The following is a 54,933-nucleotide window of genomic DNA, read 5'->3' as shown; positions in this document are numbered from 1 at the left end:
TCAGGGTTGGAAGGGACCACAAGGATCATCTAGTTCCAACCCCCCTGCCATAGGCAGGGACACCCCACACTAGATCAGGCTGGCCAGAGCCTCATCCAGCCTGCTCTTAAACACTTCCAGGGACAGGGCTTCGATCACCTCCCTGGACAACCCATTCCAGGGTTTCACCACTCTCATGGTGAAGAACCTCCTCCTCACATCCAGCCTGAATCTCCCCACCTCCAGCTTCATTCCATTCCCCCTAGTCCTATCACTACCTGAGATCCTGACAAGTCCCTCCCCAGCCTTCCTGTAGGCCCCCTTCAGATACTGGAAGGCCACAATTAGGTCACCTCGGAGCCTTCTCTTCTGCAGACTGAACAGCCCCAACTCCCTCAGTCTGTCCTCATAGGAGAGGTGCTCCAGCCCTCTGATCATCCTTGTGGCCCTTCTCTGGACACGTTCCAGCACCTCCACATATCATAATCATAACCATGACCACAATCATAACACTAAGACACTTGTGGAATGTATTTCACGAACGTGCACTAGAACATGTATGTAAATTGGTGATTCATCTGTTATTAATAGTTTGATAATAAAAAGAATATTTTCAAAATCCATATTTCATATTCATAAATTTAATAACCTCTTCACAACACCAGTACAAGCAACTTGTCCTTCCTGTAAAAGCAACATCTGTAAATCCTGAGTGACTGGACACAGCTTTTGCAAGTCTGTTAATGAACCACATATTCACAGGTGACACTTAACTGCCTTGTTTCTTTTTTCCTGTTGCAGCATGAGGCTGAGAGCAACTCAGCTGCCGCTGCTTGTGGCTTGTCAGGGTGTGTCCATGGACACAGCAATATTTAAACTGTCAGCCTTCTCCTTCTAGTTTCCCTAGGATGGTTGTGCCTTGGTAAGTCATCTCAGCACAGCAATATGGAAGGTCTGTGATTAGATGCTTAGAAGAAGAGCAGGATCTGCAAGGTGAGACTGGTGTGGAATATAAGGACACTGAATCTTTGTGGTAAGAGAAGCTCTAGTTGAAAGAGTGGAGGTGGGAAGGGAGGCCCTTGGGGACTCAAAGAGGGGAATGTTGGCAGCTGACTACAGCAAACTCCTTGTTGATTTCCAAGCGCTTGGACCAGGGTCAGAGAGCTGCTCTTTCTGGGGTTGCTGTGGGTTTGTTCCTTGCGGAGCCTCACTAAGGCTGTGGTGTCCCGGTGTTACAGGACGTTCTGGCTGTTCACACAGGCTAGTGCTGGTGGTGGGGGGCTGTTGGCTCTGCTCATCCCCCTCCCTTCAGGCTTGTGGCTGCACTCAGCTAGCTGCTGCTCTTCAGAAGGTGGTGCTTTTGGGCCTCCTTTCCTAGGAGCTCACGCTGGTGGAAGGCTGCCAGGTTGGCTCTTGTGCCTATAGCAGTACACACGTTATTTTGTGGCTTAACTGTCAGTGCTGCAAAGCTGGTATGAGTCAGAACAGGTATAAAACCTCATCTTTGTACCTGGTGGCTGTAGGAAACAATACAAGATGCAAATTACAGGAAGCCAGCCCTTTTCCTTAAAGTAGCTCACAGTCCTGGTAAATGTGTCCTGCTGTTGTTCACACACAGACCTCTAATTTATGCTCTCACCTGACACAAGATGCTCTTTAAACACCCGGATCACATTTATAAAACCAAAGACATTTCCAGGAAGCAGAAAGCAGTTTGGTTGCTAATGGGGATGATACTCAGTCACAGGTGTATTTGTGAAATCCTCTCAACCAACTGCTTTATAAGTGTGATTATACATACAAGACTTGATAGTTCTTACTACATACCCCACTTTTGTGTAATCTCTTCTGTATCATCTGTTAAAGGGGTGCTACAACTCATGATGCTTGAAAATACAAGTTTTATAGAAAGCAGTAGTGCTCTTACTGTCCATATGAGTATCCTGAGATGCAGTGTGCAGAGAAGGTCTTTGTTCTCGTTCATTCTAACAAACAAACAAAAGAGCACATTTTGCAATCGTTATTTTGTATCACTGAAATCCCACATTCTCAAAAGCCACATTGGAGTAAATGATTCTATTTATGCTGAAAAGGAGCAAAGCTAACAAACAACTGTTGTTCTAATTATAGTCCCTTCTGTACTAGCAAACAGAAATCCTGGAGGACTTGCAGTCTGTGTTGCATTATTGTGTAATCACAATAAAATCCTCATCTGGTATCCTCCTCTACCCCTGTGTTAAAAATTTTAGTTCCTGGCAGATAGTACAAGAGAGCATACAGGAATTTTTGAGGTGAAAGTATCATAAAAGAATAAAAGCAAGATAACAACCTTTTAAAATTGCATTTATGCTATGCACCATTTGCAAGTTAATTTGCTACCAACAGAAAATTACCTCTTCTAGTGCTTTGTCAACTCTCATCTTAAAGCCCTTCAGAACTAAATGGGAAAGGTCCATTAGAGTAGTAATGGAATTTTTCTTTCCAGTAGCTAATCTTTTTTTTCTAAGCTTAGTACTTTAATACTGCTTATAGTTCTTGCTTTAAAACTCTGCAGTCTGTTTAATTTGGTCAATAAGAACTTTATGTACTTCTTGACAACAGAATGAATTTGAGTAACTTCTGTGATCTTGGGCATTACAGATCCTACTGTACTCCATACATACAGCAACAGTGAATGCATAAAGGGTCCAAATTGCAATTGACTTTTGGCAGCAAAAATGTTTGGTCTTTATTTGCAGCCACACCAAAACAGTATCATTGACAGGCCATGCAATGTACTTCCTTCTTTCAAAAATGTTTAGATGTGTAACATATGTCCAGAGCAATGAGCAGATGGTGTGTTTGGTTTAAAAGAAAAAAAATCCTAAGAAAGAGAACAAATGCATCAGGCCCAAACAGTGCTCCTGCATAAACACTTGTGGTTGATTTCTATGCCAACTAAGTTACTGATGCAGAAACTATTTATTAAAACAAAAATGCTGGCTGGTCTAGTGGCAGATGTGCATTAAGCTTTCCATGACACAGAGACCATTTTGGACTTGATGATCTTTGAGGTCTCTTCCAACCTTGGTGATACTGTGACCAGGCAAAATTCAAGAGGAAGCAAAACCTATGCTGCTCCACACACCGTGGGAGAAGCTTATTCCCACAGGAGCAAGATCTGCCCCAAAAAGAGGGAGACCAAAGAGAGAATCGCACAGCAAGCTCTAAGTGTACAAACTCCTTTCTGCATTTACCTGAAGCTCTGCAGTTTTTGTTTAGAAGTGTCATAGTCCAGCAATCTGAGATGGATTTCCAGGATGTCTTCTCACCTCCATTGCTCTGGGACCTGTGAAAATTACTTCATTTATGTGCTTCTCTTTCTCTGCTCATCATCTTTAGGTTTTGGATTAATGTTTTTGAAGCAGATAACCTTGTTCACCATCCTGCACAATAGGGTCTTTATCCCAGCAAGCCATTACTGTAGCTAAAAGTAACACTGCCCTTTGACCAGCAGTCACAGAATTAGGAGGTCTAGAATTCAGAGTTCAGGTGACACTTAAAATGAACTCATCTCATGCTTTAATTGCAAATGTTACATGGCTGGAAGTAATTTAACCTTGCCCATGCTTTAGGAGCTGTGCTGGGAGCTCTTAGAACTTAATCTGGGCCATGAGGCACTAATGAACTACTACTTGATTAAAACAATGCACAATCTGTTTCCTTTCTCTGTAAGCCCTGATGCAGTTTGATAGAAGCGAGGTGTAACCATGTTCCATCAAAATGCTTTCAAATGGCATTCTTTTAAACACATCACAGATTTTTAGTGCCTCTCAAGTTTTCTCATCATGGTAATAGATAATTATCTGCTTTAATTGTGGTCACAGTTCCTGTGCTATGTGCCTTTGTTTTTTTACCCAGGGATTAATGAGCTGCAGGAGCCTTATCAGCCTTAGCTCTGATAGCTGTATCCACAGAAATAAAACCAGTGTAAGCGGTTTACTGTTTTACTTAACTTTATTCTTTCTGTAGCAATACTGCTAAATAATTTGTGTATATCAAATAAAATGGGTTATTCACCTGCACTAAGGCAGTTGTGCTTACTCAAATAAGAATTCCCAGTGATTAGACAACTTGGGTATGATGAGACAAACATAAGAAATGGGGCCTTACAAAATTATTTACATCGTTCATAAGAATAAATTATACAATTATTTTTTTAATAATAAACAGCATACAGTTCATGTCTGTTGGAGAATTAGGATTTTACTACTAATTTCCATTTTCCATTTCTGATTCACACCTAAAAATGCCTGAAGTATAAACATCTATAAAACTAGTGTATCTCAAAACATGAGAAAGGGCAAGTCATTGTTGCCGTTTACCACTGCTGTTAGAAAAGGGCAATAACCAACACTTTTAGTCCATGAAGTCAGAAGTCATTTGGCAAAGCACTTATGCATATAAACTAAACCAGAAGATGAAAGGAACCAGGCTTTGTTTCAAACACTTCTCATGTCAGGGTAAGCCTGAGAGAGGGATATTTCCATTACATAGTCAATATCATCTGAACTACTATTTCCACAAGTTTCCTCAAGAAGAAAGAAAATGTTCACAATTGTGCCCAAAGTACCAAATAAACAACAAAGTGCTTACTTATTTGATCAGCAAACTAACACAATGGTTCCTTCACTGTGTCCCTTCAGGCTGCTGTTTTAACAGGCTCTAAAGCTCTCAATACAAATGATAAACACTTGCTTATCAAAATAGTGCAAACAGGAACAGAAAAGTGCTGCCAACATACGTAAACTGCAGGGGGAAAAGGCAGTTGAACATCACGACCACACACCATGGCTTCAGAGAAATCAGTAGTACTTTTCTCAGCATGTCAGACCAAAGGTATTCCTATTTATTGTATCCTACCTCCATTACGCAGGCAAGGGATCCAGTCCTTTACACAGCTTCCTGCATAAATGTGCCTGCTTTTTGTATTGTGCATTAAAAAAGCCTCAAGACTTTTTTCAAAGCATTAATTGATCAAATCATTAGAGTGATTAAAACACACAGTTCTGTCTGTCTTTTCTCCCTTTATAGCTTTCTTTGGAGTGTGTGGAACAGGCCACAGTGACACAGCATGTATAAAAATCAAGTTTAAGTTGTATGTAAAATACTCAAGTATTTTTAGCATTTATGTACAGAAGTTTATTTACCATACATCCTTTCTCACTCTCTTAGATATATCTTTATCTTGTTGCTTGGAAAGATGACATACTTCACCTCTAAAGTTAGTTGGACATTATTTATCTTCTAATAAATAAGAACATTAAGGGAAGTAAATGTCAGGAGGATCTCATTACAGAATAAGGAACACTGCCACTTCAACATACTTGTCCTTGGAGTAGGTATTTTTGGTGTTTTGATCCAAAAGAAAAGCCTTCAAGTCTAATTTTAGAGTAGTCTGAAGATGTAAAAGAGAATGTGGTGTGTCTTTCTCTAAATACTACTCCCAGTGCAGTTTTTTTTTACTCTTATTTAATTAATGCTTAGGTTCAGATGCTGATTTTCACTGTAAATATTTCTGATACTTGTGTATTCCAAACTTTGTGAAGGGAGCTGTTAAAAGAAACTGAACCACTTAGTTTAAGAGCAGTTATGTCACAGGATAAAACATATCAATCGTGCCTTCGCTTTTAGAGGGTGAAGACTTTCGTTGTATCTTGGCTTCTGCTTGTGTTTGCAGTTAGCCCTTAATGGGTATTTTTGTTAGCCTCACTATCACCTTCAGGGCGATAAGAGTAGTGATCTATCAGCTTGCCACAGCCTCAGGCTTCAAATAATCTGTTTATTTAATTTACTCCCAGACTCTATGGCTTTAGTGGAAGGTATTTCCCATGACTCTTTATTAAAAGCAGACAATCTAAGAGATTCTACAACAGAGGGGGCAGGGTTTGTGTGTCTTTGGGAGGGAGGAAAAAATAAAATCACAGTATGTCCTTCTACATGGATGAGAATGAATCCTTAATTGTCTGGTAACTCCCTTCACCCCTGCTGTACCAAAATTTACAACTGCTTATTACAACAGTTGCTTCTACAGGGTAACCTAACTTTAGCAGCAAAACCCTTAACAGCATATCAAAATGGCAAATCATTTGGCTTGATGTTATCAATGGATAACTGTACAAAGTTGCAGAATTCATGTAGCAATTTTAAGTGCATTCATTAAGGTGACGTTGCATGAAGTAATGTTGGCATTCATTATTTCATCAAAAACCTCCTTCTGGTAAAGAGAGAAACTATTGTTAAGTTTAAAAATATAGAACTCTAGAAACCTTGCACCTTATAACTGGCTGAGGTCAAATGTAAGTAATTACTGTGGACTTGAGTAAAAATTGCACTTCTATAAAAGACCAAAATTTAGCCCCCCATTAATAGCCTTCTTATTACTTTTCCAAAAAGAAGTAATAAAACATCACATAGTCCAGTCCTTATGGCTTCACACAGTGAAGTTCATGCTAAATTGCCCAGAAGAAACAGTTCCTCAATAGCTGTCTTTAGTGAACATATCATCTGTTTCATCGTCGTTCATCCCTCTTTGGTAGCGTACTGAAGAAAAGGCACTCCAGTGAAGATGCTGCTTTTTGTAGAGATACCACACTAATCCAACAACAAAGACTAAGATAATCAGTAGGGCAAATGCTACAGCCACCCCAGTATGATTAGAACCTGTAACAAAACAAAACACAAACAGTTATTCTAGAGTTTGGGTGAGAATATTTTGTTTGATGCTTAGGTAGCTACACACTAATACTGTATGCATTTAGTTAAGGCAAACTGTTTCACCGTATCTCTAAGTCTTCATCACATGGGAATTCAGGTCCCCTTATGAAACAGTACTTATTGGTTTATTCTTGAGCATTCTATTGTTAATTTCTTAACCATGTTTAGGCTGGAAGGGACCTCTGGAGGTCAAAACAACATACTAGTAAATGCTGCACGCATTTCAAGGTCTGGGTAGTTCAGAAATTTAGTGAGATTCTGGACTTCTTTGGAATTATGCATCCCTTGGACTGCAAAGATACTCCTGAGGTCTTCCATAGCAGCAGAAATTTGTATCTACTCCTGCCTTTCCACTTAAGTGAAAACATACAGAAAAACAGAAAGAATTCACTGCTGCTCAGGAACTTACTTGCTTAATGCTCAGTTAACTGCTTGCTTTCCTGTACAGAGCAGAGTATGAGACAGTAACATGAGGCCTGAGTCTTTTCCTGGAGCTACAGAGCACCATTTTCAGAAACCTCCTCAAAACTGAAAACACAGGCTACAGTACCTGCTAACTGAGCATCTCTTGCAAGCAGAAGTCTTTCTGTTCTCACCTACAGACTCACCCATGAGAGAGACCCTGTGGTAAGTAAGAAGTGATACCAACTAATCTATGTTCTAAGCGGACGTTTCAGTTCTCTCCCTTACCCTTTAAGTAGATAGTGGGAGGCAGGAGAAGTAAATTCCTAGAGAATACACTGAATGCAATTTTATGGCAAAACAGCAACAGAAGGCTCCTGCTTAGGCAGAAGTACTTGATAGGTTGTTTTGTGAATTGCACTTTGATTATTTCAACAGACATTCCCCACCAAAAAAAGAAAATCCTGGATATAGTCACTACAAAATTAAGGCTCTGCTAAAATCAGTGCTTCCATACCTATAGGAGCTTTACAAACCACTCTGCTTTGACTATGACTGCAGTCAACTTTGGACCACGTGCCAGTTGTGGACAGGATAACGCTGCATTTCTCATTGACTTCTGCAGTTTTGTTTTCCCAGTTGACATAATTAACTGATGAGCCATCAAGCCAATTCAGGGACTGATCTGCTGGGGGGAAAAAAATGCTTAGTTTAGACCCCCAAAACATGCTGTAGTGCTACACATTCACAATCTAGTGACTTTTTACACTGCTAAAACAAAGAGGGGTGAACCTGTCCCATATATTAAAAGCAATAAATATGAACACATCACTTTTAGATAGATAGAATAAACCAGGTTGGAAGAGACCTTCAAGATCATCATGTCCAACCCATCAACCAATCCAACCCACCTAAACAACTAAACCATGGCACCAAGCACCCTATCAAGTCTCCTCCTGAACACCTCCAATGACGGTGACTCCACCACCTCCCCAGGCAGCCCATTCCAATGGGCAATCATTCTTTCTGTATAGAACTTCTTCCTAACATCTAGCCTAAACCTCCCCTGGTGCAGCTTGAGACTGTATCCTCTTGTTCTGGTGCTGGTTGCCTGGGAGAAGAGACCAACATCTGCCTGTCTACAACCTCCCTTCAGGTAGTTGTAGAGAGCAAGAAGGTCACCCCTGAGTCTCCTCTTCTCCAGGCTAAGCAACCCCAGCTCCCTCAGCCTCTCCTCATAGGGCTTGTGCTCCAAGCCCCTCACCAACTTTGTTGCCCTTCTCTGGACATGTTCCAGCAAGTCAACATCCTTCCTAAACTGAGGGGCCCAGAACTGGACACAGGACTTGAGGCGTGGCCTAACCAGTGCAGTGTACAGGGGCAGAATGACCTCCCTGCTTCTGCTGGCCACACTGTTCCTGATGCAGGCCAGGATGCCATTGGCCCTCTTGGCTGCCTGGGCACACTGCAGGCTCATGTTCAGCCTACCATCGATCAGTACCTCCAGGTCCCTCTCTGCCTGGCCGCTCTCCAGCCACTCTGACCCCAGCCTGTAGCACTGCCTGGGGTTGTTGTGGCCAATGTGCAGAACCCGGCACCTCTTGGCCATATCATTAGCATTTGATGCATTTGCAACTTAACCATCAGGCAGCAATGATAGTGCTGGGGAAAATTAACTTCAGTGATTCCTTAAGCTCCAGTGAAGTCCAGAGTGCTTTCTTAACACTGAAGAAGGGACCTGAACCTCAGCCAGAAGTTACTGCAGGCTATCAGCACTACAAACTGTTTTCTTTTTTGAGGATTTATGCATTTTATTTACCACACAGAAACACTCACACAGGGTCGGTACTTCTTACCCTTAGAGCTCTGAGCCAGGCCAAGCCATACATTCTTGGTGATGAGATCATTTTCCTTTATGTGTGTGCTCACAAATGCATTTTCTTCAGCATCCATTATAGTCAGCAGGACTGCTGAAGGATCTAAGGGGAAGAGAAAAACCAGTCAGAATTGCAGCTTCAGAGCTTGTACATGAGTTTTCTGTGGGAACAATTACTATGTAAAAAGATTTGCTGATCTGGACTTGTAAGATTAGCTGGAGGTAATCTGCTGAATATAAACCTCTTATTCCCTACAATACTGCATGTCATACAAGAGGCTGCAGGTGACTGGTTGTTCAAGCAGGCCATACAAAATAAAATGGGAGTAAACTTACTGCATCCCCAGCCTACACACATGGAAGATATCAAAAGATATGCCACACTTAGAATCATTAGATTTGTCCAAGAAATAAACCCTTTTCAAAAATACTAGCATAAGAAAAGCTCAGCATTTTGTGGAGTCAAGTTAATTTCTGATTCAGGTTTTTACATACTGTGTTACAGCAATTAAGGAGTAAGAGGGAGGAAAGGTTATTCTGCAGCCACAGAATGTACCCCTTCTTTACAGGTATATGCAAATATAAGCCAGAAGCTTAATTTAGAGAAAGACTGCTTTCTCTTTGAACTGCCAGGCCATGTAGAACTCAATATTGAACTGCATCCAGGACTAGGACTACCTGAACCTTTTTTTTTTATCCTACATCAATATTACTTTCATCAAAAGGTAATTCAGTAAAAGAAAGTTATGACAGTTAGTAGCTTCCAGGCTAAGAACGTGATTAAAAACTCTGCACATGAGACTGCTTAGTATCATCTTCTATAATCCAATTCCCCACAGTTTATCAAAGAAGAGTGAAAGTCTTTTAAGTTTTTTAGTGATATTATGTGCCTTAATATTTACAACATTCCTGTTTTGAATCATTTGGTAAGTTAGCAGGCTCTGTAATAGCAAGCAGCTATAGCAGGGATATAATAAGAAAACACTACTAACAGCACTAACTTTGTTTTAAATAGTTAATGGTATGAAAATGCAATGGTTTCCTCCAAACTGTAAGCCTTAAATTTCCAAATTCTCTATCAATGGCTATCTGCATTTTACTGCAAAGCTCTGTTCCAGTCTGTCAGCACACTGCAGGCTTTTTTATCAAGAACCTTTAACAGACATTCAAAGACAAAGCTTGCCATTACTTTTCCTAAAAGGAACCAGAAGAACTGAAAAGCTGAACTATTACCCAGTGTAGGTTTGGGTTTTTTTTTGCTTGTGGGGTTTTATTTCTTTTCGAGTAGTGAACTAATTAGTCTCTTTATCACATCACAAGTTGTGAACATACTCAGTTTCTGGCAGACTTTCTTAGCATCTTCCACGCTATACACTGAAAAATTATAGAACGCCATGTCAAATGCGTAGCAGTGATCCTTGTACTGTATCCATGGCAGGGTGTCACTGATCTGTGGGCATCCTGGGGCTCTGCTTGCTTCCTTTGGCTGGAATTGTCTTTCTGCAAAGACAAGAAAATGACATGATTTCTGCTACAAGAATTTGTGCACAGTCTCTGGAGTAACAGGAGAGTTAAGTAAGTAACAAGGACTACTTGTACCAACAACCATGATTTAATTATGTTATGTTCCTTCTTCACCTGTTATAGAAAAATTCATCTGAAAATGAGCACAAGACCAGTCCCAAAGGCTTGGGGACCATTTCTTCTAGCCTTTTAAGGGGGGGTTGAAATTTATTGTGTGTGACTGATAAGGATTTTGACTCAGAAAAGATACATGAAGTTTGATATGAATATCACAGGCAACTGAAAAGCGACCAGGTTTGGTTTAGCTGTTCCCCACTTAGGGGAGAATGAATGTCCACAAAGTATTTAGAGGTGTTTCATCATTCCTGACAGACAACTCCTCTTAAAGAGGGAATTGTGTGTATTTCAGCCTTCATTTCTAGTTCTAAATACAACATGTAAAGATAGAATGCCTGAGACAACTACACAAAATATCAAAAACAACACTTACTGTTTGGAGGGCTATAGCAAATGGCACCTTCAGCAACATTTGTACACTTTGTACGGTTCCAAGATCCTTTAGTATCCAGCAGAACACAATTCTCAGTAGTATTTGAATTTTCCAGTTCCCAAGGATAGTAGTCAAAATCACTTCCATCTGACCATTCAAAATTAGCTTTACTTCCCTAATTAAAGAAAAAACCCACAACTTTTAAACCACAAACGTATGCTGTGGTTTAAACCTTGTCAATCATTACTAAGTCATGTAGAAATATTCATCCCTTCTGGAGTGATAAAGTGCAGGTGGCCTCGTTTCCTAAATCCATACTAAATAAATGTACAACACAGTTTGCATTTTCCAATCAATTAACATTAATTCCTGATTATTTGTGGGAGCTGACGAAGTGCACTATATTCAGAAATTTAAGCCTGCAATCTGCCTTGTTTCATTCTATAGGGAACATTTGACTTAATTTCCTCCTGCTGTTGCCTTTGAGCAATGTGCCTACCTTTCTGTGAACATTGCTAGGTATGTTGCAAACTGCTAAACAGTTGAGATAGCCTCAGCAAGTAAAGCTGGGCAGATCAGGAATGGTTTGTGGTGCTAGCTCCTACTGCTGGAAACCCACAACAATGACAAGTCAGTTGTGGGAAGTGGAGGGACACATTCAGACCAATGAACAGGCAGAGGTAGCAAGGGTATACAGAGAAACCACACACCTCTGTAGAGGTGTCTTCCCGCCAACTCCTGTGACCAGGTCTGGCAATTTGTGCAGGGAGCAGGGTTGGGGCCACAAGCTTTTGGCTCCAAGGTTCAGCAGACAGAGGTGGAGGAAGATTGCCATCTGCCTCTTGCTTTGCCTCGTGGGAGAAGGGACACAATTTTTGCTGGAAAGCCAGTTCCTGAACTGCCCTGGAGAGCCAGTCCTGACCTGCACTAAACAGGTTCCATACAGCTTTGTCTAACTATTTGCTAATGGACTCTGATTCTAGAGGCCATAAATCTGAACCTCTAAGAGGTAGTGCTGCAAACTGTACTTCCCTGTGCTGCAAGGAATTATTTTAAAATGCCAAGGATTTGAAAAAATACCTTCATGTGGGTACATACACTACAATGTAATATACTGTAGCATACATTACACAGGGCTGAAAAAGTAGGTAATGTATTATGTGGAATAGATTCCAAGAAATTGGAAAAAAGCATCAGAAAATATTTTGTATGCTGTGCACAAAATTATTTACAAGATCTGTTCCAGACACCACCAAGAGTATATACTTACATCATGAATTGACAACCCAAGCCATAGAGGATAGCCGTCCTGCTTGACAAGATCTTCTAGAAATAACTGTTGTGACTCGCTGTGTACACTTGCTAAATCACTCTTATTTTGTTTGCATTCTCTCAATGCCTCATACCAGGTCAACTTTTTCTGAAGGATCCTGTATGTTCTGTTTCCATGTGGAATAGACTCAGGCAATGGAAGCTTGGGCTGTTGGGGTCCTATTTGAGAGAATACAAATACGAGAGGTTCTGTGAACTTAATTTGTGTTACTAGGAACATACAGAAAGCATTAAAATCCATCTGTATCAATGCATCTCAAGCCTTAAAGTGTTCAGTACAAGCCACTTGCATCAACTAAGTCACCTTTTGCTACTTTGAACACTGAGCAGTTGATGGAGGAGTACAGCAAACACCTGCCTCCTGATCAGAATATTACAGCAGTGATGCACAGCCTGATCATGTAACCCCAGAAGCCCATGACAGCTGTGCCACTTGTTTCATTGGGAGGAAAACTGAAGCCTTATAGAGCAGGTACTGCAGAATTAAGACTTTTTCATTAGCGTCCAGCAACAGGCACAAATTAGAACACAAGAAGTTTCATCTGAAGCTGAGGAAATTTATATTGTTTTTTTTTACTTTCAGGGTGATAGAGCACTAGAACAGACTGCCCCTCTGGGTTGTGGAGTCTCCTTCTCTATACTCACAATTTGCCTGAACATGGTCCTAAGCAACTTGTTCTAGGAAATCTGCTTTAGCGGGGTGATTGGAACAGAATCTTCACAAGTCCCTGCCAACTCCTACCATTCTGTGATTCTGCAACTGGAATTATGACCCTCATCCAATACTACACTTAAATCTTCTCTGTTACTTACCCCTTTCGATTTTACAGGCGAGAATACTGTACACATTATAGTGATGAGCATGCCAGCTTTGAGAATAGTTATAAATATCCCAAAACCCATCAAGATTTACACCAGCAAAAAAACTGTTCTTCTTTATGTTAGGTCGTCCCAGCCTCCAGTTATTGTAAGTCAGATGAGTTTCATCGTACCACTTCAGAACTTTATCTGTGGAAAGTATTTGATATTTGTTACACCACTGGCATTGTGTGTACAAATACCATTTAACTCTAAATATATTTGTGACATTTACAGATACTCACTTTGGGGAAAAAAGCAGTGACAGACTTGAGCTACTATAAATCGGTTTTGCTACCATTACTCATCCATTAAGCCTTGCTGCTTTTCAGGGAAATCAAATCTAGACTAAACAGAACATCCTGGATCTAATTATCGCTCCAACAGAAAGCCCGCCTGGTTATTCTCTTCTAGAAGAACTATAAAGTGAATGCAAATGTATAATGATATTCTATTTCTACAGTGAAACATGCAAGGAACGTGCACTTAATGCTGTAAACTTTGTCTCCAACCCACTTATTATGAAAATAAACTTTAAATCTTACCATTGTCATCATAAATCACACCCAGCCAGACCCACATAGCCAGGCCACTGAACGCATGAAGCTGCTCAGTAACAAAGTTGTTCTCTTCTTCATCTCGAACACTCAGAACAAATGCTTCTGGGTCTGTTGAAAATGTTCTTAAATTACTTTCTTAGAAATTCTCTTTTCAGTTATAAAAGAAATATTTCCCCACCCCCATTATTGTTACTAATTCTTACAGACAGGTCAAGAATGTGTAAAGGCTAGCCTTTTATGGCCCTCATATTTAAATGAACAGTGAAAAAACAATTTTCAAAGGTTTTATCAACAGTGCTTCCCCTGGTTTTGTGGATAAGGGAAAGATACCAGCTTCAGAAACATTTGTAGGTCCTACTGATGCTTCAAGTTGCACGTAATAAAAATTCCCTGCCTGGAACATAAAAATATCAGCAATCTTTCCTGATTTTCTTGAACTGCCTAGCAGAGAAACAGTATTAAGATCAAATTTACATCAATACATGAAAAATAAAAATGGTTTCTGGAAAGAGGCATGGTATGAAGTGACCTAAGCAATGGTTTAACAAAGAGGGAAGCTGTTCCTAAGCTTATACTTCGTTCAGGATGGACAGAAAAATCCCACATGCTTTTCTGAATTGGACTATTCTTGGTTTAATTTGTTCACCTAAGTGTTCCACACTGCAAGGGGGGGGAAATAGCCCATGAAGTAAATGTGACTGTAAAGGCAGAAAGTTGCTAAAGGGATAACAGTTGCCCAATCTATTTAAGATCTGCAAATTATAAAGAGAAAAATAAACCAACAACAACCTTCCAATTTTTCAGAGATATGTTTGCAATGGTTCCCAGCCATTTCTCTCTCTCAAACTCTCCTACCCATGCTCTGGCACTTTTTATCACAGTGCAAGGGCAAACAGTGTTGGGCAGTGCAATACTAATGCACATCTCCAAATGCTACAGCCTTTCTTAATACTCACTTTGCTGTCATTGTAAGACAGTGACTCAGATCAAAAACTCCTCTCCCTCAAGATGGTAAAAGTTCATAAATACCTGTAATATGACACAGTACTTACTCATTTTCTTGCATATATGATGAGCTTCTTGAGACTTCAGCTCTCTCCATCTATTTTTGGTTACCATGAAAGTGTAACAATTGTTTCTAAATGATATCCACGGTGTATTTTTAATCTTATGTGGGCATTTAACTTGTGTAACTTGTTCTTTTTCAATCTTCTCTAAGGAAAGGAAAGAAGACAACCACGACATGACTTACTAATAACAACATTTAACCGGACACACCCCAAATCACTTTCAGGTAACGTTTGAAAACATACAAGACAAACGAAGTACCATCCTCTAAACGTGTAATACATTGTTGCTTTCAGTTTTCTCATGATGGTGATTTCTTTTAAAAAGTAACAAATTCAGCAGTAAGCATTATTGAAGAATGCAGATGGCTGCAACTTTTCACAATCACTGTGTTATATAGGCATAACAATAAAATCTCTATGTAGAAGTGTTAAGTGTGTACCAATAACTACCGTATAACTATTCGCTTTACTGTGACTCAGTATGTATGACACTGGCTTAAGTGTGTCCCCTCACGGAGGGGAGGGAGAGAGAAGACAAAAATATAATGGTTTCATAGGTAAAAATCTGTAATGGTTTCTCAGAAAAACCTTCTTCATTTTTCAGCAAAGGGCCATGCCTACATGTGTGTCCCCCAAAAGAGACATCCTGCTATCTCCCTACCTGTCTTGCTATAACAGGCATAAATTTAGAAGAGTTTTGTGAACTGCAAGTGACTTTAATTTACACCTTTCAACTCATTGTCTACCTGCTATCTTTATTCTCCATGCAGTCATGTACCTCCTCCCTGTACAGACTTCCATGTCTAAAGATATTTCAGGAGGTCCCAAGATTAAGATGTAAACAACCTATGAGGCAGCTGAATCTTCTTCCACATGCAAGTGGGAGAGATTAGAATAGAATAGAATAAACCAGGTTGGAAGAGACCTTCAAGATCATCGCGTCCAACCTATCACCCAACACCACCTAATCAACTAACCCATGTAACCAAGCACCCTGTCAAGTCTCCTCCTGAACACCTCCAGTGACGGCGACTCCACCACCTCCCCGGGCAGTCCATTCCAATGGGCAATCACTCTCTCTGTGTAAAACTTCCTCCTGACCTCCAGCCTGAACTTCCCCTGGCGCAGCTTGAGACTGTGTCCTCTTGTTCTGGTGCTGGCTGCCTGGGAGAAGAGACCAACCTCTGCCTGTTTACAACCCCCCTTCAGGTAGTTGTAGAGTAGTATGCAGCAATCTTGCAGAAACAATGCAAAGGTAGAATCATTTGCCAGTGTGAAGGGTACAGTCTGGACCAATGCACTCATGCCAAATTTTGCAAGTTTTGTGTGGCTTAAGACCAACAGGTGCATGCCCCCCTTATTTGAAGTTTGTTTCTTTTTTCCTGGCATACAACTCAGCCTGCCCGAGGAGACGTGAGCTTTAAAACAGTTGTCATTTTGAAGTTACAATCTAGATTTATCAAATATGCTTCATAATAAACCCAAACTCAGGTTTTACAAATACAGTGGCTAGGATACATACTTTCTGATGCGTAGCAAATAGCACCTCGATCTTCAGAGGAACAGTCAGCAGCTTTCCAGAAGCCATCAGTATCCAAAACCACACATTCTTCACCTGTTTCTTCATCATCTTCAGACCAGCGACTAAAACTAACATGCTTCCCGTCCAGCCAGCCATAATGTTTTCCACCCTAGCATTGTACAAGTAAAAAATATTTGGTACAGAAAATGGCATGATAATATAGTCACACTGGCTGCATATTTGCAGTATTTCTGGTGAGAACTGTTAAGTCTGCCACTGCCCTCACTATCTGATCTGCTGCTTACAATATAACATGCGTTGTTATTTTAACTTCCAGAATTGGAAAAATATGTATTAGCTGAAGTGGATGGCAAATTATTGAGAAGGCCTGGCAATGAGAGGTCCAAACTGCATCGTTTGCACCTGCACATCAATCGTGGAGATAATTACCTGGTCATAGAAAAGTGGTAACAGCCAAGAATAAGGCTCATACTCAGTTACTACACACTCTGCTGAAAGTAATCTATGAAATACTTAACTGATTTATTAAATCTTATGTGTTTCTGCCCTGGAGGGTGAAAGAGGAATAAGAAAAAACCACAAACAAGCAGCACACCATCCTTTAGGAATCTTACATTTACAAGTTTTCATCAGGAAATCCCCTTGCTGCTTTGTAATTTAATTATCTTGTATCTTTCTTTTGTGTCTAGGATTCCATCACTGGAGTAACAAGTTCTGCTGACCAGTTTCGTTGTAATTTCCTTTCACCTGACTCTTTAATTCTGCCCCCCAAAAAAGTGTTGCAAGAGTGAGAAGCCAGTACATGCCCAAGTTTATGCTGCAAAATTAATCATTTGATCTTTGCTTAGAGATAAAGATTCAAAGGGAGTTCTAGTGTCCCCAGCTTCAGTAAGATTAAGTGCATGTTTCATTTAAAAAATATTCTCCCCAAAGTACATAATCAAACTTTTATTCCACCCCCTACTTTGCCTAGCATGCTCAGTAGCCTATTAATGACACATGAAGATCATAACACCACTGATGCAGAGTAAGCACCATTAACCTTTAGAGGTAAGGCACTTCTCAAATAAATCATAACTTTTTTCTTGCTATTATCTCAAGACTTATGTGCCTAACAGAAAAGATAAACCTTTCAAGCAAGCCCAAGCCATTGCATTAACGGTTGAGCAATCTTTCAATCCACAACAAAGATCTTCAAGAGGTCCTCTGGCTAATAAAGATGAAGCAGCACCTCTTGCATTGAGTTTTCCAAATACAAAACAAATGGACCAAAAAAGAAAACAAAAAACAAACCACTGAACTATCTGAGAGACATCCCCCTCTAACTCAAAGCACAGGTGCAAATAACTAAGTAACAAGGGAGTCTAAGTTAAGTTTTAGAAATGTATCTCCAGAAGTGTTCAATGATTCATTTTGGATTTTATTTGCCACTTCTAGTTTCTCCCTTTTTGGGTTGTCTTTATAGAGTAGTACTGTAAACAAAGTCATGATGACATTAAATGTCAACACTAATTAGTCATTCACTAACAAAAGAGACAAAGATGATTCAGTGATCGATGTTGCTGCCACCCTACAATTTATCTCTTCTTCCTACAGTCTTTTAAAACCCAATTGTCTCATCATCATCAATCCATCCACTGGAGTTAAAAAAACTACACAGCTTGGAGAGCTAAAGATTTAGAACATTAATCTAGAGACCCTCCAGATGGCTACCCCTAAGTGAAAACAGTTACCCAAGAAATTAATTTCATTGCACTGTTTATTCCAGGTTCTATTTCACACAACTCTAAAAATGACCTTCAGCCAGGGGCTGAGGGGAAAACAGAACTCACGTCTCTGCTGAAGAGTCCAATCCACAGTGGGTAATTTCGAAGGGCAGCCTGAACAGCAAGAAAAGCCTGCTGGAACTGATCTGTGATGCTAACCAGCTGCATCTTGTTATTTATGCATGCAGCCATTGCATCATTCCAGGACACATTCTTCGGAATTATCATGTATTGAACATTTTGGTAGGTCAATGTTTCATTAAGAAATTGCTCTGTCTGGTTATCAGCAGCTCCTATTTGTAAGAAAGAAATCCAGTTACTAGGTGATTAAACTTGGAATACATTTTAAACTCCCAATTTTTCTCCAACAAAGAGAAAAACCCTCTTTGAATTCCCTCTGGAAAAAAGAAATCTTACAAAAGTAGATTACATGAAGAGTTAGAAGAAAGTAGTTGTGACATTTAAGGTAGCAAATAGGTATATTTAAAAATACATATTTTCAGTTAATCTATTTCTATCTTTTTTTTGAATTAGGTTCACATCTTTTTGAGCCTGCTATTTTTAACTGCTAAAAGACTATAAAGAATTCTATTTATTGAGTTTAAAATACATACATGAATGGGAGAGAGCAAATGCTTTCTGTTGTAGTACAGCAGCAGCTAAACCTGACTCAGTTATCTTTCCAGAGCCTGTTTGTTTATGCTTAAGCAAATCTGATGGGGCATGAAACTTGCCTATGCAGATCTTAGCACAGCACAATCCCAGAATTCCTTTCTGCCATCCACAGGTATAATGGGAACTGATTATGCTGCCATATGTGCTTAACTAATTGCAGAAAATCCACCTTGCATAGGAAAAGGTTTCATTCACGATTTGTGCTCTAAGCACTAGCTCTTATTGCAGTCATCAGCATCGTACTTCAAGGCATACAGCTCAGTGATGCATAGCAAATGCATCTATAGAAGATGCCTCCTCCCTGCGGGTGTTCAAAGCCAGGCTGGATGGGCCCTTGAGCAGCTGAGTCTAGCTGAGAGGTGTCCCTGCCCATGGCAGGGAGGTTGGAGTAGATAGGTATCTCTAAGGTTCCTTCCAACCTAAGCCATTCTAGGATTCTGTGAAACGCAGTTAAAAAATGATGCAAACGTGCCTATGAATGGTAAACTAAAGTACGCAAGCCCGGTAACCTCAAACATTTTATATGCAATAAAAACTAAAGTTGCTTTCCAAAAAAGGAGAAAACCCTTGTCATTTAACATCTCTCAAGCTGAAAAAGGCTCACTGAGAGGGGGGTGTGTGTATTTTTGTTTTAATCCCATTCTATAAATAACAGGATATAAATGGCTGATTGACAGGCTGACAGGGCCATTTTCCAAAACACAGGAAGACAGAAACAAAATATTAATTTGATATTTACAGCTTTCAATAGATATGAAAAGTGACAAGGCTGAAACAGATTGATTCAAGTGGTTTGTGTCTGATGCCAAATGCTTTCGTTTAGTAAACAGCTACAAAGAACCATGGAACCAAGGGCAAGTGTCCATTTCTGAAAGAAGTAATTGATGATGATTTGAGTCTCAGGAAGTTCTGCAAATCACAGTCATGTCAAGATTTCCAAGGAACATGAATCATCTTTTTCCCCTAGGATAAAGCCCTAGGCAACCTGGATTCTCTCACAGATGTCCCTGACACCTGCTGAATTACCCTTAGAGCTCTAATACAATCATAATGTAAGATCAGACCATACCGGGGCACATTCTTTGCCTGTCTGGAAACCTTTCTCATTACACCCTCTACAGCTGTGTCAAGGAAGAAGTGCTTAGCATTTCAGTCAGCCCAGACCAACATTGTATTGATCAACACTGATGAAAATCCCCTTTTTGATTTTGTAAGACTACATCTCTTCCATCCAGGATTCTAATCTGGATATTTGCAATTTCTGAAGTATCTGGCACTGAAATACAGAAGAGTATTTGTGTTAAAATGAGGGCAGAGCAGGGAAATCTCTTTGGCTATTTGAGAAGGAAGGTGGGCATATTCTTGGGTGTTTTGCACACCTGGTTTTGGTTTGTTTTCTTTGTTTTTAGATGACAGCATGTTAATTACTTAAAAGGATTGTTTACATAAAGGAACATACTCAAAAGTGAGTATGCTGAACATTTGCTGATAGCAGTAATCAAATAGATATAATAGCTCCATGCGTTTGATCTGATTCCAGTAACTTGCATCAACCAACCCACGTGGCTGCATCAGAATATTATTTTTAGTTCAGATTAAGAAAACCCACTCACACTGACAGATCTGTACAAAGCCAGGGAAGGCTGCATCACTCCACATCATCACCCTCCATGTATGCCCTTAAGATTTGCTCTAGGGAGACTGATTTCAATGTTTATGATGTACCATACACTCTTTTCTGATAGTGCTAAAACCCACAGATATGTTTAAGGAGGATGGAAATACTGTGAGGTTCTCACTTCCACAATGAGGCCCACACTTCCAAAGAGGAACTTGTTCCACCCCTTTATGTACATGACCTCTTTACGCATGGAACATTACAGCCCCATCTGCTGTAGCACTGAAACCATGTAGAATCTCCCAGGAAAACAGAATCCCTTTGAACTGGGCTCTGAAAAATGAACTGAAATATTCTGAATGGCTGAGAAAATAGGTCCCAGATGATCCTCCACACTCTGCTTTTCCAAAATTTATCTGCTTGGTCTCTACAAGAATCTTGCTCTTGAAAGTGCAACAATTAAACGCCTTAAAAGGTCTCCTGGCATCTTAACTGTAAACTCTGTGTGCAATTATTTTGACTCTTCAGACTTACCTATAGCCCGCTGGCATATACCCAAGTAGTGCTTGTCAGCACAAGCAGTGAAATTCCATGTTCCAACATACTGTGATTTGGGGCCATTGAGGATTACACCACACTGATTGTTAAATTCTTCATCAAAAAGCTAAAAACCAGAAATATGCTTATCAGACTCAAAAGAGACATAAACATACTTGTGTAGAGAAGGTGAAATAACATGAGGGTAGGAGAACCTGAGCTGACTGAACTTGCTGAAGAAGCTTCAAAGGAGTGGTGCAATACAGCTTGCCTATTTTAAAAACACTACCAGGTGGCTGGACTCAAAAAGAAATCATAACTTAAAATAGAGGGGAGGATATTAAATTAAATTATTTAACACTTAAATCTTGTTTGTGGGTGTGATCTGATTATATTTATTATGCTTCACCTTGGGTAGGGCAACACACAAAATACCAACGTATAATGGTTTACAGATGGGTTCCAAGTGTAACTGAATCAAGAATTACTGATGACATTTTTTGATTACTGTTTTCATGTAGTCTTTATATTACATAAACAAGTTCCAGAAGAGTTATTAAATAGTTGTTTGAGCTTTTCTCCTTCACTCTTCATTGTTTCATACCTCCGTCTAGAAGTTGCCGTCAAAATAAAGGTAAACAGAACTCCTTTACTGTCAGCCACCTTGTGTGTCAATTAAAACCACTAAATTGGGGATTTCATCTGTTATTTTTTTCCCCCTTTTTTTCTTTTGATAGGGTCAATATTCCAAATTTCATTACTCAACAGACAAGAGAAGTCAAAAGTAAGAACTTACATCCAGTGGAATTTTCCTTAATCTTCCTGTCAGTAGAGGGTGAAAGTTACTGTACAACAGCCTGCTCTCATCTATCCATTTGTTTTCCCTTGTGCTGAACAGAAACTGCAAGCCAATCCAAATATCTTTTGGCATACCAGGCAGCAAGGATGTTATATAATCTGTTTGACAGAACAGTAAATGTACATATTGTGATTCAGACAACAACAGTAAACATCTGAAAAACTTCACATAAATAACACAACTCCCATTTGTGTTAACTTTCCCAGCCCTTTATGACTGCCAAATGCTTATCATCCCTTCCTCCCGTAAGATAGTACCTTTCACGTTGATTTTATCTGAAAGGAGCAGAATGTTGGTATTTGCCCTCCAAACTCTCATCTGAGGAGCAGATAGTGGATTTAACCTGTTTCTCTGCCCACTACTTTATATTCTTGCACTTACATCCAAACATTTGTAGATGCTTTTCCATAGGCCTGCAAAATCTTCTACTGTCTCCCTGCAGAGATAACAGAAGAGCTCCTTCCTGCCCTCTCTGAATTGATGGGGGAGGTCCTATATCCCATCTTCCTCTCCTACTGATGTATACCATAAATTAGAAGCATTTCTTGGATTTTGGAAGAGTTTGCCCACCCCACCATCAGAGAAAGCAGGGCAGGACAAAAGAAGTTAGGCTCAGTTGGAAAAAAATTCAGTATGGAAAACCTTAATTCGACCCCTTTTACTGAGCGTATCCCCAGGCACCAGGTATTCACTGAGCTTGTCTAGATTAGGAAGACAAATTAAAGCTATATAATTAGCTACTGCTGATATGTCTTAACTATTGGCCATATGCCAGACTAGCCAGAGCCTATTTTCTGAGCTAGACAAAGCTATTGAAGATACACATGTCAGAGCTAGCCAGCCACCTATTGCCACTGGGAGGAGTAGAAGCAGTCTACAGAAAGAGTCACGCCTCTTGAAGAGGACTGTGCCTTCTTTCCATGTAAGAGGCCTCCACTACAAAGGGGAAAGAAAAACAAACAAGAAAAAACATTTCCATATGCACCAAACCAGACAAAAGAGCCTGCTACATAACATTGCAGAATGGCTATGCTTTTGCAATCTTAAGGTCTCAGATGTGTATTTCAGTGTGATTACAACTCTTCCACCCCAGGAACAACAGTAAAAAAAAAAAATTGCCATTCAGCTGCTGCCTGCAGGAACACTAGTGGCCTCCCTAGTCCACTTCTCACATTCCATTTCTTATAAAAAAAAAGTGCTCTGTGCGCACTGCACAATTCAACTGAGCTACTTCAGATATAAATTATCCGCAAGAATATTGATGCAAGTACAGTTCCCTTGTTCAGCAGTTTATGGCTGAACATCACCTGCAGCCATTGTGAACACATTTCTTCTTCACTTGCATTTACCTCAATGACTCCAGTTTATCTGACAGATGAGAGGGAGGCCCCAAATGTTGAACCACTGTTTTGCAGTTTCCCTGCCTTCCATCCTCCTACCAGTGTTCTTGAAAGCTTGCAGGTGGTTAATTTAGACACAGTACTGTTAATAGACCTATGTGGTCCAGCAGGCGTTGTGCTTGTTGTCCCCCTTTCCACACAGAGGCAGCTCCTAAGGTGTTTTTCTGCAGTGCAAAATCTATAGTCTCAGCTATGTTTGAAGTTGCAAAGCAAAACATGGGAATTCTTCATTCAGTGGTGATCCTTCTACCCTCAGCAAGGTTTTACAACTTTTTCTTTTTATAGCAGGTTGCAATCATATAAAGAACCTGCTCCTCAAATGTTTGATGACTGCACTCCATGTTATGTTTCCAGTGATGCAAGCAACTATAACACATTTTTTACTGTCTTAGATTTTTAGAATGCTTCCAATATTCCTGCAGATAACTAAATGGTTTTATGCTCAAGCTCTGAAGCAGAACTATACTGAATTTGGAAGAGAAGCTGCATATTGAAAGTGCCCCCAGTTCACCATCGTACCTTGCTCAGCTTGATTTGAGATAGATGGAAGAGAGCCTCCAAAAGTTACACATTTTTCATTAGCTGCATTAAATGTTAAATATTCAGGTTTCATCTTTAGAAAACACTGCAAAATAAACATAATGAAACTGATTTTCATCACACCAGTGCTTCCTAAGAAATAACCCGTATAAAAAGGTTCTTAAGCCAACCTTAAAACCTCATTTCACATTTCCTGCAATACCATGCAGTTCTTTTTCTCAGAAAGCAAGGGAACAGATACTAGCTGCATGCATTTTTTATTAGATTCAGCAGAAAACATAACCAAAAAAGGCTCCCATTGACTAACTCCTCATTCACTGACGAACACAATTCAGCAATTTTTAATCAGGTACTGTTTCCAAGAATGAGAATTCACACAAGAACTCTGAAGTCAGATAGGGCAGGGTCAGGAACCTGCATTGTAATGCACTAACTTTAGCGAGAAACTGCATGGGAACTCAAAAGCTGTGCGCTGCACTGACGTGAAGTAGATCTGCAAACCTTGGCACAATGCACACGTCTTCTTAGGTACAAAATAATGTGTGCCAAATAACAGTCTCACTATGACTTTAGATGTCTGCCTTAAAACATACTACTGAAATACACTGCTCTATGGCTTCTGATCTGTTGGTTCATTCCTAAAAGCTACTCCTAGTTATTAAGTCCTTAAAGAACTTAGGAAGCAGCATCTGCCAGCTTGCTGCCTATGATTACTCAGTGAGAGAATTAAGATGCTTCTGCCATTAAGATTCTATGATTCTATGCTTCTGCTTCATTCAAAGCAGAGCACAAAATAAAATTATACAGCAAATATTCTTGGACCTAAACATGAAAATTACTTCTTTAAAATTAAGAAACCATCAATCCTGAATAAGGGACAGAAGTGGGGGAGATTTTAATTGCTACACGTAGCTTTCAAAAGCCACCTCCCAGGGCGTTTCTGAACACAGGGGCTACTTCCTCACCTCTTTCAGCAAGGCACTCCACTTTACTAGGCTATGAAAAACAGGTTAAGCGTGACTGATCTGCATTGTCTCTATACCTTATTCCGGAACTGATGCCAACCTTTAGGGCAACCTCCTCTGACCGGGCGGTAACTGGGATCATGCTTCTCTAGTAAGGAGGCATTATTTTTTTCACAGATGAAAGGCAGTTTCATGTTACAGTTAACTGGGTAGTCTGCAGAAAGAGAAGTTTAAAAAAAACAGTTATGGTAACGCCCATCATCTTCAACTGCCATCTCTACTTTATGACATGACAAAGCAATAAAAAGTCCTTTTCAGTGCAATTGTGGTGAAGCACCATGCAATCTAAAGCTTTAAAAGTTACAGCAAAGCAAAGACAACTGTAAGTGATTTATATCAGACAGTAAAATAATATCCCTAAACATCCAGAGCCTGATTTTTTACTTTCAGCGGTTAACACTTCATATAGACAGAGGTAACTTCAAAAAAGAAAAATCATGAAATAAGGAGATTTTGAATATGAGGACTAATCTCATACCCTGTCATAAAGGGTCTGTGACCTAAAGGTCATTGAAGACAAAAGGAATCCTTCAACATCCATATAAAGAGTATCTGGCCTGTACTGCTTTACACAATTGCTACAGTAAGTGGACTGGCTTTCTAGTCAAGAGCAATTTCTGGCTAACAGGGATGAAAACAGGTCAACAGCATAAAACAGAATAATGGGGGAAATGTGCTTTAAAGTGGAAATGGTAGCAGACAAGAGGAACTATTTGTTCTCCAGGGGTTACCCAAACCCCCAGTAGAAAACATTCAAAATAGGAAATAAGAATCTTCAAGTACCACCAGGTGGCATTTCCATTACTTTGCGTATCTCTTCCAGTATGCCTCCGCTACTCAATGAAATTTGTGGCTCCACATCCACATACGGTTGCAAATATTCAGTCAAGCTCCTCTGCCTAACACAACTCTACCACTTAATTTCCTGAGCTCACAGTATGCAGCATAAAACCAAAAAAGGTAACTACCTAGACCAGATGTCACCTAGTCAATTTCTGCTGCAAAACAGTGACAGTGAATTATAAACATTTGTCATCCAAATTCAAGTTTGCCTCTGGTCATCAAGAAGTATTACCATGGCTTCTACCAGAAGGAAGAAATAAATTATTAAAAATTCAATCGGATTATTATCAAGAAGCCATTCACTCCTAATTCAATACCAATTTTCATTCAATATAAGAGTTTGGGCAGAACAGTAATTACCTCTTTTTTTCTTAATGAAAAATAATGACAGAGAGGTGTGAACAAATAAAACCAGCCTTACCTCTATACCAGTTCTTTCTAGAAACATACCAGCAATCTCTCAGGAATCGATCATGGAAGCGTGAAAATAACTGTAAACTGGATAGAAACATTTCAGAGTCAATCACCAATCCATTCTAATCTTCAAGCGGAAACTCTGATAGCAATAGAGTCAGTGCAAACAAGAACTTGGGCTTGTAACTGTTTCTAGGATATGCCCCAAAACACTAGAAAGGAGGGGGGGAAAACTACACAAGGAACAAATATGTGGTAGGTTCAGTATTTGTATACCACAGCCAAATTTTTTTGGGTTTTTTTTTGAGATGTGGAGAATGAGGGTAGGAGGTTATTTATCATCATGCTGCAAACCACAGCACAGTCAGGATAAGTAATGAGAATGGGCAGTAGCTCTCATTGTATTTTCACAGTGGTATGCTGCTTTAATGTTTTGGGAAGTGAAAAACTGTCATTGTAAGGAGGCCACGATCCTTTGCTGCAGCCACGAATGGCATGGTGTAAGGTTTGCTGTGACTCATCTCAGCACTAGAGAGCTATACTATATATAAGCCCTCCAAGACTTTGGTGTTACCTAACTGGAAGATAAACATTTTAAAACAATTCCCTACTCCCTGTTCTCAGGTATTTCTCATATATCCTCAGAGCCAGAGAGGATCTATTCAGAACCTTTTTTTTTTTTCAGTTCCACAGTCAGAAGAGAGAAGCAGCCTTACAAAAAAAAAATCCCAAACAATAAAAGCATTTTAAAGATCAATGGAATACATTATCTACAAGGACCACAGATTTCAAGGATTCACGTGCCAGGATGAAGATGTCAAAAGCCCAATAGCTTTGAAATCTGGAGCTCTGATGGATGCACAAGAAATGGATTATGAATTTAGTTATTAGGAATTAAAAGTTTTGACATCAACAATGTTGGAGTTGAACTCAGAATTTGGCAGGTCATTAAAATATTTCAGTAATATTTTGAAAGATATCCACTTTTTAATTGTGCACCCACACTGTCTTAACCACCAATTGTTTTGTCTGAGCACTACACAACTCTGCTCTCTCTGGTTTAGGTACTCTGTGGTCTAAGTGAAGCACAGTAGGAATAGGTGCAGGTACAGATGAATGGAAGACGAGAACAGTAGTCACTAAATAATGCTGTACTTTTTTCTAGCTTAGTTCAAATTATTTGTCTTACTTCTCACAGATGATACAGAGGAAGTAACCTTTTACAAATCTGATAAAATATTTCCCTTTGGAAATCATTCTAGTTAACTATATTCCTAAAAAGCACATAAAAAAAAGTTTACAATAAATTATCCCATAATTATTCTACATACGGTGAGTGATAACTGTAGCCATAATCAATAAACTTCAGCCACCACTTCTGTTCACTGTTTGATAACTGCAGAAATAAAGAACAAATACCTCAGTATTTTACAAGAGAAAGAGCTCCACAAATAAATCAATGACAAAAAATGATTTTCATTTAAAATGTTTCTAAAATGTGCAGAAATTACTGTTCTTCAGCCATAGGCAAGAATACAGTTTGAGACTGATATGCCAAGGACACAAACACCTGTATCTACTAGAAAAATAAAGCTCTTTTTTCCCCACTGTGCAGGACAAAGCTACAGAATAACTTGCAGCACTGTCGTACGTGTGTGCTAGATACATGATTCCCACAAAACTCATAGCAGGAACACTACTATACAACCAGGAGATAGCTGCAAGCTGTCTAAAGCTGATGTGGTTTCACAGAACCTTCCTTCCTTAGAGTAATTCTGTTCTTTCAGCAGATATCTTATCAACAAATATTTCATGGGAAGGTTACAAGTGTAGCAGATCAAATCCTCTATTTCTCCTGCCTTGTAATTTCTCCTTACAGGTAACTTCTTGTCAGGAGAAATTCCACGAGTAGAGCTTTCAAGCTGCTAATTTCACAAAGTATTGTCTCAGTAGCAGTAGCAGTAAGAAAGGTAGTAACAGAGGTGCTGAAACTTGATTTTTGTAAGACTCCTCAAAAGAATATACTTTCATACTATGAACACCACAAGGCCCTTTCAGTAATGGCTATCAGGCCATCATGCATTTCTAATTAAATCCCCTCATCAGATGAGTAATTTTATGCTGTTCCATGCATAAAATTAAGAACTGGCACAGTTCTTAGTGGAGAACTTGCAGACAATGAGATGCCTACATGGTGGTCCTGTTATGACATTTTCTCTCCCTTTGGAAGTGTTTTCATTTAAGGTGGTTTTAGTTTTTTTTCCATGTTATTAAGGCTACTTTTAAATATAAAAATTCCACTATAGGACTAGCATTAAAATAATTATGCTTCAATGTTTCTTTTCAAGTACAATTATAAACTATTGAGGACAACAGCAAAAAAGAAATGAAGAATTAGCAATCTCTTATACTGGAAAAACTGACAAAATTTCCCCTATACTGAAAAGTGTCTGTTTGACAGACTACACCCCCTTACCTTTTCTATTTGAGACAGTATTGTCCTGAGTTTTGGGTAAGACTCCACGGAGGCTAGATCACTATCATTATTTTGGCAGTAGAAAATAGCTTCCTGGTAGCTCAAGTTTTTATCCGGTACAAACCACAGCTCAGCTCCATCAACAACAAGTGGGGCTCCATGAATTCCAATTTCATCTACACAAAAGAAGTATCACAGACATAAGAAATCAATTCTGACTCATCCTTTCTTTTCCTGAATGTAGTAAGAAATTTCAGATTGATGCTGGGAAGAACCAACACTCCTTACATTCTAAGCTCTATCAGTTTTCTATTGAATTCTATCAGAATTCTACCTCTGTTGGTATCACACAAGTAATACAGTAGTAATAAAACTATTAAGAGGCAGAGAGCGTCAACAACTATATTCACATAGAGGAAGAATACACAGAAAATTAATTTACCTGGTATATACCACTCAGGTGTCTTTGGAGTGCTACCTGTCCAGAGAAAGGGAGACAAAAAAAAAAAAGAACAGGAATAGTCACTTCAAGTTCACCTTCTGACAAGACTGTGATAACCAATAACGAAAGTGATAAATTGTATTCAAGTATCTTAGGATGAATGATGGAAAAAATAAAAGGAGAAGGAAATTATACATGTTCAACAGTTTCAAATAAGCTGATGAAAAAATAACAGAATCTTTGTACACCTCAGTCTTAAACATCTCTGAGTTTTTTCCTCACAAGTGAAATACAAGTGGCAGAGTAATATAATTACCTGTATCTTCCCACAACAATGAAGTTTCATCTCCTGAAATGCCTTTTAACAAACAGCCAAACTGGGTTGCAGCACTTTTCATACCACATTTTAAAACCTGGCCGTGCCATTCTTTTGTATTCTCACTCCTCTGTCTCAATACAGTGAGGGGATAATACAGCATTTTACCAGAAGGCTAATTCACCTAAAATTGAAACAAACTGTGCACCCAAGATATCTGCGCTCACATAGTTATAAACATCACTAAGAAAAATCATAGAATCAGAAAAGTCTTGTGTTGGTAAATTAAGAAAAATCCACAAATGCTGCAACTCAGCAACTTCTATCAACTTCCCTAATGAGAAGCCACTTCTTGCTTCATGGGTCAAGAAATAACATGGGAGCACTGATATTGCCTCTTCCTCACAGTTATTTTCCAATGTATCTTTGAATATTCCAAGCTCATGTCTTTTTGTATGTGACACATGTAAGACATCTCATGCACTGTCCTCTTAACAATTCAGAGAGGAAATGGTAAAATATTGTTTGCAAAGCTTCTGATACTGGGTAATAACAGCAACTCAGTGGTAATAAATCATAATCTCTTTCATGTGAGGGTAAATGCCATGGATGTAACTGCAGTTTACCTTTTGTTATCTGGCAGACCCATTCAAGTTTAGCTTCACAGTCAAAAGGCTTGAAGTAAAATTCCAGGTCTCTGCCTTCATGGAAATAAAACCTCCAAAATGATCTCCGTGAAAACTGAGAGGTCTGTAAAAAAGCAGGAGCAGAGAACTGAGTTGGTATAGCAGAGGCCTCTGAAATGTGAAATGAAACTGTATTAAAAGGTACTGTATCAAAGTCAGGATATTTCACTGTGGTGTTAGTCCCACAGTTTATTTCATATAAAAATGAGTAAACACAACTGTAACTCTTGCTAGGCAAGTTTGTGAAGCAGCTAGGTAAAGGGCTCAAGGTCAGTCCACACAGAGAAGTCTGTCACTGTTGCTTCTTTGTTTTTTTTGTTTGTTTGTTGGGCTTTTTTTTAAGTTTGGTTTTTTGGTTGCATTGGTTTGTTTTTTTTGTAGTGTACAGGATCTCATCAATGCTTATTACTGAATTATCTGTTGCAACTTCTTGCCCTTAAAGGATTCTCATTTCTGCTCAACAGAACCATCTGAAGAAATAGAGAAATAATCTTTCTTATTTCTAAGATTATTTCTTACAACCAATCTTAAAATATGACTCCACTCTTCCTGATCTCCCAAATAAGGAGAACTTTTAATCACTTAGTGAAAGAACATGTCTATACGTAGCAAGTAGAGGATGGAGATTATTATATTCAGTGACCCCTTCCAACTGCTCTCCTTGCCTGAGATTTTTAGTAGCTTAATGCTGACAGCTACTCAGCCTGGGGTCACGAATACGGGAGAAGATAACGAGAGGAAATAGCCATGAACCGAAGCAAAGGAATGTAACTATCCTTTTCTTCAATAAATCCTAAAAGCAGAAGGTGTTCTAATTAGATTACAGGAAGGGATGGTATTGGAATGATCTTATAAAAAGTCAGGTGATGCTTCAAAAAATTTTAAAGTAATTTGAAAACTCATGCCATCAAGACTAAATTAAGCAATGAAGAAGAGTCAGGAATTACGCAGAGGCATAACATTTTGAATTGGAAACCAACAAAGCACATACGAGTCTATTTCACAGGTAAACAAAGAAAACCACACAATAAGCACAAACACTGCCATTTTGGTTACAGCACCCCCGTTATAGGTTTCAAATATTTTCTTAGATTGCAGTTCAGAAAATATAATCTAGATGTTAAATTTCTGGTAGGGCTCTGTTTGCTTTTTTGTTTCAGACTACATTACATCCTTCAGTGTTATGTGTAATATGCAAGAGATACATAGTGTAGCATTATGCAACAGACAACAGCATTGTTAGTAAAATACTTTATAGTTCAAAAGAAGTCCTATGGAAGTTTAGCATTAGCACAGCATTCTGTTCATAAAAAAAACCTGCTTGGGTAAGTGAAAACTGATAATAAGCGTAGACTGATAAAGGGAACACCAGCAACTTTTTCACTATGCAAAGAAAACACCTCAGAAGTCAACCTTAATTCAATACATATCTGGGAAAAAATGTAAAATATGCATGTTTTTGTTAAAAAAAACAACCTTGAAAACTAACCTTTAGTGCAGCACAGTCTCTTGTATCATACTCATCTTCCATATAATCAAGTGGCATAACAACACTAGTTACCTACAGGACATACAGGATGAAAGAATGATTGCTTTATAACTGCTTTTGCTATGGTAATCCCCAGAGTGAAACAGTCAAACCTGAGACCCCATTACGCTTATCACTATTAAAATATGTATTAAATGCCAGTTACTGGATCAGTTTTAAGTTTAGGTAACTGGTATGACATTTCAGGCAAATAAACCTATTACATTGAATAAGATATTTTTGGAGAAGTCTCACATGTCAAGGAAATTAACTGATAAACCCTACACTCTGTGGTGGCATGAAGACATTTCATTCTGTCCACTAGCTCCTAGATGTTTACTAGTATAATTCTGTTAAACTAATTTAATGCAATAGGGACAAAATCAGGTTAACCTTACTAAAGAAATGTTTTTAATTGGAAACCTGGCTGGATGGCAGTTCTTAAGTGCACCATCTTCCTCTGATTTATTCATCTGATGAAGGATCTGCTATATTTTAATTAAAATATTCATCAATTTACATTTAATCCAAGCTGAAACAAATCAGGACAGGATGCTTCCTGGTTAGAAGTTAACTTACGGGTTTATCATCACTCCATTGCCAGGTTCCCAAAGAATCTGGACTCCTCTTATTCATTCCAATCCATACCCATCTGTCATTGCTGTAAATAAACAAGATAAAATCTTCAGCTAGACATATAGTTCAGATCTGATTTATGTTATGGCATTACTTAGGATGAAGCAACAAACCAAAGGTTTACTTCTGCAAGTTGTAGCAGTTCAAAGAGAAAATAGGCATATTGGCTAGGTTAATTTCTGTACTTTTCTCTTAAGAGCTGTAGGTTGTTTTTCCATGCCCACTAACTAAATCAAAAAATTCTTTTGTTTGCAGCATCACCACTTTATCAGTTGCCACCTGATATAAAGGTCTCTTATGTACACTTTTACTCCAGAATCATACCCACAGTGATTATTTGGCTTGCTCTTCTTTCTCTTGCCCATCTCAGGTCATCTCCCTCCACACCATCAGCTCAAACCACAGGAAAACATCTACCAATGCAGACTAACTAGCTCCATATTTAATTTTTCAGTGATACAAATGAACTGAGCATGGCTGTGTATTTCAATTATGCACCTTCATAAGAAGTATAAACAAGCACATAACAGCACTGACTCCAATGCTTGCATTAACAAACGGCAATAGAAATTTGACTCTGTTTTACAGAACTAAAGTCAAAACTTTCTTTTTTCCTAGATTTCACTTGTTTGGTTTTCATAAGCCAAGGACATTTAAATTCAAGATTTCAGCTGTGTTCCAAGATAAATAGTTGCCTCCTAAAATGGGTTTACACTGTAAATACATAAATCTGCCTTTACTGTAGTCTTTACTACTGCTTACCTGTCTAAAGTTACTATTAAAAAAATTATGCATGTGCAAATCAAACTGCAAGCTAGTTTTGTATCGCAGCATCTACTTCAGGTTGTCTAACGGAAATACTAAAGTACTGCTGCCACAGCAGAGGGCTCTTGTAAAATTAATCCATAAGCTCATATTGTATCAAACACAGGGAACGAATACAGATTATATGAGGAAATGGGAGTTTAGGTTATTAACAAGAATTAATTTCTTGTCTAGCCGTGACAAAAAAAGACAGGGAAAAGACATAATTATTCTTTACAATATCTCAGGAGACTACACTCCAATAAGAGAAGTTACTTCAACAAAAAGTCTGAAAGAATGGCAACTCAAAAACAAATTTAGGGTCAAAATTGAAAGTGATGTCTGACCAGCAGAGGTCAGAGTTTAGAAAAGGCTCCCAATAAAAGAGTGATGACAAAGTCATTTTAAGACAGAACATGGGAAGTTTATGGAAATAATTTTATGACATGGAGAGATGGACTCAGACCTTACCTGTATAAGCAATATTATGAAATCAGAGGCCAAAGTTAAGAAATTCTTTAGTAAGACTATGCTACTACTTTTCCACCCGGCTCACTGTAATGATGCTAAATTGAGCCTAAAATAGCTGATAGTGCAGCACCAACAAACAGCTCATCCCAGAGGACATGGGCTAAGTACATGAAATCCACAGACAACAGCATTTTATTTGGTAAGGTTCCCATCAGAAGAAAAGCATCAGGCAACAACAATGCCCATTTTGGATTTTTTGCCAACTCTAGTATTAATTTCTGTCATTCATGTGATAGTGTGATCCTGGTATTGTGATCTGATCATACTGATGAGTCTTTAGTCTTAGTATCACTAAGGAGCCTTTAAAGAGGCTAAATGCCCTGTATCACTCCAGAGGAAGAAAAACTGTGAGCCAACATTCACAGATGTCAAGCAGCTAAGGGGCTTCTGGTAATCTGCCTTTAGGGTTTTATTTTTCTGTGATTGTTCTTGCAAATTATGAACCACACATTGCCCAACACCCCCCCCCTCCTAATTGTCACCTACAGACTTAGTGTAGCTTAAGCAACTGATCCCCACAGAGGAGTATCTACTAAAAAGGTGAGAGATACTAATTTCAAAAGGATCTGCAGTAATTACCTGAGGAACTGAAGCAATTTTTAGAAGTATTAGAACTTGTATTTGGCTTTTTTGTAAAAAATATTAAGAGAGCCAAGTCAATAATTTGTCCTGCTTATCCCCCAATTTACAATTACTATCCTGCAAATAAAACTTTTTCCAGCTGACTGGGCACTTGGACATCAATACACATTTTTGTTTCTTTTGAAACTATAAAGACGTGATGATGAGCAATCCAATAACTGCTACACTGTTCTTGATAGCCCTTTAATCTTATGTAAAGCCCTTTGAGAGCCCTCTGAAATTATACTATCATCTCATCACAGAAAAGAATCTAACCAAGTGTTTAAGATAAATAAGAATTGACTCCTCTACTGCAACTAAGCTTGCAGGAAGGAATTTGCTTGTACTTTAAGTATTTATCCCCTCACTTAAAAATATTTAAAATCCATCCTATGGACTGGTATAAAAATCTAGATTATCTTGAGTTTTAAGCTAAAAAATAGGTCCAGTTTGTGGTTTACAATGGACTCCACGTTGATTAACAATTAAAGACTACATCTCCAGTAATCCCTACAGAACACCAATGGCCTTTCCTTCACAAAGAACTAAAACTTCCATTAAAAAAAGTCAGTGTTGTGCAGGAATAGAGAACTACAGTTTAGATCAATGTTAAGGGAATATAAACCAGTAACTTTTCTATTGTCATCTTCTTACTGCTGAAATCAAAACCAGGATTTTTTTTCCTGTCCCTTATGTCAGTTCCAACACATGATAAAGAGCCTAAATGAAGCTGCTGTGGCTTGGCGTTCAACCTAGTTCTGGACAAGAAGTAACAAGTACATGTGGGTCAACTCCCTAACAGCGTGATTTAAGGCATCATTTAATCCCTAGTAATGTTGGCCTAAAAGCATATATGAAGTCCATTTGACCTCTACCTCTTCCCTCTGGAACAGGCTGCTGCCATTAGCTGAATCCCCATCCAGTTAATCACCTACTCTTTAGTGGAAGAAAAAAGCAGCTGTATTAATGGAATTACTACAACTTGCACCTCAGCTTTATAGCTGTTTTGACCAGTGTGTTCAGAATAAGATCATTATTTTCTTTCAAACTCATGTGTTAGTGAGGCTTTCTAGATTTAGAATAATTACAGCAACAGAGTTGTGCATATAAAAGGCAACTGATTTCTTTCCAGTAAGGTGTCCTCATTGAAATGTTATTTCTAACCAAGCCAAGCTGTTAGTCTCCTCATGTCCAGAACTGCTGCCAGCTATAAGCTGCAGAAAGCTCACAAAAACAACCCCAAGAGAATGGAAGTAACAGTACTGGATCTATTCTGCCTGTATCATGTTCTTAGAAGTGAAAAGAGGTTATCTCCCGTTTCCTATAGGCAGGGGAAGGTTGGCAGGCAAATTTTATTTTCCTTTCCAATGGCAATCACCCAACTTGGCTGCAGCAATTCTAGCTCTCATTTGCCTCTAAGGTGGAATCTGAGTAAAGAACAGAATGGACTAGGCAAGCTGCCCTTTTCCTGGTGAACCAAGCTAACTTTTGCTAACATTTAAAAACAAACAGCTCTGAATGAGTCACCAGACAACTGTGCAAAGGGAAAAAAAACCTGAAACCAAAGAAGCCAAGGTGTGGCTCCTTCCCCAAGCTGAAATAAGTGCACTGAATTAATAGTTTAGGTCAGTGTTTGCACTAAGTGCAGACAACATAGACAAACCACATGCCAGCATACTTCAGCAGCTAATCACATCTAACATTATCTAAGGATGATTTCTCCCAGTCATCTAGATTATTTGCTCTTGGTGAAATAAATCCCTTAGTTTCTTCTTTCCTTTCTCAAACAAGATTATTTTCAGACAAGCTACCCTTGACTTTTGATCTCCAAAATACTCTATATACTCCCTCAGAGTAATTTAAAAGCGTAACTTAAACACTTCATTAAATAAACAAACAGCATTTAAAAGACTTGGGGCAATACTAAATGTCATATATCTGTTCAAGAAGTTCTGCAGTGCTTTAGAAGGGCCTAACCCTGATGAAAACATTGTGGAATGGGTTATATTTGACATATACAGTCACAGCAACACTGACTGCAAAGTCAGTTTATAATGGGTTCAATATATTAACCCTTACTTACGTACTGGGCTTATACCACCCCTTATTTAAGTTCTGGTAGAGTAATAGTGAAGTACCAGGACTTTCCCACCAGGCTAAGTTTAAGCCTTCTGAAATAAAGGAACTGCAGTAGCATCATATGTCAGCTGACTTTCTGGAAAGACAGAAAAAAATCTCTACCTTTAAACTCCTAACTAATTATAGTTAATGGCCATTTGTTCATAAGTCAGAGGTCTGCAAACTGAAAACTAGTCCCAAGTACTTGTAGGAAAATAAAATCAGTTACTCTCCTATTCATGTTTCATTGTACATTAGGTATACTAAACCAAAATTTCTAACTGCAAAAGAGTGTAAGATGATCTACAGCTAGTGCACTAGTTTTTATTTCAGGGTCTTTAGTCACTTCAGCAAAGGAATCACAAGTGGCTTTTATACAAGCTATGCCAACTATATATAGAGTACACAAGTTTGGTTTTGTCTCTTATTAACACAAACATTGAGTAATTTTCATTACTTGTGCACATCTAAAGTAGTTCACTGGGTTTTCAAGAAGGCACCTCTCCATTCATCAGATTTGAAAATTCAATGACAGTGTTGTACATTGGCAGCTTCTGAAAAAAATCCTGATTTAGTTCATTGAGGAAAAAGATCTAGATCATGCAATTGTCAGCATTTGAGCTTAAGCTGGCAAAAGTACTGAAAAAACAGGCTGCCAATCAAAAAAACCAACATATTACACAAGGATCTGACACCACAGCAATGCCTAATAAAGCTTTGCAGTGACAGTTCCTTTGATTAAAAATAGAGCCTTAGACTCATAAACTATGTAGCATTTAATTTGTTGATACCAAAAAACTCAACACACCCATCTAATGCCCATCTAGTGTTATTGCAGTTATGCCAAATGGGAGTTGTGCCAACCAGACTGCTGGACACCACAGTATTCATGTTTTTAAAAGACAGCACCCAGTTCAGTCAGGAAGCATTTAATGAATAAAGATGAGACTTATCTGAAAAACTGAAATAATAACTCATCTCTGAAGAATGTATCAGTAAATACAAATTAATGTAAGGTAAAGGGCTTACAGCCCTGAAGGCCACCCATGTTCTGGGCTGTATCAGAAGAAGTGTGACCAGCAGGACCAGGGAGGTGATTCTCCCACTCTGCTCTTGTGAGACCCCACCTGGAGTACTGCATCCAGTTCTGGTGCCCCCAGCATAAGAGGGACACGGAACTGGTGGAGGAGGTCCAGAGGAGGGCCACAAAGATGATCAGAGGGCTGGAGCACCTCCCCTGTAGGGACAGGCTGAAAGTTGGGGCTGTTCAACCTGGAGGCTCCAGGGAGACCATAGAGCAGCCTTCCACTACCTGAAGGGGGCCTACAAGAAATCTGAGAAGGAAGATAAATTTAGACTGGATATTAGGAAGAAATTCTTCACAGTGAGTGTGGTGAGACACTGGACCAGGTTGCCCAAGGAAGTTATGAATGCCCCCTCCCTGGAGATATTCAGGGCCAGGTTGAATGAGGCCTTGTGTGACCTGGTCTAGTGGAAAGTGTCCCTGCCCATGGCAGGGAGGTTGGAACTAGATGATCTTTAAGGTCCCTTCTAATCTAAACCATTCTATGAATCTATGAAGTTTTGCACAGCAACAACTACCATCTAGTTGTGCAAAAATTCAACATAAAGAATGAAACTTTGTAACAACACAAACCTAAATTCAAATACTGCAAAGATGCTCAAGCAAATCTCCCTCTTCCTGTGTTCCCTCTAGCAATGCAAAACATTTGCCCAAGCTGTACTCCCTTGACATTTTCCAGGAAGGCAGTGACACGACCAGCAGTTCAAATGCCACATCTAGCTGTTTTTACTGTGGGAAACAGGCACCACATGCTGTCTCATACTTGCCATTTGGGGTCAGCAGCAGCATTTGCAATCTACCGAAGAATGCAACCGAAATAAAACTTCAAGTGCAAGTCTGTTACCTGATTATTTTTCTCAGGATAGAATGAAGTGCCTTGATTTCTTCTGAGTGACTAAAACTGGGCAGATGGCCTCCGAGTGCTTCACAGAACCTTTCTGCCTCTTCCCAAGTCCTAGTTCGCAGCACTCTTTCACTGTGGAAGAACTTCACAACAGCCAAACGTCAGAGTACAAAATTACACAAGTGACAGCATTTTTAAAACATTCCTGAAATACTCAAATATGGCCACCCTTGGTAGGAATGAATAACTGGCATTTCCATAGGGAGAGCACTTGACTTGTCAACAATTATTTTTTTTTCCAGTTTGTTTGATAACAGACAGACTCTGAAGTTCAGCTGACAACATTTAGTTGAAATGCAACATATTCCATATGGCAGATTTTCTGTTTCTCTTTACCAGAAAGACTGTAGAAAACAACACTCAACTCATTCCAAACCTGCAAGCCAATTTATAGGTTTTAAGAGATGTTGTTCTTTCAAATTTATGGTGAACTGCAAAGCTCAAAGTTCACTGAAACCAGGACTCTGGGTGCCGCAGGGTCCTCTTCAGCACGCTGTCTGCTGTCTCTACCTATCAGGAGTTGCGCACTTTGCTCATACACCTCAGCTAACATGTCCACTTGATCCCCTTGACTTCAGTCTAAGTCAGTTCCCATCAGCTGGATCTCTCTGAACATACACGCTGTGCTGGGTCACCAAGAGTTTTGGAGAAGTTGCCAAGGCCAGCTGTCACATCTTATCAGCTATGGGACAGCTATGTTTGCACATCAGATAGACCCATCCATCCCTTTTGGATCCCTGCCCAGAGTCTTGTTACTCAAGCTGGGTTTCCCCACTTTGCCACATGAGCTGTTTACAAGACATGTCTCACTGCAGATACTGAGTCCAGATGTAATGAGTAAGCAAGCCAATGAATAGCCTCATCTTTAACCTGATTTGACTGTCAACAGGAGGGTACAAACCTGCCCTTCTAAAGAGAAACTTGTTTAAGCCATCCCAGCTAACAGTTTGCTTACTTCCACTATTTACTTCAAAAACAGTGAAGTACAACTGAGGCTGAACTTTTCTGACAAGTATATCCATATTCCAACCATAGAAAATATTACCTCTCTTATCTACATTCTAAGAGTACTGAAAGGAAAAGGACAAGGAGAAATGATGCAAACACTTTCCTCCCCTATTCAGGTGTCTCTGTGTGCTAGATGATGGCAGGCAGGTTATCAGACAGAAACGACACCTCCGTCTGCTGCCAAGAACACAGCTTAGCTCTGATGTGCAAAGCTGACCACAGAAGGTGCAGACAGAGGCGTACTGTGTGTTTCAGGAGTCAGCAGAGGAGGATGCATGAGAGTATCTGGAGACAGTCAGCATGAATTCTTCCTCCCAGTGCAAAACATCTTTGAAAAACCCTTCAGAGCAGCTGTAAGTCATGAAGTATCTAATCACAATCTTGCTGCAAGACAGTAAAGAATAATTGGCATCTAATAGGAAAAACATTTTACCTTGTAGCAGGCAAGGCCAGATCCATTGTGCCACCCAGGAGGACAGGGATCAGTTGGCTTTGGGAGCACTTCTGGCTCCTTAGGCAGTCCAATGTATTTTTTGCAGACAGAAAATGCTTTAGTGGTTTTACAGTCCCTAGTTTCCCACTTTCCAAGAGACTTTCCACTGGGCATAGCCACACATCCTCCCGAAAATTCTAAGATTTAAGTTGCCAAAGACAAATTTCAAGTTACTGGCTGGTTTTGAAAAAATCCAGATTTGTGAAACGATTTTATTTTGTGCTTGGAGCTCTGTAACATGGAACTCCAATGCTTGCTTAATATAAAATGATTTGTTTTTTAATTGTTAAAGTTACCTGGTTGCAAGGAATTCCAGTTAGTGTACGTCACAGGTTCAGTTTTCTCTCCATCCACTAAACCCCAAGAATATATTCCTGATTGGCTAATATCCTGCAAACCAGTCCAGAAGTATTTTTCTTCAACTTTGGTGTGTTTTCTAATGAGACTGTTTATAAATTCTTGCTCAAATCTGAAAATTCACAGATTAATTTGAGTCAATATTTGATATATATCTGAAACTACAGAGACAATGTGAAAACCAAGCATATTATTAGACGAGTAAGATCAAGTGGTTGTCCAGGTAGCCATATATCCACCGTGGGGTCCACAGGCTGGGAATTCACATATTTCCAAGGTGCTGCACTGTAGCTTTACCATTGTCACACCATGGAAAACATGGGCTGCTAGTTCTCTGCAAAAGCAACTCTATCTCTGTTTTTGCTTTAAAAGTCACTAATTAGCATACAGAGGTTTTCATCTGACTGTATCTTCAGGATTGTACTGTAAAACATGTCCATAGAGATGTGCTTTACCTGTTCATCACTGTAAGATTGCACTGTGCTCCGAACGAAACTTCTGTTTTATAGACCTTGTAGCAGTAGTTTCCATGTCTTTCCCATCCCTGGTTAGAGAATGAAAAAGATATTTCCACATCACAACCTAATTTAGCCAGTATCTACAGAAGAAAATAAATCATTGCTAACACTGGTTGCTGCCCATAAACTGGCACAGCATACACAAGAAAGAAATTAAATGCATCACATACAAGGTCCAGTATCATCAACTCTCAGATTCATAGGTCTAAGAAATAATGCAACCACAGGAATGAAATACACCACTGTTTTAGCTGGATTGTGCAGCGTCTTCTGACTGCTTATGTGCATTCAGAGAGAGAAACACAAGGGCAACAGCTTAGTCCCATTCAAAACAATAGGAGTTTTCACGCTGTTCCACCAATGGCAGAATTCAAATAGAGGAATAATTAGAGGGCATCACTGGTGTTTTTTCACTTCTGAAAAAACATTTTAAACTGGAAATGTGTGAACTTACAAAATTTCTCTCTTATTCAAATCTTTTCCCCTGTATTTATGCTGAAAAATCAAGAACATTTGTGTGTTACCTCTTTGCTAGCCTAGCAATGCCACTGGTGTCTGAACAGCAGAGAAAGCTGTAACTGTCCAGGCTGTCAGCCTCTGAAGAAACCCCAAGGTTGTGCAGAAACATAGATAAGGGGTAAACATGTTTCCTCCCTCAGGCAATATGCCACATAAAACTGAATCAAAAGAACTCAGAAGTAGTTAGCAATACCATCCCAAGATTGTTCCGAACAGAAAAGACATCTTTTTAAACCTTGTTTATACTGTAATATGTTATACTGTAAACCAGAACAAAAAACTAAAGCAAACAAAAAACTAAACAAAACCCAAAACAAACAAAACACCAAACCGACCAAAAATCAAACCAACAACATATCCAGAACCTGCTTAGGATAATCTGAAATTTGGCTCATGCTATATAAATGTCCTTTCCAGATAAAGTGTTCCACAGATTCTATTGCATGGGCAAAAAAGAAATGGGACATAGAGGAAATAAGTGATTTTATTCAGGTTTCTGGACCATGTGAAAGTAAAAGAAATACAGACTTTCTATTACCTCTTCCAATGAACAACTTTTATCTGATTTTGTTTCATTCAAAATCTCTCCTTTCTTCTTGCACACATATTTCAATTCTTCTTCACAGGATTTCACTTTCCACTGTCCCAGCTGTGAAAAGGAAAAGAGTATTTAAATTTCAAAAGTCTTTCGATTTCCATAGTGCAGGGGCTGAGTTTGCATGAGAAAGCAAGCTATAATGCCTCAGGCAAAAATATTAGGGGCAGGAGGCCCTGGGTTATATGCATAGGTGCATGTTTGGAAAGGAGAAAGAAAGCTGACAAATTCTGAGATTCTGAATTAAATCTGAAAATGGAAGAAAAGGCCAGCGTGGTGCCAACTCTCAGATCACAGAGGGAATGAGTGCAGGGAGCATGTGTGCTCAGCTTACTGCAGAGGTGCAAGGAGGCAGCTCAGAGGTATTGGGCACATGAGGTCTACTGACAGAACAGCAGGCAGACGTTTTGCCTACTTTTTTATCTAATCTGGGAGACTGGACGCAGCCTACTTCCATCTCTGCTCATTTTTGTGACCTCTCACCCACTGAAGCTTCTGAAATGTATCATCCCAATGTTTGTCCCTTCTTCTCTTACCAAGGTATCTCATGCCCCATCCTCAGATAGGGCAACCCAAACTGGTCCTGGAGATGACTAAAGACAGCATTTCCTTTCAACAGTTCAGCCCACATCCTTCCTAGCACTCTGCCATAGACAGGCACAAATGCAGTAACCCAGAATGCAGACTGACAAGAACAACTGACTGGCCAACAGCAGTGACAGACAAAGCTGCGAGCAGTATCTTCCATTTTTTGCAGCACACATTAACTAAAGGTCAGCTAAATAATGGTAAGAAGTTTGCTTGTAGAAAAGTTAACATCTGCATTTTAAGGATTATTCCAAAGATAAAATCAGTTATCTGCTTTACTCCTCCTCTTGACTTTCACACATATCAATGTTGCCTCTACCACGATGGGAAAAAGAAACCCACAAAATTCAGCACTGTATTCCTACCTCGCCTGAATATGACACACAGTTCGGAGTGCTGTTAAAAGGAACTTTTGGTTCATTCTGATCCCAGTAAGTAAAGACCACAGCTGAGTGATCCGACCATTTGAACAAGGTTGGTACATCTTCATTCCTGAGACCCATCCATATTTCCTCTTTAACATCTGCAATTTAAAATGAGGACAACACTGTGGTTTCAAAATAAAATTCAACTTAATTGGAAAGGACTATGACATCAGCAAAATTAGGTTCCTATCACTACATTGCACAGTATAAATCCCACAGATTATTTTTTTTCTTACAGCAAGAAAGGGCATTTGAGGCAAGTACAATATATTCTTGTTATTTTGTTTCTTAACTTATATCTATGAATATTAGTAAGTTTCAGAGAGAAGATGATAAACAAAAAAAATAAAACTCCAGAGAAGATGAGCACATAAGCACAAAAACTCAATCAATTTAATTTTTAGAGTGCAGACAAAGAAATAAGAATAGAGGTAACATTTATGAGTTCAGTGATTCAGTAGTCAAAATATTGCAACTAGGTAGGTTACCACAGTAAAGACAAACAAATAAATAAGAAACATCAAACCAAAACAGAGCTAACACAAAGTGCCCGGACCCAAACAGCAACACTTGGCACTAACCTGTGTATAATCTCAGTGTTAACACTTTCATTTAAAAGCTAGAGGTTATGGTAACCACATACTAGAACATGAAAAACACTTTGCAACTTATGGTGCGCAGCACTTGGTACTTGTCCTTTACAAGTATCTCAGCTCACCATTATGAAGCTTTGTAACAACCAGTTCTACATCTGCTAGTGAATGTATGCTGATGAGGTTACTCTTATTTGCTTTGCACAACTCCTCTGCGGTACTCCAAGATGCCTGGTTGTTTAACAGCATGTAGCAAAAACCATTGTGAGGAAGCCAGCCCGAATCACAGCGAGTATCCAAGTGTCTCCAAAACTCTAATAGTGAAGAGAAAGAGAATTAGTCTTTTGTTTTACACTAGTTAGCGCACCAAGGTGGCATTTTGTACAGGCTTTAAATCTGGCAGCACCTTAAAAACAGCCAGAATGCAGCAATCAGAATGTATTCACCTCTCTTCAGCGCTAATGATTTAAGAAAGGGTCACAGCTTAGTCAAGCAAGTAGACTTGACAAAGTAGCATTATGGGGATTTGTAGCATTTTGAGGCCATGAGGTAAACAGAAGGAGAAAGAAATTGGAGGGATTGAAAGTAAAAAGCTGGGAGGCAATACATTAAGCTGGTTCTAGCATAACTGAAAGGTTCAGAAGTAATTGAAAGCAAGATTTCAAAAGCTGTTAAAGGCAAACAAAGTTATTTCATTGCAGGACAGCAGCTTCCAGTAAAGTTGCTTGTTTTCTTCCAGTAGGGGTTTGCACTTTTGTAAAGCCACACATAAGACCAATTTTGAACAGCCTACAATTAAACAAATGCTTAGTTTTAAACACTTCTTTCTTCTGAAAATGAAGATACTCAATAATTCAACAGGGTTTAATGTATGCTAATAAAAGTATCTATTAATAGCCTTTCTGGTTCAAAACACACTATAAAATACTCCCAAGGAGTTCGGGGTTTAATTAATACAACACTGAATAAACACTGGTAACAACTCCAGATACCTTGCTGAGGAGCCAGAGAACAGATCAGGATAATTACTTGACAACTAGTTTTCAACAGGTAATTGATGACTAGTTTTCAAGAGATCACTTAAAAATTTGAACCAATCTGAATTTAAACTGCTTACTCTCTTTTTTACCTCAAAGGCACACACCTCTCCTGAGGGAGCTGGAAGGAACATGCCTTAGCCAAAGGCACTCCATGACACCACCTCCACAACAGTGCTTCACCCCTCTTACCTCCTAGTCCTCCCCCCAATCCAAGGACAATAACCTTCTAGCAAAAGCTGTCCCATGAGAGCCCCACAAGCCTAAGCCCAGGAAACTCAGTAAAGCCAAAGCACACGTGGAAGAACAGGGCACACATGTGGGAAGAGTTGGACATCCAGGTGTAGGTAAATGGCCAAGAGCATGGAAGCAGTTTGGTATCACAGCTGGACACTGTAAAATCTGAAGGACTCTATATGTGTGTGTAGAGAGAGGAAATTAAATATCTTGTAAGAGCTGTTATGGATCCCATAAAGATTACACACTGGGCAAGCAATCAACTCCTGCACTCTGATTTCCAGTGCTGGGCCTGGTTTCCAAAGGCAGTACTTCTATCTGAATTCAACAGAGTTTGACCCAAGCCCTAAGTAGGTCACATTTTATGTCAATACACTCCAAGAATGAGAGAAATGGGCTTAAAGAAGAGATGTGAAGGTTTAAGGGGCAACTGCCAGCTCCAGACTTTCCGTTACACACGAAAAGAAGGCACAAGCCACGGAAGAAAATGTGATGAAAAGGGCAGGACCATGCTGAGAAATGCTTTTTGTGTGAATGAGAAAGCTGCAAAAAATTAAAGCTGTTTGTGATGCATCATCTTGACACTGAAGATAGAGAGTTTGCTTCTGCTCTACTTAAAAGCTGTTGTAAAAGCATTTTGGCAGAGATGCCTGAAAAGGCTTGGGGAGGAGAAAAAAAGGACTCCATAAGTGAGCTTGTACAAAAAAGTACAAGCTGTCCTACCTGGGAGGCTTGAAACTTCATCAAGTGACTTCTTGCAAATATACGGAAGTGGAGTTCCACAATGGTAACTCTGCCACTGACCTGAGGCAGCATTCATCACCACACAGCTAGTCCCATCCAGTGGGGACAAACTCTGCATATCTATGGACAGGGAAAAATAAATACAGAAAAGTTATCAAGCAGTAAGGTAGTGACGAGTTCTTTTTTTTCTACTCCTTTTCAATACAGGAATAGCATACTTGGCTTAGTACAGCACCTTGAAGAACATAACTTGCTTTGAATTAAAACACCTGTCCTGCCATGGGTCTCACAAAAGTTACTTGTAAGACAAAGTTTCAGAATCAAGGAATCTGGACTTCTTTTCCAATGTTTAATCCCCGAACCAGGAGGAATGTTCTATTTACAATACAACAGACCCTTGGCTGAGCACTTTCCCAGACCAGAAATATCTCAGAAGACAACCCTTTTTGCATGTCTCAGCTTCCTGTGGCAGTTCGTGTTCAGCCCCATTCCAAACACAACTCTACACTCTTTCTTTCAACGCTAATCATAACCCTCACCTTAACAGAACCTGGAGACAAGGCCCCAAATGATGAAAATGAGGAAAGGAAAAAGGAAAGAGGAAAGGAAAAAGGAAAGAGGAAAGGAAAAAGGAAAGAGGAAAGGAAAAAGGAAAGAGGAAAGGAAAAAGGAAAGAGGAAAGGAAAAAGGAAAGAGGAAAGGAAAAAGGAAAGAGGAAAGGAAAAAGGAAAGAGGAAAGGAAAAAGGAAAGAGGAAAGGAAAAAGGAAAGAGGAAAGGAAAAAGGAAAGAGGAAAGGAAAAAGGAAAGAGGAAAGGAAAAAGGAAAGAGGAAAGGAAAAAGGAAAGAGGAAAGGAAAAAGGAAAGAGGAAAGGAAAAAGGAAAGAGGAAAGGAAAAAGGAAAGAGGAAAGGAAAAAGGAAAGAGGAAAGGAAAAAGGAAAGAGGAAAGGAAAAAGGAAAGAGGAAAGGAAAAAGGAAAGAGGAAAGGAAAAAGGAAAGAGGAAAGGAAAAAGGAAAGAGGAAAGGAAAAAGGAAAGAGGAAAGGAAAAAGGAAAGAGGAAAGGAAAAAGGAAAGAGGAAAGGAAAAAGGAAAGAGGAAAGGAAAAAGGAAAGAGGAAAGGAAAAAGGAAAGAGGAAAGGAAAAAGGAAAGAGGAAAGGAAAAAGGAAAGAGGAAAGGAAAAAGGAAAGAGGAAAGGAAAAAGGAAAGAGGAAAGGAAAAAGGAAAGAGGAAAGGAAAAAGGAAAGAGGAAAGGAAAAAGGAAAGAGGAAAGGAAAAAGGAAAGAGGAAAGGAAAAAGGAAAGAGGAAAGGAAAAAGGAAAGAGGAAAGGAAAAAGGAAAGAGGAAAGGAAAAAGGAAAGAGGAAAGGAAAAAGGAAAGAGGAAAGGAAAAAGGAAAGAGGAAAGGAAAAAGGAAAGAGGAAAGGAAAAAGGAAAGAGGAAAGGAAAAAGGAAAGAGGAAAGGAAAAGGAAAGAGGAAAGGAAAAGGAAAGAGGAAAGGAAAAGGAAAGGAAAGGAAAGGAAAGGAAAGGAAAGGAAAGGAAAGGAAAGGAAGGAAGGAAAGGAAAGAAAGGAAAGGAAAAGGAAAGGAAAGGAAAGGAAAGGAAAGGAAAGGAAGGAAAGGATTAGGAAAGGAAAAGGAAAGGAAAGGAAAGGAAAGGAAAGGAAAGGAAAGGAAAGAGAAAGGAAAGGAAAGGAATGGAAAGGAAAGGAATTAGGAAAGGAAAAGGAAATAGGAAAGGAAAGGAAAGGAAAGGAAAGGAAAGGAAGAAAGGAAAGGAAGGAAAGGAAAGGAAAGGAAGGAAAGGAAAGGAAAGGAAAGGAAAGGAAAGGAAAGGAAAGGAAAGGAAGGAAAGGAAAGGAAGGAAAGGAAAGGAAAGGAAAGGAAAGGAAGGAAAGGAATGGAAAGGAAAGGAAAGGACAGAAAAGAACAGAACAGAAAAGAAAAGAACAGAACAGAAAAGAACAGAAAAGAACAGAACAGAACAGAACAGAACAGAACAGAACAGAAAAGAAAAAGAAAAGAAAAGAAAAGAAAAGAAAAGAAAAGAAAAGAAAAGAAAAGAAAAGAAAAGAAAAGAAAAGAAAAGAAAAGAAAAGAAAAGAAAAGAAAAGAAAAGAAAAGAAAAGAAAAAGACCATAATCACAGAGAACAACTCAGTCTTCAGCCTTCCTTGCAGTCCATTCCCAATGGTACATTTTGGGTTTCTCTTTGAGAACCTGTGCAAACCGGAGCTTTGTGCTACACAGAGCACCCCAGCTCCTCCTGAACTGAGTCTGTTTAGTCTCACATAAGAAAGGCTTGGGGGGGTGGAGGGGTGTCTAAGTTCTTCATGGGAGACTACAACAGAGACAGAGCTAGGATTTTCAGACATGCACAGTGAAAGGACAAATAATGGGCAAACTTGCAGCTGGTAAAATTCCTGTAAGGTGCCAGGAAATATTTTTCTTAAGAAGGGTAGTACGCCTGTCATGACTGCAAACTAAATTATGCGACTCTCACTCCGGATAGCCTAGTGCCTAGCTCTGCATTAAGAGCCATACAGCATTATCACAGCTCCAGAAAGCATAGCCAGTAGTACAAGCAGCAGCATGGTCCCTAGCCTTTACAAAGGAAAGACCACATTTGGAAAACCTCACAGAAATTTCTTAGAAAAGCTTTCAAAGAAGTAACAGAAACCACTTCTTATCTTTTCTCAGAATTCATAATTGCAGCACTATTCTAGAAACTGAAGGGAAAAGAAGAATTCCACTTTAAAAAGGTCAAATGCAGCTTGAATAACAGAACAATATTAGCTTCAGTATTCTGATTATTATTCCTACAGGATTCTCATATATGCACAACCATGGCATATATTTATGTGTATACTACAAATAAATACTGGAAATTCCCAATAACTCTCACCAATTGTACTGGGAATTGGGAGTAATCAGGAAAGGCTTTTCAAAGGTTTATACTTCTTTAATCTTCATCTTGGAATTTAAGCAACATTGGAAGTTCAAAAACACAGTTAATCTTCTAAGTAATGTCAGTCCACATACATCAGTAATTGTAATACCTGAGGGAAATCAGTGCCATTCTGTCAGTGTGAGTTGAAATTTAGCAGTGAGGAAAGCTGTGGATTGTTTCCTACAAATGGACCTCAAAGATACCATATGTAAGTTTTACTTTTTTAGCAATTAATCTTATCACCCACAAATACAGAACAAACACAGAAAGATTCACCAGCTAAGAGGAAAAGATGCTCCCAGACTTTTAACAGGAATAGAACAAGGATATTTTCATGAAGCCCAATAGAGAAGGGTGTGCTAGTTTTGGCTAGGACTGAGTTAATCTTCTCCATAGTAGCTAGTATGGGGCTATGTTTTAGACTTGTTCTGTAAACGGTATTGATAACACACAGATGTTTTTGCTGCTGAGAAGTGCTTGCACAGCCATGGCTACTTCTGCTTCCCACAACAACCCACAAGAAGCAGGTTAGGGGTGAACAAAAAGCTGGGAGGAGACACAGACAGGACAGCTGGCCCCAGGTGACCAATAGGATATTCCACACCACAGTTGTCATGCTCAGCTTATAAAGCTGGGAGAAGAGGAAGGAGGAGGAAGGACATTTAGAGTGATGATGTTTGTCTTCTCAATTAACTGTTATGTGTGATGGAGTCCTGCTTTCCTGGAGATGGCTGAACACCTGCCTGCCAATGGAAAGTGGTGAATTAATTCCTTGTTCTGCTTGGCTTACCTGCACAGCTTTTGCTTTACCTATTAGATTGTGTTTATTTCAACCCATGAGTTTTCTCACTTTCACTCCTCTAATTCTCTCCCCCATGTCACTGAGGGTAATGAGTGAGGAGCTGGGTGCTGCTTAGCTGCTGGCTGGGGTTAAACCACGACAAAGTCGTTAAAAACCCCACAAAAACAAACCAAGAAAAAACAATGTAAAATACTAGTTAGTGCTGTGAGTATTGTTATCAGAAAAGTTGTTACCTGGATGCCAGTTGAGAAAATTCAAAGGTTTGTGATCTGACCACTGCCAACCTCCAGAAACATCCAACTGATTTAAGCCAATCCAAAAGATCTCAGCAACACCATCCTTAGCTGGAGATGAATATTTTTTTAAAAAGAAAATTAATATAAAATACTTATCCTTTACTGGTCTCATTTAAATTAAAAATGTGATCTGAAAGGGCATGCTTTTGAGGAAAGAAAGATTGCCTCTATAATCAGACATGCAAACTTTGCTGAACCGAGAAGGAATTCACCCACACAAGTCTTCCTTCCCAGTGCATTCATAACTTTGTCCTTTGGTTTTATATTCCCAAAGGCACACTGATAGCTCCTCCAGGCCAAGTGTAAACATCAGTGAGGGTGATTTCATAACAACAAGTGGGTGACAGACTGCTAAAACATCAACTGCCAGTCTGGCCTCTATTTGAGATTTTCGGGACACTCCTCATTGCAAATATGAGCAACAGTTAACTACTTTAATGAAATCACACAGATAAATTTATAAATAACCTCTGAAGGGAGATTAGCATCTTGGTTTTGCTACACAAATGAAAGCACCAATGCATTTTAAGTACAATCAACTTTTAATCCAAAATTTTATGACAGATACCAAAATGCTATCTTCACTTTATGTTCATTTGTCAAGATTTTCTGATATACATACTTGAGTAATTTCACCTACCTTGTATGTAACTTAATTCAGATGCATCCTGGATGCTAAGTAAATCTCCCCCTTGCCTTTGACACGAAATATAAGCTTCCTTCCAAGAAAGAGCAGACTGTGTATTAAACTGGTAGCAACTTTTAGATCCTGGATCACGTTCCCACATATCATGACAACCACTCTCTGTTTGAAGGAAGCAGAAGGTACTTGTAACTACAACTATACTGAAACATCATGAAAGTTTTGAAAGAAAAGTTAAAATATTGTAGGTCTATCAATTTTTATGTTTAGATTGGTAATCACATATACTGCAGAGTAGGTGTGTGCTGATTGTCCTGTTAATGCTGCAATAGGAAAGAACCTACTTTTACCCAGGTTAACAGCAATGTGATGGAGCAATGTGGAGTCATACATACATGAAGTGACAGAATGCTTTTTGAACATCTATTTAGAAATCAAACATGCCTGGTTGTAAGCAGATTCCCCATTTTCCATCGTGAGAATAATCTTCAGACGTGGCACACCATTTCCCACCCGTGTGCATTTCATCCTGAATGCAGTCATGATGCCATGTCTTATTATACAGAAAGGGAAACTGACAGGGTTTGCCATAGGAGTTCCCATCTTTGGTATAAACCTCTGCAAGAAAAAGAAATATTAAAGACATAGATATATGTTGTCTAGGGGAAGAAGGACAGGCAAATCAGTATTACTGCTTGTACAGACAGAGTTAACTTAAAAACATGCAAATCACACTTGTGGTCTTAAAACTTCCTATCATTGTTATAGATAATATAGAGCAATACCAAAACTGAAAGAAATGAGAAGGAAATATTTTTCTGCACTTTTCCTTCTGAGTGAGGCTGACACAGCACAAATTTGTGTCCCCTTTCCTAGTAAGTTAGGGATAAATACACTGTCCTGTTGAAATATAGGTAGTTTGCACAGAGTACTACAGAACAAGGTTCTAGTAATCAATACATACAGGAGAGGGAAAACACTTTGAACTGGAGACTAATGGGCTCGTCAGACTGGTCACTTCATAGAATCAATCATAGAATCAACAAGGCTGGAAAAGACCTCAGAGATCACCAAGTCCAACCTATCACCCAACACCTCATGACTAACTAAACCATGGCTTCAAGTGACAAGTCCAATCCTTTTCTGAAACAATTCAAATAAAATTAAAATTCTGCTTTTAAATACAGTAAAAAAAGTTTTCACCACATCTTCCAGTAAGCATGAGATTTCAGATGAGACTGGATTCCATGGCAAGCAGACAGACTATGAGACCAAAGCAAATGTTCCTGCTCCTGTTAGTCCAACAGGCTGCAAGCTAGCAGCATGCACTGAATCTGACTGTACAGGCTACCAGCAAAGAAAATATCCTCAAACCCTGCTAACAGCAAACTTCGTATCACTGTGAAGCAGAAAGTGTCAGTTCTGATAGAAGGTGGCTGATATTTCATCACTTAATAGGTTCTCACCAAAATATGGAGGGAAGGATTTTAAAACGTTAAGGAAGCCACTTGATAACACAATTTCTGCCATTGTGCACATTTGTCTGTTATTACAGTTAAATTTGTACATGATTCTCAGTATGTCTCTACAGCAAAATATGATATTGCTTTACTGTTTAGTCTTTTCATATCATTAAGAATTTGTTGGCACAGACATATGTGAAAAGTCCCTTAACACACACACACAAGAAGGAAAAGAGATACTCCAAACCCTGTGCAAACTTACCATGGTAAGGATACCGACAAATATCATCAGAGGAACTGCCGCTTCTCCACTGGTCTGTTGCATTTATGCTTGCAGTTACGTAATTGCCCTTGACAGTCACCTTGTACTGAGATGCACCAAAGATGGAAGCATCAGCACATCGCCACCACAGCATTAGTTCTGAGTTACAATCAACCATCTTCAGGCGAGACAGGGATTTGGTGAATATATCGAGTCCCAGGCACTGCTTGGACCCCAAATGAAAGAGGCGATTCTGGGATACCCATTTCCACAGAGCTTCACTTGTCTCCTTGCAGTCATCTATCACTATCCGTGAGTTTTTCACTTGCATGCACTTCTTCAGTGTGTCATGGCGAATGGTAAAAGCATTATTGCCTGTATAAGAATAAACAAATATCCACATGGGTATGATTCAGTATCACTTTCACAGGAAGTACATTTTCACAAGTGTAATCACATTCAAGACTACTAGAAAAGTACAGGAACTGTTGTTTATATGTTATATCATCTCTTTTGTATATGCCACACTAAGGACATTTTCCTGCTCTTTAGTGAATATTCTTTGCTCCTGGAGGGAAGGAAAAGGGCTCTAAGTTATTATAAAATGAGGGGAGATTAAATGAGGCAGTTTTCTAAGTCAAAGTCTACCAATGAGAACTCCTCCTTTAATTTTAACACATACTGACTGGATCAACCCTTGATTAATTTGCAAGCTTACTGGGTACAGAATCTTGTCTTCACGTTTATCTGCAAATGCAGTAATATACAGCAGATACCATAAAATATAATTCATAATAGTTTTCACTTTGTAAGTGATTTTATTTTTTTAAAAGTGAGTATCATCTATGATATACAAGCATGATAGGCTCATGAATGAACCAGCTTGTGGGTGCAACTGCACCCACAACTAAACTAAACACCCATAACTAAAGTAACTGGCACTGCTTTTGGAAGAGAATTAATATCCCACCAAAGATACCACACAATGATCATGAGTACAATTTTCAAAATGATCCAGAACTTTAGTTTCATTTTCAGCTGTGACGTGGCTTCTCATTAAAAAGGAAAAAAAACAACCAAAACCCACAACAGCTGACAAAGCAGAGTACACAATTTAAAAAATATGGATCACCTTACTGATATAAGCTGACACCTCTGCCAGTACATCTTTATGACAAGTGGCAGCAGGTTTAAGCCAATAGAGAAAAAAAAAAACCCTAACATTATTTCTATGCCACAACAGAGATGGGCCCACAGTATAAAACTTCTACTAATCAGGCTGAAATGGATCTCAGTTGTCCAAGACCCACAAGGCTATTACACTGTTTAAATAAGGAATCTGCTGAGTAGTGTTTTGCATTTAATGGTAATGCACTGTCAATCACATTCCTACTGGGTTGGTTTTTTTAATATGACTTAATAATAGGTTTGGCTGAACAGCAAGGAAAATATTCAGTGATGTTATGCTGGGAATTTTACCACTACTTCCCTGTATACTTGTGAATTTTCCACTGCTGAAGTGCCAAATAGTATCTAAATAGTACTGAGCTGGTCAAACTGTGAAGCAGAATCTCTTAAGTCAGCTACCTACTGGAGTGACTTTTTCTAAATAGCACATTTCAACCATCTGTTTCATCCTCTCTGTGAACTAAACAAGAAATTTTAACAACCAATCCTGCTTTTGTGGCATCTTTTTACCCTGTACTTTTTCAGCACTGTATCTGCTGTTTATTGTCCCCTCTAGGCTTGTTAGTTTCAGTTTCTTGTAACACTTTATTTGCCGTCCCCCAGGTCTCTTCCTTCCTCATTCTTCTTTCACTTTTTTCCACACAGCCCTCGTTCTGGCATCAAGAAGAAAAGCCCCTCCGCCCCCCTCAAAAATAATAAATTGCTGACACTATCTGACCAAATCCTTTTGTACAGCAATTTATCAATACACTCTTGCCATTAAGTTTTACCTGACATCTTGTCACGAAACCAAGCCTGGTTACTGCGACACGATGTGAAAATATTAGAGGTGTAACTATTTAGCAAAGAGCTAACCTTGTTTCCTAGCAGCTATCACCAAACCAGCGGCTTTGGCTTGCAAGACTCTGGTCAACGTGGAATTTTTCCACCTGGTTTCTGGAGAGCAGGGCAAGCCTCCTCTTTCTACAAGTAAAAGTGACGGCTTGACGCCCTGCAGGGGACCTGGCCGAGTGCGAGTTATTTCTCCTCTGGAGGTAACAGGCCAAAGGCCCGCTTCCCTCCCACCGCTCCGCACCGGCCCGGCACTGTCCCAGCTCGGGGGCCGCCCACGACACCGAGGGCACGAGGAACGTGGCACTCGGGGGCGGCGGGGCAGCGGCTGCCTTCGTGACGCCCCAGGCTAAGTGCGCAGTCTGGGAGAGAGGTTTGAGGACTTTTTCCCCCCTTTTCCGCTCCTCCTTCTAACTTTCCCACGTTGTTTCAACACAGCTGGACTTTGCCATCCAGTGCGACACCCGGAGGTGCCGGAGACTATGGGGGGCGGAAGGCCTGTCACCGTCCCACCTTCGCCCTCTCACGCCCGCCGAGGCACAAAAGGGCCTTCCGCGCCCCGTGTGCCGCCCCGCGCCCGCGCAACGCCTGCCCCCTCCCAAAGTGGCCGCTCGGCTTACCTGAGGTGTGCTGACGGGCCGCGCAGCAGGCGAATAGGCAGGCGAAGAGCCAGGCCAGGCCGCAGGTGGCCAAACAGAGCCCCACCGCCCGTGCCATCCTCCCGCCGGGCGCAGGCTGCGCGGAGCGGGAGCTCCGCTGGGCTCACACTGCCTGAGCGTCGCGCCCGCCGCCGGCTGGCCGGGACAGCGAGCAGCCGGTAGATTGGCTCGCCTCGGACAGCGTCACTTGTTGCCAGGAGGAGAGCGGCGGCAGAGTTTGACGGGAGGTGTGGGGCGGGGACGGGGCGCTGGCCAGGGCTGCTCCTGCTAGGAGGTTACTGCCGAGGGGAGAGAACCACAGGGAAGGGGAGGGAAGTCGCAAGTTCGAAAATAAGAGTCAAGATGAGGAAAGCAATTGGGGGAAAGGAAGGGAAAAATACGACAGAAAAAAAAAAAAAATAAAGGGAGGGGGGGAAAGGGCAGCTGAAAAGTGAAGGAAAGAAACAAAGGAAGAAAAAAAAATAGGAAAACCCGAGGGAAAAAGAACAGATATCCAGACCTAATTATGCCCTGGT

The 54,933-nt window shown here is 39.6% G+C and overlaps 1 protein-coding gene across 2 annotated transcripts; it reads right to left on the bottom strand.

Moving 5' to 3' along the window:
• Nucleotides 1-3,963: 3,963 nt before the first annotated feature.
• LY75 (lymphocyte antigen 75) lies at nucleotides 3,964-54,542 on the bottom strand. Of its 2 annotated transcripts, XM_068138782.1 has the most exons (35): nucleotides 54,380-54,542; nucleotides 51,741-52,115; nucleotides 50,460-50,633; nucleotides 50,013-50,177; nucleotides 49,310-49,420; nucleotides 45,307-45,447; nucleotides 43,435-43,623; nucleotides 42,657-42,814; nucleotides 41,647-41,757; nucleotides 40,527-40,615; nucleotides 40,011-40,183; nucleotides 39,655-39,851; nucleotides 38,154-38,296; nucleotides 32,095-32,176; nucleotides 31,477-31,548; nucleotides 29,928-30,051; nucleotides 28,986-29,021; nucleotides 28,544-28,719; nucleotides 27,399-27,463; nucleotides 26,075-26,151; nucleotides 24,828-24,964; nucleotides 23,765-23,870; nucleotides 21,783-21,943; nucleotides 20,984-21,113; nucleotides 18,223-18,449; nucleotides 16,370-16,538; nucleotides 14,830-14,991; nucleotides 13,763-13,885; nucleotides 13,173-13,367; nucleotides 12,298-12,518; nucleotides 11,028-11,202; nucleotides 10,346-10,513; nucleotides 8,994-9,116; nucleotides 7,655-7,822; nucleotides 3,964-6,681 (listed from the first exon to the last, which is right to left on the bottom strand). In XM_068138782.1, exons 1-35 carry the CDS (start codon nucleotides 54,474-54,476, stop codon nucleotides 6,497-6,499), a joined length of 5,205 nt encoding a protein of 1,734 aa, XP_067994883.1. In that variant the 5' UTR covers nucleotides 54,477-54,542; the 3' UTR covers nucleotides 3,964-6,496. The 2 variants fall into 2 exon arrangements, with proteins under 2 accessions (XP_067994883.1, XP_067994882.1); XM_068138781.1 differs by lacking the exons at nucleotides 50,460-50,633; nucleotides 51,741-52,115; nucleotides 54,380-54,542 and having other exon boundaries at nucleotides 7,655-7,825; nucleotides 50,013-50,405.
• Between the last annotated feature and the right edge of the window lie 391 nt (nucleotides 54,543-54,933).

The sequence above is a fragment of the Melanerpes formicivorus genome, unplaced genomic scaffold, assembly GCF_026170545.1.
Source record: "Melanerpes formicivorus ecotype bairdi unplaced genomic scaffold, bMelFor1.0.p_v2 SCAF_5, whole genome shotgun sequence".
Taxonomy (NCBI): Eukaryota; Metazoa; Chordata; class Aves; order Piciformes; family Picidae; genus Melanerpes; species Melanerpes formicivorus.
This window is presented reverse-complemented; position numbering and strand designations above follow the sequence as displayed.

Bases quoted from the DNA above. Each gene is read 5' to 3' on its own strand.
- LY75 (XM_068138782.1), bottom strand. From the start codon at position 54,476: ATGGCACGGGCGGTGGGGCTCTGTTTGGCCACCTGCGGCCTGGCCTGG. The intron at 50,634-51,740 runs GTAAGTTTGCAC...TTTTTCTTGCAG, and splicing joins TTGTCGGTATCCTTACCATG to AGGTTTATACCAAAGATGGG. The intron at 26,152-27,398 runs GTATGTAGAATA...GTTTCTATCCAG, and splicing joins GGCTACAGTTATCACTCACC to TTTACAGTTATTTTCACGCT.